This window comes from Paramormyrops kingsleyae, chromosome 4 (genome assembly GCF_048594095.1).
Source record: "Paramormyrops kingsleyae isolate MSU_618 chromosome 4, PKINGS_0.4, whole genome shotgun sequence".
Taxonomy (NCBI): Eukaryota; Metazoa; Chordata; class Actinopteri; order Osteoglossiformes; family Mormyridae; genus Paramormyrops; species Paramormyrops kingsleyae.
In genome coordinates this window covers 26,369,158-26,431,312 of record NC_132800.1, presented here as the reverse complement: position 1 = coordinate 26,431,312, position 62,155 = coordinate 26,369,158, and the positions used below count along the sequence as shown (strand labels likewise).

The window sequence follows — 62,155 nt, the reverse complement described above, 5'->3', positions numbered from 1 at the left end:
GACTTCAATTACTGCACAGCATGGAAGTTGGGGGGATGTCAGTGGCCTAGAAGCAGCACCCTAAGTATGTTACCACGGCAGCAGAGAGGCCTACATGCTCGGTCCCAGGGAAGCTTTCTGAAGGATTTATGTATTTAGCTTTAGGACGATTCTACTAAATTTAATAACCTGATAATGTTATTAGGGTCCTACTCAAATCCAATTAGACAGGCCTAGGAATGCTAACATGCTGTCAGGCAACCACGTGTGTTCCACAAGGAGGTACAGATTCGAGGCGAATGTCCCAGTCACATCTGCTTGCTAGCACCAGAAAGCCTGTACAAAGCTCTTAGGTTTCTGCAAAGTGTTGGCAACACAAACCAGAGTGATGGGACTGCGGAGAAATGTTGTGTTTTTGTTCATGTGATTGGGATTCGTCCCCCTGCTGGTCTTTTAAGTTCATTACAAAAACAGCTCCAGAAACGCCTTGACCTTACAAAGGTATGAGATAAATTGTTTTATCGTGGCTCATTAGGTTTGTTTTTTTTTTCATATTGACAGGTGACACTGTTATTTTATGAATTTTATAAAGACACCACATATTTCAATATGGTGAATTATCCCTGTAGATGATAATTGAAGGATCACGGTTACCGGCTAAACCAAAGGAGCCATGACAGCAGGGCTATAAATCACTGGCTTGCAGTGTCTTGCTCACCCATTGCAGTGGTGTGTCAGATCACCAGATCGAGCCAGTGGACCAAGGCGCAGCACTCATACCCGCTGCAGATTCAGGACTGCCCCCAGACAGGCGACGCAGCTATAGCTAACACTGCCACCTAGTGGCATGTATTCCTTACTACAACAGTCACTCAAAGATACAGTGTTACCCACGTTTCTAAGCGAATTATTTAGCCTTGATAGACTATGTTACTTGACTCAAATCCTGTTACGCTGAATACGACAGGGCATATTTAAAAAAAATCTGTAACATTAAACCGAAATCACTATACAGACACGATTAATAGTGAAATAAATTAGATAAATGAAAATCATTTTAAAGGCTAATTTTCTCTTGTTTTTTGCATTTCCTGGTAAATATCTGCTGATTTATTCTAATGTTATGCTAATAGATTTAAAATAAGATAACGATCATTCATATTGAAAAACAATTTTCATTAGTTATTATTTACGCACTTACTCAGTCATACCCTACAGGCAGTTTGGAAATGTCACTTAGCCTAACCCTAATCCTAACCCTAACCCTAAGCCATTAAGCTATAAGTAGGACAGACCTGTAATCTTCACAGAATAATTAGTAATTACGTTACATTGGTTTATGAGTTTATACCGTAATGGAGTTATAAAACTGTATGCATTTGCTGAGAATTAAGTAACGGCCTTGAACTGAAGGTGTTTGATTTGCTGAACCACAGTGATTTATTTCAGATGAAGCAGCTATCGAGGACAGGCTATGTCACACACATCTAGGTATGAATGGTGTGCTCTGATGAATTACATCGATCTATCCATACATATTTTAGCTGCTTATCCTGCTCAAGGTCATGGTGGGGTGGGCTGGAGCCTATCCCACAAACACATGGCACAGTCTGGGGTACAGGCTGAACTCCAATGTAGTACAAAAGGAAAATCACATGACTCTGCTGTGCATTCAGTTAATACAGCACAACAATAAACCACGTATTTAAAAAATTGAAAAATACAGGCAGAAATACAGGAAATATGTAATTTGAGTCAGATGCTGTTTCTCTGAATTGAGCCGATGGCTCGCTGGTAGCATTCCTCAGCGGGATTAAGGTCGGACCTCCACATGCCAGTTATACTTTGATATGGATCCAGCATATGGAGTACTTTGGTATTTTCCAGAACAAGGAGTGTGTTGTCCCTGGCGGAGGGTAAATGCTGAACCAGGCCACTGCAGGCCCACTCCAGACTGGGAAAGCAAAATGACCGATATGGGGTTTGAAACTGGCACAGTTAGGTGACAGAGCGGGAGATCAGGGCTGCGAAGTCTCACACACCTGGCGTGATGCTCATACTTTCTTACAGCAAATCTATATTATTCCATTATAAACCGAAAATTAGCCACATCAGAAGCGTTGGGGTAGTTTGCAAACCTTACAGACTGTTTACAAGGTAATAAAACTGTTACATACATGTAAATGCGTGTGCAGACTTGTCTCGAATTGAAAATCTCGCGCCAGCCAGCTGAGCAAAGTTGGCGCCCCAGAGAACGTGGACGACCGCTGCTAATTTTGCTTGATTGTCTTATTTCTTTTGGTCGCCATCAGTTCTCATGTTTCCTCCATGGCCATTTCCCTCTTGTATCTTTCCCCCAGGGTGAAGGACACGTTATTTTTTACGCCCCTGGAACTCAACAAACGGGACAAAGGTCTCTTCTACGGTAAGTTACGAACCACAGAGGCAACCTGTTAGTCTGTCTGGTATCAGCCCTGTAATTCTGAGCTTTGAATCGTATCATATACTTTCCAATACTTCTGACTGGTAGGAATTCAGCACCTCGGAATCAGCTGGGTATTATCAGCGTGTGGCTCCACTGATGAACCTGACACAGGGGGCGTGAACCTTCTGTGAAGGAACAAGCGCTTTGGTGCGAGAACCACATTGGTGCCACACGCCCCCGTGGCTCTGTTCCGGCTCTGTACCTGAGCACCGTAAGAAGAAAAATTTGCTATAGAAATAAACAAGACGATTAAATGTCCGAGATGACTTTGTTTACAGGGTTCAGATTCTGATTATCTGAAAGCTCCAAGCAGATACAGGCCTTTTTAGTGGTGTGATGTGAAACTGTCAATTCTGTGCTCATGCAGTGGCTGTTCAGAGCTCCACAGTGTCAGGGTCAGCACCTGTTGCCCCAGCCTTTCGAGTCCCTTCCCCGTTTGGCCAGCAGGCGTCACTGGCCATCCTGTCCCTCCTGTCAGCCTTTGAGTTTCCCCTAACCCTAACCCTAACCCTAACCCGTCAGCCGTATGGCTCAACAAGCTGAGCATGCGGTTACCTGTAATCCCCTCTTGTGTGTTTGAATCCTGTCTTCTCTGTTTTTGTATTTTGTTCCCAAGTGTTTCATTTGTATCTGTTTTGTAGTTCCTGTGATTCTGTGGATTGTTTCTCAGTGTGGGCTTTTAGCTTCACCTCAGTTCTGTTTTACCTGCCTCCATTATTTTCTCAGTGTTTAGTTTCCTTGGTTCCCTGTTTTGATCTCCCAGTCCTTTAAGTTAATTATTAGTTTCACCTGTTGCCTGTTCTTGTGCCGATCCTTGTGTGTTCTACCCGGATTTCTCATTATCTTGCACCTTCACTGATTTGGTTACCTGTCCTGTATTATCCTGGTTAACCTTTTGTATTTAAGTTTCTGAGTCGTTGTTGTATGTTACTGATGTTTGAATGTGTGATTTGAGGCCTGCCCGCCCCTTGTTTCCCTGCCCCATTTGTAGTTAATCTTTGTTTTTCCCCTTTTTAGTTTTGACACCTCACGGTCTATTTATTTTGTAATGTTCTTTGCATATTCATTTTTATTTAATAAACCACCGTGTTCCTGTGAGCCCCCAGTAGATCGTTCACATTCTGTTCCTGCCTGCACTATGCCTCACCCCCGAGCCAGAACCTCCCATGTCCAAGACACACAGTCTTAGCGACACTCAGTGTGAACACAAGCCTTTAGCATGATATGCTAATCAGCGTATTAAAGTCTGGGCACCATTGCCTTGTATGTAATTTAAAAGAAGTTACAAGATGTAGCAGTAGCATGTGTCTGTGTCTCGTAGGGACTCTCTGTGTGATGGTTCCTGTAGCACAACAAGGGGAGCCTTATGCTAGCGATGCAAAGGTTATGGGTTTAAATCCCAGCACAACAAGGGGAACCTTATGCTAACAATGCAAAGGTTATGGGTTTAAATCTCAACACAACAAGGGGAGCCTTATGTTAGCAATGCAAATGTTATGGGTTTAAATCCCAACACAACAAGGGGAGCCTTATGCTAGCAATGCAAAGTTGGGTTTAAATTCCAGCACAACAAGGGGAGCCTTATGCTAGCAATGCAAAGGTTATGGGTTTAAATCCCAGCACAACAAGGGGAACCTTATGCTAGCAATGCAAAGGTTGGGTTTAAATCCCAGCACAACAAGGGGAGCCTTATGCTAGCAATGCACAGGTTATGGGTTTAAATCCCAGCACAACAAGGGGAGCCTTATGCTAGCAATGTAAAGGTTATGGGATTAAATCTCAACACAACAAGGGGAGCCTTATGCTAGCAATGCAAAGGTTATGGGTTTAAATTCCAGCACAACAAGGGGAGGCTTATGCTAACAATGCAAAGGTTATGGGTTTAAATCCCAGCACAACAAGGGGAGCCTTATGCTAGCAATGTAAAGGTTATGGGATTAAATCTCAACACAACAAGGGGAGCCGTATGCTAGCAATGCAAAGGTTATGGGTTAAATCCCAGCACAACAAGGGGAACCTTATGATAACAATGCAAAGCTTTGGTTTAAATCCCAGCTCAACAAGGGGAGCCTTATGCTAGCAATGCAAAGGTTATGGGTTTAAATTCCAGCACAACAAGGGGAGGCTTATGCTAACAATGCAAAGGTTATGGGTTTAAATCCCAGCACAACAAGAGGAGCCTTATGCTAGCAATGCAAAGGTTGTGTTTAAATCCCAGAAAGTGCACATCATTCCTAACTCTTGCTTCACCAGTTGTTCTGGCTCAGATAAATGTTTACCTAGACTTACGCTCATAGAAATAGCAAACTACTAGCAATGCAAAGGTTGGGTTTAAATCCCATAAAGTGCACATCACTCCTAACTCTTGTTTCACCAGTTATTCTGGGTCAGATAAATGTTTACCTAGACTTATGCTCATAGAAATAGCAAACTAAAACAGCGATTCTCAATTCATGGGTCATGGCATGTTCCGAAAGGGTCATGAGGCAGAGTTGGAAATTTAACCATTTTAAAACTAGCAAGCTCCTATACTGATCCGCGATCCGATTCCCCAGCGCCAGTCCTAGAATTAACCTATATAAATGGGTCTTGGGTCTGCAAATGCTTAAGACAAAACTAGTGAACCACAGATGTTTAATTTAAAATTCACCGGCACACCCAATCAGATTTGTGTGATAGGCATCGATTGCCGTAAATTGCAGAGTCCGCTGCACGCTCGATCATAGTGTTAATTTAGACCTATAGCTGATATCAGGTTGCGACTGAGCTGGCATGGTGAAGATCGGGTCGCAGTGTAAACAAGGTTAAGAACCACTGAACTGAAAGAAATATATCAGCACTGAAATGCCACCCATCTATTATCCTGACGGTCAAGGTCAAACGAACACCATTCAGCGCTAAAAGGGTTAATTATTAATGATAACAGGGATGGCCTTCATCTTCTTATCGAGTGCATTGATTGCCCAGGGAGTAATATGGCTGCGCAGCGCCTTGACTCATCGTCTTGCGATAAGCATGGGTCTGCAGTGCTGTGCCAGTGGGCTTTGGGCACGGGGGGTGATGGGCACACGCAGACAAGCAGAAAGCACCGTCTCCAAATGCTGACTCGACGCTTTCAGTTACAGCACCTTTTCCGTGCGATCAGATAAGCAGTACAGACATCAGCGGAGCTGAAAATTATTTCAATTACGTGTCTATAAAATATTAATTCTGGATGTGAAACCAGAGCTATACTGTACTGTATAATGGCATGCATTAAACTATTAACATGAAATATTTCTAATGGCTGGGGAAGTCTGATACAGTGACAAGACTTCTACCTAAATTTGGTGTACATGACTACAAATTAACAGTTGAAATACATACAAAGGTATGTAAACGTTATTTTTGTATACCATGTATGCTGAATGTAAAGCAGAGTCAGAAAGCTGTTTCACAGACCATTCAGACTTGAACGGTCTGCTATCCCATGATGCACTGCACATCCAACAGACGTTGGCCAAATGATGAAAAGGAGAGCAGACACTGAGGAACATGGCTGGGACATTGAGGAACATGGCTGGGACATTGAGGAACATGGCTGGGACACTGAGGAACATGGCTGGGACACTGAGGAACATGGCTGGGACATTGAGGAACATGGCTGGGACACTGAGGAACATGGCTGCGACACTGAGGAACATGGCTGGCACATTGAGGAACATTGCTGGGACACTGAGGAACATGGCTGGGACATTGAGGAACATGGCTGGCACATTGAGGAACATGGCTGGGACACTGAGGAACATGGCTGGGCTGGCCGCTGGCCACTTCACCAGGTACCGTCCTTTTGGGATTTCAAAAAAGGACCAAAACTACAGCACAATGCGGCTGTCAAGCGGCATTGAAAACCAACACAATAATACCGCACTCTTGGTACATTTTTGAAATATCAAATGTATAGTGGCTGGTGAAATGAAAAAGCACATGAATGGAGGGTCACCAGCGGCTGAAACCCTGATATAAAAATGAACGACATGATGGAAGGTGTCGATGACAATAGGCTCAGTGAAAATGGAGGAAACTTAAGGCACATGAGCCTGTGTCATCGGCAACAAGCACGATGGTTATTTGTTTAAAAGGTGATGTAAGGGGGACACTGGCCGGCGGAGCCCCCTGTGACCGACAGTAACCCCATAATTCAATTCCTCAAGCTGGCATCAGGAGAAAACACTCGCTTATGTAAGACAAGATGGACTTGCCTCTCAAAAGGCGTATGATTAGACGCTAGATGCATGTTCCCACTGGAAGACTTAAGAAACTCTGTGGTTTCCCTATTTCCTGATTCTTAAAAAAAAAAAAAAACATCCCTGCCTTCCACCCAAAAAGGGTACATTCGTTCAGTTTGCGAGAGGTTGTCCCGACAACCTACAATAGCACATTTACCCAGGAGTGACCCCAGCTGATCAAAATGAATGTGGGTTACCTCAGTGTAAAACCAGAATGTCTGCAAAGACAATCTCACATAACGAAATTATAGATATAAAAGTGTGGGGACAAAAAGAAAAAATGATTGATATCTGAATTGTTTATGGCCCTTATAAATTTAACGTGATTATAATACAAAAAATTATAAATGAATGTATTACCAGATATTATCATATTTTTATTGTTCTACAAATGCAGCGTATAATGATATAATATAATGTTCTCTGGAATTTTCACTGACCCATGCAGTAACAACTGCAAGCTGATTCAATCAACACACTGCAATCATATCCACATTCCTGGAAGTACTGTTTGCATTTAGCCAGGGAGAAAAAAAGGGTTTCAAAGCAGAGTATCCGGAGAGCTAAAGGACGAGGACATCTCAGTCTCGCTGCCCGTTGCCCCGTTTCATCAATCTTAGACAAGAGGAAGCCAGTCATGGAACCTGCTATTCAGTGGGACAAATGCTACTGTCTTTAAGTGGAACTTTTATGTTGGTTCACAGCGATGTGTCAGTATGGAGGAGCAGCTCTGACACAGCAGGGCGCTGCTTCAGGGGCAGCTGGTTCAGGCACTGCCTGTTCATTTTTATCATGAAAATACAAAGCAGTAGGTATTGCGCAATAAAAAGGATTATTGGGCCAGATCTAAGGAAATTAAGGATCAATTCGATCCCAACATGCAGGTTGATTAACAGAAATAATATGGCATGTTGGTACGCAAACACACGCACACGCACACGCACACTGACCTGTACTCATATGTTTGTGGGGACCATCCATTTTTTTCTATGGGAAAAACCCTAATTCCAGTCACGACACCCTTAACCCCTACGCAGCCCTAACCTTAAAAAAAAGGAACCAAACAAAAAACAAGAGTTTTGGCTGTTTTAGTTTCTTGATTGCAGCCACAGATTTAAAAAAAAAAAAAGATTTTCCCATTGTGGGGATTCCTCAAGGTCACAAAAACATTTTTTTATCAATATATACAGGACCACACACACACACACACACACACACAGAGGCATTTTAATAGAGAACTATAGACATTCAAGCCTTTACATTGCTTTGTGCTTTAACACTCTCTACTCTCACCCACATAGTAACACTGTCTACTGACCTTTTGACCTAATGATGCCCCCGTAGTGAGTATGGCCCACCTTTCCAGGGGGGTGTGAAGCCCAAGGCCATGCTCTTCTTGAGCCATTTAGACCATCCGCAGACCGTCCCTATTCACCTGAGGACAGCCTACACATGCCAGACCTTGAAGCCATTTCCTAACCCTGCGATTGTCTCTCCCGACAACAGGTGTCCATGGACCCGGTTCAAGGTCGCCACGGCGATTGTGGTTTTAGCCAGCGTTCTGCTAGCGGGGGAGGTAAACGGGGGCTGGGATGGTGGGAGGGGATCACAGCTCTCAGAGCGTATAAATACAGCTGGATCTCAGACAGAGGACACTTGTCCAGCTCTTTCTCTCTGTTGCCCTGCAGCTATCATGGTTATCAGCGTTGCCCTGATCTGGGGGGTCGTGGTGGGTGTCTGCTGCTGCCTCTGGCTGCTTTTAGGCATCCGCAGAAGGTAAGAGCTCCACGCCGGCGTCTTCCACTCCTCCTCACACAATCTGCTGCCGCTTCACCTGAATTAACCTTCTGAGTCACATTTCTATTGTAAATAAAATGTACACCCCTACACATGCCTGCTTCTACTTTGATCTTGTTACATCGGCTTTGTGTCTTTTTCTGAAGATACAAAAATGCACATTTAAAAAGAAACATTATTGACAAATAAAAACTTTATTTTAAAATACAGCTAATGTTTTGTGTCGAATGTGTGGGTTGAACCACTTTATCATTTTATCATCGTGTGAATAAATCAGCTCCATAATAAAACAACTCTATTACCTTTAAAAACAAGCTAAACCTGTGTATGGCACTGCAAGGTGAGCATGGATTGGAGGATGAGGCACACTGTGAGAGCGAGTCAGTCCTATTGGTGCACGAGGGTGAGGGTGTGGCTCTCTCACAGGCAGCCCGGCGAGCCCCCAGTAGAGAATGGCCTATTTCCGTACCTGGGCTGCGCCCTCCAGTTCGGTGCCAACCCCCTGGAGTTCCTACGCAGCCGCCAGAGGCGATACGGGCACATCTTCACCTGCAAGGTCGCCGGCCAGTACGTGCACTTCCTATGTGACCCCTTCTCCTACCACGCCGTCATCCGCCAGGGCCGCCACCTCGACTGGAAGAAGTTCCACTTCTCTGCCTCCGTCAAGGTAAATAGATAGCCGCTTAGCCAATTGCGAGGCTCAGTGTTGAATCATTAATAACAGGCTTCCCCTGAGTGGCCTCGTAAGTGACCCTGCCATCCTCGGGTCATTTTTTAGGCATTCGGCCACGAAAGCATGGACCCGAGTCACGGCTACACCACCGAGAACCTGCACCAGACCTTCCTGAAGACGCTGCAAGGTGACGCGCTGCCCTCGCTCATAGAGAACATGATAGAGAACCTGCAGAACGTCATGTTGCATTCGGACACCTTGAAGACCAGCGCTACCACTTGGGAGGTAGACGGCGTCTTCGCCTTCTGCTACAAGGTCATGTTCGAGTCAGGCTACCTGACCCTCTTTGGCAAGGAGCTCAGCAGCCAGGAGGACCAGAACCTGGCCCGCCAGGAAGCCCAGAGAGCCCTTGTACTGAGCGCGTTGGAGAACTACAAGGAGTTCGACAAGATCTTCCCTGCCTTGGTAGCTGGTCTGCCCATCCACGTGTTCAAGAGTGGCCACAGTGCCCGGGAGAACCTGGCCCGCACGTTGCTGCACGAGAACCTTCACCGACGCAAGGGCATGTCGGACCTGATCTCATTACGCATGCTCCTCAACGACACACTCTCCACCTTCACCGACATCAGCAAAGCCAGAACTCACGTAGCTCTGTTGTGGGCCTCACAGGCCAACACACTGCCTGCTGCATTCTGGAGCCTCTTCTACATGATCAGGTAACGTCTGAAGGCTGGGGAACTTGTCCATTTCCCGGAAGTCCCTCTTGGCTTCTAACGATGTCATGAATGCCACTGAGAAAGTGGTTTGTGGAATCTTGCAATTGGGAAGCTCCAATTAGCTTGTCTCACATAACCCTCCAACCCTCCATCTCTTCCCCACCCAGGAGCCCAGAAGCAATGAGAGCAGCCAAGGAGGAGGTAGAGCGGACGCTGGAGAGGTCAGGGCAGTGTGCTCGCCCGGGCGGCCCGCAACTTACTCTGACACGCGAGGAGCTGGACAACATGCCTGTTCTGGGTACGTGCAGAGGGATCCAGATTAGTGTCCACCACAGCATAGACCAAAGTCGGTCAAACCACTGAGCAACATAGGTGGTCACCTAAGCCGGCATCTTCTGGAAGGGCAGCGACTTAGCAAACTGCTAGTATTACCCCCAGGCGTGAGGAGCAGGTAGAGTGCACTGTTTGAGACAAAGTGAAATTTGGCGGGGAGGTTTGCCTGGGGGGGTGGGCACCACATGAGTTTTGACTGTCGCTGACATAGACCACACTGGAGGTTTGCCTGGAGGGGTGGGCACCACATGAGTTTTGACTGTCGCTGACATAGACCACACTGGAGGTTTGCCTGGGGGGGTGGGCACCACATGAGTGCCCGTCGCTGACATAGACCACACTGGAGGTTTGCCTGGAGGGGGTGGGCACCACATGAGTGCCCGTCGCTGACATAGACCACACTGGAGGTTTGCCTGGAGGGGGTGGGCACCACATGAGTGCCCGTCGCTGACATAGACCACACTGGAGGTTTGCCTGGGGGGGTGGGCACCACGTGAATTTTGACCGGCAGTGACATAGACCTCACTGGAAACACTGGGGACTGAAGGGCGAAATCTGCATGATTGCTAAACCTCACTTGTTGCTAATTAGCCTGGAATAGCAGAACACATGTGCTGTTTAGTTACGCTGTTTGCCTCATTGACCCACAGACAGCATCATCAAGGAAGCCATGAGGCTGTCCAGCGCCTCACTCAACGTCCGAGTGGCGAAACAGGACTTCCTGCTGCACCTGGACAACAAGGAGTCGTACCGCATCCGCAAGGACGACGTGATAGCCTTGTACCCGCAGCTGCTGCACTTCGACCCTGAGATCTACGAGGACCCGCTGGTGAGTCGTCACAGCTGTACGGATGCAGTTTCCTCATCTTCCTTTCCATAGCGTACGAATGACACGGGACCAAACTCACCTGACCCCGTCTCTTCTGTTTCTCTGTAGTCGTACAAGTATGACCGGTTCCTGGACGAGAACATGCAGGAGAAGACCTGCTTTTACCGCAACGGACGCAAACTGCGATATTATTACATGCCATTTGGCTCTGGAGTCACCAAATGTCCTGGTCGGTTCTTCGCCGTCCATGAGATCAAGCTTTTTCTGACTCTGTTACTCTCCTTCTTCGAGATGGAGCTCCTGGACTCGGGCGTGAAAGTCCCCCCCCTCGATCAGTCCCGCGCTGGCCTGGGCATTTTGCAGCCCACGTACGATGTGGACTTTAGGTACAGGCTGAGATCTCAGTAGAGAACTGTAACCTACATTCTGTAAATATTGTATATTGCTACTATATTTCCCTATAAAATGTGTACAAAGGTGTATTATAGTAAAGTGTTAGAGATGCAGAAAAATCGTGGATGGAAATCTATCGATTTACTACATAGACAGATTTAACCATAATTAGCAGGTTTAGTGAGGGACAGCCAGTCCCATCATTGCTAATATTTACTGGATCATCTCTCAGATGATCTTCCTAATAATAGTCGAGAAAGGTTCTTTGTAAATTACACAATTCACTTGCTGTCTGTTCGGTGAATTACATGCATGAGTCGAGAAATTACACTGATAAAAAAAGAGAGTGATGTGTGAGTAATAAAATGATGACCAACCCAACGTGTCACTCGGGGTCAGAGAAGGTCTGCCACAGAACTTCCAGGCAAAGATCAACCAGTTAAAAATATATGAAGGATGCCATCATATCATTATTATTTCTCATAAACATTGAGTCATGCAGTGATGATTTCTGGATGCATGACATGCTCATTTATTTTTGCCAAGAGTTCCTCTAGAATGTGTTAATCTATTTCACCGCTTTAATGTACAGCACAAGCGATAATGAATAAATCAGCAAATTCATATAAGGCTCTTACTGAATGGGATCATGAGGTACTCATATAACCATATACCCATGTGATATTTCTCATATCTTTGTGAGTGATCATCCATTCATTCCTATAGGCAAAACCCTAACTTTAACCATAAGTAACCAAACAAAATAAAAGGCTTTTGGCATTTTTAGTTTTTTGATTGCATTCAGATTTTTTCTAAAACCGAAAAAGTGGTCGCCACAACATCAAAATAACACGATTTTATCACATTGTGGGGATCAAATGTCAGTATCTCTCCCCATAGCATAACACTTTCCCTCCAGAGATTGCTTCCTTTATTCCCGCAACATCTCCCTCTGTTATGCAAAAGGAAACCTTCAAGAAAAGTTAGATACACCTAATCTCCTGGTGGTGCTGAAACGCCGTTCAGTCTGCAGTAGCTATCTACCCACCTCCGTGTAAAGCCCATGTGTCATCTTCTACATTTTTTACTTTTTTTCCGCATTTAAATGGGAAACACATCTCCGACCTACGAGATTTAACTGTACGACCTGATTCTGAGGAGGGGCGAAAGATCGTAATGGGGCTGGGTATCTCAATTCTCAAAGTAAAAACTATACTTTGGCGAAAGCAAATGAACAGATTATACATACATTTAAAATACAAACTTTTAAAGTCAGTTATATGATTTGAGAAGGGTGTATTTGAACTGTTTTATAACAAGCTGGCTCAGAAATCTGTGGTTTACGCTGTTGGCTGTTGTCCGTTAAACGCATAATTCTTACTTCATATGGGATATGCTGTATTACAGATATCACAGATAACAAGCCCACGTTGTAACTTTATTTGGCAGTAGAATCCTTTGAGAAAGGACGTGGCATCTTTTATAACTTGGCATTGTTATAGTAACGGCTGGTTGATTTACGACTGTAAAATGTCTCGACTTGGAAGATGGCAGACTTGAGTTATGGTTAATCTAAATTATGTCACAGCTGAAGGAACTTTGATCGCCGATCTTGCCCAAGCGCTGGCGGGTGCTCGGGGCTGGTGAGGGTGCCCCCTTTTGCCCCCTCCTAAGATTTTATTAAAAAAATATGTTTCCATGTTATTTCCCTAAGTCCTTAATAGTGATCACATTTACTTCAAGCATTTGATATCTTCATCATCATCTTCGTCATTCTGTTTATCCTAGTGAGGGTCATGTCGGCAGCTTTTCCAGTGACAAGGCCTTTGGGCTCGGGGGGGGGTTAATGGGAGGCTCCTCCTCAGTAAATTTTGCACGATTGTCGGTGATCGGTTCATTTAGCCGACGGGGGGGACGGTGGGTAAATTTTGCTCGAGGGCACTTTCGGTTATTCATGCAACAGGGACAGGTGCTCAGTGACTGTGCTACTTCCCAAGCCAACTTTAAGACAAAATCCCTCCTGTCTGTTCTGGGTTTACCATGGGACCGTCATAAAATACCCAAACCACGTAAGCTAACTCCCCTTGATTTGAAGGAGCAGGTTTAGGTACCTAAACTCCATCACTAAATGCAATCTGTCCCTCTCACCTGACAGACGCGATCCACATGGGAATGAAAGCCAGATCTGTAACTGTTTACTCATCAAACATTACCTTCATATCTTCGGTTTGTTTTTCATTTTTTTCATCCCCCGATCCCTTATCTGTGCGCTGTGTTGGAGGCCTGTCCTTAACTCGCAAGCAAAAGTTAACTAGAGTTCAGTTTCTCTTTGTGATGCAAATGCTGATTATGACACTTGGAAAATAGTTACATGTAATCTTTTGTGGCTTGTTTCCACTGGCAGGGACAATTGCCCAAGGTTGGACAAATGCCAGCCAATCAGAGATGTTTAATTAATATAATAAAGATTAAGGAAATAAGTTAACATTTTAACTTAAGAGGGGCCCAGGTCTGCGTATACTAAAGCAAAATTCTCTACGACCCTAAAACCAAGAAGACTGTTGCTGACATATTGACATGTTAGGTTTGTGATGCACATCACAGTTAAGCACCCAAATGCAAATGTACACAAAACCAAATTCTGAAATGTGAGTAATTTACCGGTATCTTATTACACTGGTGTCATTCTGATGGAGAGAACTTCTGCCTTTGTTTACAGGGTTAATACAAATTCCTCTTCAGTTATTTTTAAAGTTTTCAACTTGCCAATCTTCATGGCGGATTGATTACACACAACTTTTATTCAGCATCTTCTTTTGTAGAATCGTGCCCTAATTCGAGGAAGACCTAGTTCCTGATTAACCAGTGTGTCCAGGACATGAACTTTGCATTATGTTCAACTTTTTGGAAATGGAATGAAGCCCAAGTCTGCTTCAAAGGGTGTTTCTACTCTCGCACGTCATTCCAGGCGACTTTGCGTGAACTTAACTGCAGGGTCACCGTTTCGACATCTACTCCAGACCAACTTTTTTGTATTTACAATGAACATACTTTGATCTTTTTTCAATAGTTATGTTAACAAAATTCAGAATGAGGGATACAGGTTGCATGCTGGTTAAGGTTGCTAAGGTCATATAGATGTATAAACTTTCCGTGATTTACAACGTGTGGCTAAAAGCATAATATGGTTTGACAGGAAAACGGTGCATATAAACATGTATATTGGTGGCGTTCCACCTCTTAATGTCTGGTACTTCATATCTCTGCATTTACTCTTACTTAAGCGCAAGTCAACTATGTATATTAATAGTATTTATAATAAAAACAAAAACAAACAGATCATACCCTGTGTCCGCTTTACACTCACCTGCGCCCTTCTGTAGAATTCAGATCAGGATACTCATATGTTCGTTTTCATGAGGGAGGCAGTCATTCATTTAGTCATCTCTGACATTTGGTGACCTCATAGATACCAAACCTGTCTGTCAACAACTGCTTCTTCAAGCTCTGACAAACTCCTCCTCGTGATTCCCGGAATTCTGTCTATCCAACCCTGGGCGCTACTTTTCCTTTTTCCTTTGATCTCTTCCAGCATCAGTTGTCCAGTCCTTCTTGTGTCGATGTCTTACAGAAACATGTGTATAAGTCTCTGAAAAGCCAGAAGGCAGGACTTGAACGTGATAGAGACCTAAATAAATTCTTTTGTACCCGTGGCTCTGGGATCATAGCAGAATCCATTGAAGTAAGTCAGGGGATACATTGATTTTCTTAAGTCTGTGCAAAATCTAATGGTTTCATCTTTGGTAAGCATGGTCTGGCTAAGCCTAGTCTTGGGTTTGTCTTGTGATTTTGTCTATTTTTGGTCCTTTTTTCTTGTTTCATTTACTTCATTATTATTCTTTGCCGTGTTCATTTGTCACTGTCCCCGTTGCCACATTACTTTGTCCTCATTAAAGGTCGTTCTCTTCTGCTACCTCTCCTTGGTGCCAGAAGACAGGTCTTCTTTCTGCAGTTCAGCTCTGTCTTCATGAATCTGAACAATAGTACTTACTGGTGGTTTTGGCAACATTGCTGCTCAGGTCAGGTGCCCTTGACCTTCTCCCTGCGCTCATCTCTTTAGGATTTACATTCTTTCCCTGGCTCGTTCTCAGTTGCTGACTCAGCTGAAGGCAGCACAATCAAATTATCCATGGCAGTTCTGGCTCTGGTAACAATGTTGTGAAATTAGGTGGCACAAGATGGCTATGAAGATATTGGCTCTAATAACACAGCATGAGGTAAGTTTGGTGGGTGATTCCGGGTCATTTGAAAGTCCCCATGAACACAGCAAACTCACTGTGGTCTGTTCATTTCGTTCTTCCTCAGGAACCTAAGTCTCTTACAACAGAGTCTTTGTACTTCCAGATTTTGCTATGGCCTGAATCGAGGATCTCTACCTGCGTGTGTGTGTGTGTGTGTGTATGTGTGTGTCTGCATGTGTGTGTGTGTATGTGTCTGTGTGTGTGGTCCAGGTATACATTACATTGTGGGGACCAAATGTCCCTACAATGTGATAAAAACCTGTTATTTTGATGTTGCGGGAACCATTTTTCGGTCTCCGCAAGAGAAAGTTCAATTTTATAAAAATCTGTAACTGCAATCAAAAAACTAAAAATTCCAAAAGTCTTGTATTTCGTTTGGTTACTTATGGTTAAAGTTAGGGCTGTGAGGGTTAAGGTTGCCATGTTGGGATTAGAGTTTTTCCCATAAAAACGAATGGACGGTCCTCAGAAGGATAGGAATACAAGGGTGTGTGTGTGTGTGTGTGTGTGTGTGTGTGTGTGCTGGCTACTTGTATGTGGTGTGTGACCCAGTGGGTTAGGACGTTGTGCCCAAAATCTGAAGGTCACCAGTTTACGTCCCTCTGTTGGCAGAGTGATTTCACCACTGGGCCCTTGAGCAAGACCTCTAACCCCAGTCGCTCCCTGGGACTGACTGATGCTGCTTTCTCAACTGTATGTTGTTTTGAATTTTTTTTTTAAATGTCTGTTAAGTGAATGCGATCAAAACCCATGAGCAAATCTTCTTTTAAAGATTTGATTCAAGAACCTTAGGCACTCTGCAGTTGAATGCAGGTACCCACTAGATGGCGCTGTGAAACCACAGAAAGCCCATTCAAGCGCTTTGACAGCGCTGGAACAAGTAATGCTGATAGGCTCTGCTCTTACACAATGCATTTATTTGCAGAGAGCAACTTTGATTAAATGAAAGCCTTACTTCTTTCTAGCCTAAAAAAACAGTCGCTCATCGGTCACTGCAAAAATGGGCGAAAATGTGAACTTTAAGATCCAAGAATGCAATGGAAAAAAATCCTGATCTACTGTTGTTGTTCTTGTTGCGATACAAGAAAAGCACATCACTGCACAGGTCTTAAAAAGGGAAACGCCTTCAAAGCAATACCCAGGACTGCGAGGTGAAGACAATCATGAAGTGCCCGTAAACATCGTAAACATTCTGGGTGGCGTTTCACGCTGTTTATGCTGCACACAGTGGCGTTCACAGCCTGCATGCATGGCTGCCTCATGCCTATTGCTGGAGAGTTTGGGCTCAAGTGTCTTATGTTTCTGTGTCTGTTTTCATGTTGGCTGGAATTCAACCCCTGTGCATAGAACCAACCCAGCCCAGACGTTGAATCGGGCTGTGCACGTGACATGTCCAGACATTTTGGGGGGATGGGCCATATTTGCAGAGGGTCAGCTCTGGAATTACATTGTACCTAACTGTTTCTCTGTGTGTGTGTGAGAAAATAGCCCCACGGATAAAATTAAAATAACAGTAGAATTTTGTACACTAATAATGAAATTCGCGACTCACCAGGTCCTCCTTAAATAATTTCACCACAAAGAGCTGAGCTCATACATTTCAAACACAATCCTTGTACGATGAATTAGCTTATATATTTAGAAGATATATTTTCATTTTTCTTGTTGTACAATGCAATGCACCAACTATTTCTTTCTTTTGTGCGATGGTTAGTACCCGTTTTTTTCTTTATCTGCACAGTGAAACAAACCAACTCATTTTCTATCTGTTCAGCTTGCATAACACCTTAAGAGAATTTTTCCTCATAGTCTCAGTCACTAAACCTGGAATAACTGGATCCTCCTGCTTATAATTCTTGACACTATGTCTGAAATACTGGTTAACTGCCCTCAGTTTAGACCTCAGAAGGTGAGAATGTGATTGAACATTTGACTCCCTCGTTGACTATGGCATCAACACGTTGTGTCAGCCACCTACCCCAGCATCTCAGGAACCATAGAGTAGTTTCCTGTGTTTGGGTTCAGGACTTGTAGATGTCTCACAACTCCCGCTACAGGCCATTGTTTAAAATTATTTTTCTGCACGCACGATTACTTTAGTTGAGTACTGATAATATTCAAGTCCAAAATGGAACGGGGAGCATCATTCAGCACAAGTAATTGTTTATATAATACAAAAAAAAATCACTCATCTATCTTCTAAGTGCTTCTCCTGGTCAGGGACTCGGGTTGGGGAAGGAGTGGGCAGGAGGCCAGACACATAATACAAAACACGAACATCAAATTCATAAGAATAATAACCAGGGGCGTACCAAGAAATTCTGGGCCCTCTGACAAAATGTCACCTTGGGGCCCTACCCTATTGTATGTAAGTATTTAATGTATCCAAGGGCCTCCATCAGGTGCTGGGCCCCCTGAATCTACCAGGGTATCCATGCCCCTCTGATGACCCTGATAACAGCTAAATAAATATTCTTCTTCTCTCACTTGTTAACGTTAAGTTTAATCTCATAATAAACTTTTTTTTTCTCTTTCGGTAATTTTTCTTATTTAACCAACCTACCTTATTGAGTCACTCAGCAGTTGCGTGTTGACATTTCACACCGCTGTGAGGTGTTCCGAAAGTGCCTAGACCATTAGCTTCCAAAGCCAGTGCGAGTTGTCGTGGGCTAGCGTTAGCTTCCAAAGCCAGTGCGAGTTGTTGGGGGTTAGCGTTAGCTTCCAAAGCCAGTGCGAGTTGTCGGGGGTTAGCATTAGCTTCCAAAGCCAGTGCGAGTTGTCGGGGGTTAGCGTTAGCTTCCAAAGCCAGTGCGAGTTGTCGGGGTTAGCGTTAGCTTCCAAAGCTAGTTGCGAGTGGGTCTAGAGGCCCATGTCAGAGTGAGTAAAACAAATGAAAGCACTAAAGGTAAAAGACAAACTCCATTGCGATAAGGGAAAGGAAGAAGTCCCATCTCAAGAACTATATGAAAAAATTAAAGAATACTGTGAACACACAACTCTGATGACTGCAGGAATGCAGGTTTGGCTTTATTTTTTTTTTTTTTTACACAATAAAAACAAAAGAGTTAGAGTATTCACAGAGCTGTTGGGATTACATCTGCCACGAGCAGGCGACAGGCATCCTTCACAAGCTACCGGATAATTACAAACACCTACATTCATTCGTAGTTTGAATGAATTGCTGACACAGGTTCCATAAAAAGACAGACACGATATGAAGGAACAAAAATAAACAGGCAAATTTCAGCCTTCTCTCCAGCCCCCTGGATCTGAATGGCTTCAGGACAGGATGTGGTAGTTCGATTCACACAGGCGTGAAGAACCTCAGTCAGCACACTGTGAGATGTATGCATTGGCAGACCTGGACAAAATGAACATTATCTCACACGCCGTCTCCTGGTCGATCTACTGCGATGTTTAATGCTACTCCACGGGATGCAGGCTACAGCTACTTAAATATTGTTGTGAATCCTCTTTCGTCTTAAATAGACCCACCAGCTTTGTTAAATGATGCTTAATATGTCAATATGCGACAACGAGATACACCCTTTTTTTGAAGATTTAAATGAACTGGACTGACCCTATCTAAGGATCAAGCATTTTAAGAAATTGTTTTTATACTCTAAGAGAGTGACATACCTTGTATTTACAAGTTTTCCATATAACAAGTTATAACAAGCAATCAAGTGCCCTTTGTAGCTTATTTCAACATCCATTTAAAAAGGAAAATGGGACTTTTGTTTATTGATATATGCTACAGTTTCTAAGGCAATTCACTAGTATAGGATTCCAGAGCAAACAATAAAAAGCAATAATAACAATAATAAAAAATAAATTAAAATATTATAAAAATTAAAAACATAAAAAGCTATATCATCCTGGTGCCCTTCTCTGTTTTCATAGCTAGCATTTTTAAATAAGGAGCAGGTCATTAAATAAGTATCGGGGTTTTTATTTTGGTTCCATGTGCCGCTCGATAGCCCTTGGGAGCCGGGGTGACCCACTGGATTCGGCGCCGGCCTGCGATCCAAACTACTGCTATCGCTGGTTCTTTGTCTGGACCTCCGACACGTCACGATTTTTAACAGACCCTCTAATTTGCCAACAAAAACAAGCTGTTTATATCATAAATAAAAGGTGGGAAAAAATAAATGTTCAAAAGCTTTTGCTGACAGTTAAGCCGCATGTTTAAAAACTGCCTGATGGGACTTCGACTTGTTCAGACACAAAGACCCACGTTGTCACTGTCCTACAGACAGGGGACAGGGACAGGGACAGGGGGACTGGGACAGGGGACAGGGAGCAAGACGCCGATCAGCCAATCAGTGCAGGTAGAGCGGCTTCTCTCTCTGCAGGGACCTGGAGGGAGGTAAAAACATGGCAAAACTATAACTATCACAGTATGCAGGGATGAGCAGTATTTCTGATACATGTATATAAAATGTGCATTTTTTATGTCAAATTAGTATTTGACTTGCTTCATAAAAATGATCATGTAATTGTATCAAAATACTTTGATGTTCGGTATTTTTGTATTTTCAAAATACAAGAACTACTTTCCAGATAATATGTGCGTGATGTAATCATGTGCGAAAGGATTGTGCTACACAAGGAGGGAGGCCAGTTTTTTCCGACATTACAATGAATGGTTATTAGAGCCAACAGTCGATCACTTGTGTTGAACCAAAAGACTCACAAGCTCCATTCAAGCATATTCATGTTAAAAGTTTTCAGGATCTTGCTGAGTGAAGAGCTTAAATTGTGTTTGCCATTATTCATTTACAGTTTTTCAGTTCAGTTCACTTAAGATGAACATTATTAATCCCATGAAGGGAAATTTTGCATCTGTGGTGCAAGAAAGGAAAGCGGTTTTGTCAATTAAATCACAACCAAATAAATCTTTCTGACTCTGTTACTATTACTTTTTCATTTGATTGACTTCCCATTATCTGAGTGTCATTTATATTATCTCATTAAGCAGTGAAAAGATGCTGTTCTTATGCCTGGCCATCTGAGCCAGTGTGCTTGTGAATGAACAGATTGATGCAGAACAGAAGCATGCAAAAAGTATTTTTGTATTTTTAAAATACAAAATTCTGTGGTTTATTTTGATACATTGCTTGGTGGCTGTATTTTGTGGTTTATTTTGATACATTTAAAAATAAGATATTTTGTATCAAAAGTCATTTTGATGTATTTTTGCCCATCTGAGTGCATCAATACATTTGGGAACATGGGAAACAGGAATTTTAAATAAATTTAGCATCCAATAATTTGCTGTTATATAATTTTATGTAGCCTAAATTAAAGTAATGTAAAATCCAAATATATACCTGATTTGTTTTATCTCATGAACAATTAATGCATTATTTGCCACAATAATGTGCAATTTTCCTCAGACAAAAGCACCTGCTAAATAAAAATAAATGTAAATGTATTGCTATTAGCACAATGTAAATGTATTGATATTAGCACAATGTAAATGTATTGATATTAGCACAATGTAAATGTATTGCTATTAGCACAATGTAAATGTACTGATATTAGCACAGTGTAAATGTATTGATATTAGCATAATGTAAATGTATTGATATTAGCACAATGTAAATGTATTGATATTAGCACAATGTAAATGTATTGCTATTAGCACAATGTAAATGTACTGATATTAGCACAGTGTAAATGTATTGATATTAGCACAATGTAAATGTACTGATATTAGCACAATGTAAATGTACTGATATTAGCACAATGTAAATGTATTGATATTAGCACAGTGTAAATGTATTGATATTAGCACTGCCATACGTTGGTAGTGGCTCAGATCCAGCACTGCAGTAGGATCCAGCCCAGTCGAGTCCCGGGCCCATAGGATTCCTGCAGCCGCCATGGGCGAGATCCATCTGCGCCGTCAGAGTTGACGCCGTGGAATTTACGGCGCTCTGGAATTCCGTCTGCATGGGGAAACCCTGCCGGGCATAGAGGACAGCATCTACCCAGGGTGCCACGAAGCAGCGATGGCCACAGGCAGAGCTGTTAGATAATGGGGCCCATCTACAGCCTTTTCTCTGAGCAGGCAGAGTCGCACTTCTGTCCAAGGCCAATGGCAGCTGCTCATAATGTAAAGAAAAGCCGCCCATTCGGCTCAGACATGTCGCGCGATGTTAGCTCTACCAGAACAAAGATGTGGGGGGGAAACAGCTCAGCAGCACGCTCAAAGAAATGCATGAAGAACAGAGTTTCAGTTTCACTTTCGGCTCTTAAAATTAGGTTATAAAGGAGAAGTAAATGTGATGTGGCTGTTATTTCGGTGCGAGGGCTTTTGGCATCTCGTTTTGGTGTCTGCCGGGAGCCCACAGGGAAGATCCCTGCAGCAGGGGGCGTGTCGCAGGGTTTCCCTGCCTCATACCATCACAAAGATGATATCTGCACTGCATCTTTGTGAGGCTTCCTCTGTCAACAGCAGTGGCTTCCCAACCCGGTTCTCGGGAACCCCACAGACAGTTCACGTTTTTGCTTCCTCCCAGCTCCCTGCCAAACAGTGCACATTTTTGATTCCTGGGAGGAGGACCGGGTTGGAAAACACTGATTTTTAAGAATACACCAGAGTGTTTTTACCCCATCGTGGGGTATAACCAGGGGCGGATTAACTCACAGGCTAGATATGGCTTAAGCCTAGGGGCCCCACGTGTGCCAGCCTGTAAGGGGGTCCCCATTGGCGCAGAGGGGGACGGGGTTGGGGGGCCCACAGACTACTGTAGCCTAGGGGCCTCTGTACACCTTAATCCGCCCCTGTGTATAACTAAACATCACGTCCTCTCTGATGAAAGATGCTGCTGGACAAGGGGAACTATGGGAAGCTAAATATGAACGTGGTGGCTTGGTGGGTGTCATGGTTGCCTCACACCTCCAGGACTGGGGATCCAAATTGTGCCTGGTATAGGCTCTAGGCGCCCCTACACCTGTCAGCTGACCAGTAGCTGCTCATGTGATTGGACCCTCACAAAGACGCTCACCTGTGGCATGAAGGAGGAGTGCATTCCGATAGGCTGATGCTGGGGTGGGGGCGAGGCAGTGACACCATGAGGGGCCAAGGTGGGGGCCATCGGCGCAAAGTGGGAGCCCAGCCTGGCCTGCTGCAGGTAGGCCTGTCCCAGATAGGGGCTCGGGGGTGAAGGTCTGGGGCTGATCAAATGGGCAGCTGGGCTCAACTTCACCTCCACTTGCTCTGCATAACTCTGGAGAAGGAGACACAGAGAAAAATACCTGTTCACCCATACCTGGGCTAAATACCTGTTCACCCGTACCTGGGCTAAATACCTTTTCACCCGTACCTGGGCTAAATACCTGTTCACCCGTACCTGGGCTAAATACCTTTTCACCCGTACCTGGGCTAAATACCTTTTCACCCGTACCTGGGCTAAATACCTGTTCACCCGTACCTGGGCTAAATACCTTTTCACCCGTACCTGGGCTACGTGTGCCACACCCACCTGCCATTTAACCTGAGAGACCCAACTGCTGGTCAGTGTCACTAATGAAGGTCTTGGGGAAAGCCTAGTATGTGATGATCAACACCTAATACTGTGCAGGATTTACAGCAGACTTAATTACTTAATTGTTCTCCTCTAATATATCAACCACGTGTATCTACTGCCTTGCTGTAAGGGGGTTCGTTATCACCTCGGCGAGATTTATATACCCAGTAAAATCCATCACTTGCCACATATACGGAAATTACTCTGCAACAGTCAGCTATGACAGGTAGCTGGTTAAGTTACAACCCACGAGTTGTTTAACGTCCTTTCATGTTCTGCAGGTATCTGCATAGTTACCTGAGAGACCAGGCTTGCTCTGTACGCTGCCAGCTGTTTGAGATACTCTTTCTTGGCAGTTTCGGTCTTCTTCTTGTATGTCTGCAGGGAGAGGAAGAGTCAGCGTTCGTGGAGCCGTCGGCCACACGCCTGGTCTTTGAGGTACCGATCAACCATTGAACTCTTCAGAATACACACAGTGTATTCCCACCTGACATCACTGACTGTGTCAAGCTGAGACTATCTGAGCCATTTTGACATTTTTACATTTGGAATTTCATGTATTTGAATAGCCGATGTCTGTCCTTCTAAGCACCTTTTTTCTAGAACCTTCCAATCGATTGGAAGTAATCTGTGTGTGAATATTCACTGCTGATTGATTGTGAGTGGACAGTGGTTGACAAAAACAAAAAGATAACAAACCAGACCTGTTTTTCTGCTCAGCAATCTACTTTAACAGACAACTTCCAGGCCTAAAGACCCCAGGGGTGTTTCTCAATAGCAAGAACGCAAAGACCGTACTTGCGCTCTTGGCAAGACCGGTCTCGTTAACTTGCATTCTTATAACGAACTTGGGGCACAATGAACCATGGGAATGGTCTCGTTTGGCGAGGATGCAACCGACGTATCCTTGATATTTGGGGCGGGGCACAAGTATTGGAGCTGGTCTTCGGCAATGGAAGATGACGTAAAACGGTTGCAGGAGAACACAAGTTGGGCCAAGTACACATACTGAGAAAACCCAATGTCACATAGCTAGCAACTAGCCAAGACCACCTACCTGCTTCTGCTCCTCCCCCAGGCCGTCCCACATAGATGCTACGATCTTGGAGACCTCCCCGAAGGTGGCGCTGGGGTTCTGGCCCTTGATGGCCGCCTGGGTGTCCCTGAAGAAGAGCGCGTAGGCCGACACCGGCTTCTGGGGCTCGTTGGGGTCCTTCTTCTTCTTTTTCTTAGGGGTCTTGGGCTTCTTACTCCCAGTCGACGCAGGTCTTTTCTCACCTCCACTTGCCTGTTGGGGGTCAAAGGGCAACTTTCAAAAGCAAACTTAGGAAATACGGTTAAACAAAACAGCAGAAATATGCCTTTGGCTGCTTTTTTCAGCTTTGGTCTTGGTCCTACCAAATTATAAATCTGTGAATGTTTCTGTACAGCCCTAACTGGTTTAAGCAGTTAGAAGATGGATGGATGGATGGATGGATGGATGTAACATTACTTTGGGCATTTTCCAAATTCGGTCAAAACATAATAAATTTGTCGCTAAGCATTCAATGATTAATTGAATCACCAGAGGCGATGTACTATTCCTTTTTAAGGAAAAAAAGAAAAAACGAAAGAAAATTTAAAATCTTATCATTACATAATTAGAATTATGTAATTATTTCTTGAATAACACAAATTAGGCTTAATGGGACATGACAGCTACAGTAAGTGATTTGATTTTAATTTGATTTGATTCATTCCATTTGTTTAATCAACAGCACAATCAAGGTTTATTAATTAAGGACTCAGATGGGAAGAAGCCTGCAAAACAGACCAACAGGATCTGGACTGAAGATACATAATAAATACCAGTGTGACTTACAATACTTTTACAATACTGTCATGCCTTTTAAACTAAAATTCTAATATAAATTGACATGGTGTCATATACATGTGAATCTGTAGATACATTGTATATGTACTGTAGTACGTATATGCTAACATTGGGACTGGAAACATTATGATTGTGATTTGTAAATGAACTAGGTTAATGTATAACTATAATATACCACTGGAATCTTTACACATGCGGTCATATGATGTCTAATGAACATGACCTGAAAAGTAATACATAAACCTTTCACATTTAAATTTAAGGCTGCATACAAGGAAATCAACTCCCTTGTAAAACTGGCATATATCAGTCGGTAAATTACTCGATATATCATTCCAGATCTTTGAAGCTCGGGTTTTTCCCATGTGACCACTTCCTTTCCTTTACAGCTATAATGTAAATGTATGTTAAATCCAGTATAAAACAAGTATATGCAAAATACCTTAATTATTATGCATTAAGGTAACATCCCAAACCTTATTTCTGCACCCATTGCCATTACCTTGGGGTTTGGGACTGTAACAACAACAATAATAATAACAAGGATTCAAATATCATTTTTGCATACGCTGTTACTACCCTACATAGTTTACAAAGTCTGGCTTGATTCTTTTCCAGAACTGGTCTATGAAAATAAATTTCCCTACAGAAGGAGTGTATTGGTTCATCAGCCGGTACCTTTGTTGAGTCCTCAGGCTCATCTTCATGCACTGAGCTGGAGGGAGACGGGGTTGCAGACTTGCTTCCAGGAGGAGATGGTAAGCTATGGGTCACACTGGCTCCACTCAGTCCAAGTTGCGATTGGTTGAAGGTGGCCATGTGACCATGTTGCACAGTCACTGATTGGATCCTGGGTCCCATTGCCTCAATCTTTGGATGGCTGCTGTATCGTGATGACTCTGAATTAGCCATTTGCTGCATCTGTGAAGTGCAGCGTGACATTTTAGTTAATAAAGCCTGGGAGTGGAAAAGCATTTCACGCAACAATTCCTTTGAAAAGCACAATATGAAATACAGGCAGATGTAGGCAGGCTGATGCACACTGAGTTATTCCAGATAAGATTAGCTGCACGATTGTTACTGGCAGGCTGAGGCTATTTGTAGCTTGTGAATGATGCTAAAATCATACAATGTGATACTCTGGACAATGCTGCATGGATGGTGTGAATCATGCTAAAATCATACACCGTGATACTCTGGACAATGCTGCATGGATGGTGTGAATCATGCTAAAATCATACACTGTGATACTCTGGACAGTGGTGCATTGAAGGTGTGAATCATGCTAAAATCATACACTGTGATACTCTGGACAGTGCTGCATGGATGGTGTGAATCATGCTAAAATCATACACCGTGATACTCTGGACAATGCTGCATGGATGGTGTGAATCATGCTAAAATCATACACTGTGATACTCTGGACAGTGGTGCATTGAAGGTGTGAATCATGCTAAAATCATACACTGTGATACTCTGGACAGTGCTGCATGGATGGTGTGAATCATGCTAAAATCATACACTGTGATACTCTGGACAGTGGTGCATTGAAGGTGTGAATCATGCTAAAATCATACACTGTGATACTCTGGACAATGCTGCATGGATGGTGTGAATCATGCTAAAATCATACACTGTGATACTCTGGACAGTGGTGCATTGAAGGTGTGAATCATGCTAAAATCATACACTGTGATACTCTGGACAATGCTGCATGGATGGTGTGAATCATGCTAAAATCATACACTGTGATACTCTGGACAGTGCTGCATGGAAGCTTAACAATATTCTCCATTGCTCTAATATGTTGTGCTTTTTTTAAAATTTTCTGTGGCCCTATTTCTCATGTTAAAATATGGTCCAGTCATATCAAGAAAAACAGGTACACAGCAACAATGCTAAACAGAAATAAATAAATAGAAATGATGCTCGTTTGATCTGTAACAGTGCTGATGAAAATTAGCAACTGGACTAAACTGAGAACAGCAACGGCGCTGATCAAGAACACCTGAACAGCAGTAGCGCTAATGACGAACAGCAATGAGGCTAACCTACTGTAAACAGCTGTAGTTCTAATGTAGAACAGCAGGGGGGCTAACCTAAACAGCGGTAGTACTAATGTAGAACAGCAGTGGGGCTAACCTAAACAGCGGTAGTACTAATGTAGAACAGCAGTGGGACTAACCTAAACAGCGGTAGTACTAATGTAGAACAGCAGTGGGGCTAACCTAAACAGCGGTAGTACTAATGTAGAACAGCAGGGGGGCTAACCTAAACAGCGGTAGTAGTAATGTAGAACAGCAGTGGGGCTAACCTAAACAGCGGTAGTACTAATGTAGAACAGCAGGGGGGCTAACCTAAACAGCGGTAGTTCTAATGTAGAACAGCAGTGGGGCTAAACTAAACAGCGGTAGTACTAATGTAGAACAGCAGGGGGGCTAACCTAAACAGCGGTAGTACTAATGTAGAACAGCAGGGGGGCTAACCTAAACAGCGGTAGTAGTAATGTAGAACAGCAGTGGGGCTAACCTAAACAGCGGTAGTAGTAATGTAGAACAGCAGTGGGGCTAACCTAAACAGCGGTAGTACTAATGTAGAACAGCAGTGGGGCTAACCTAAACAGCGGTAGTACTAATGTAGAACTGCAGTGGGGCTAACCTAAACAGCGGTAGTACTAATGTAGAACAGCAGTGGGGCTAACCTAAACAGCGGTAGTACTAATGTAGAACAGCAGTGGGGCTAACCTAAACAGCGGTAGTAGTAATGTAGAACAGCAGGGGGGCTAACCTAAACAGCGGTAGTAGTAATGTAGAACAGCAGTGGGGCTAACCTAAACAGCGGTAGTAGTAATGTAGAACAGCAGTGGGGCTAACCTAAACAGCGGTAGTAGTAATGTAGAACAGCAGTGGGGCTAACCTAAACAGCGGTAGTAGTAATGTAGAACAGCAGTGGGGCTAACCTAAACAGCGGTAGTAGTAATGTAGAACAGCAGTGGGACTAACCTAAACAGCGGTAGTACTAATGTAGAACAGCAGGGGGGCTAACCTAAAAAGCTGTAGTTCTAATGTAGAACAGCAGTGGGGCTAAACTAAACAGCGGTAGTACTAATGTAGAACAGCAGGGGGGCTAACCTAAACAGCGGTAGTACTAATGTAGAACAGCAGGGGGGCTAACCTAAACAGCTGTAGTTCTAATGTAGAACAGCAGTGGGGCTAAACTAAACAGCGGTAGTACTAATGTAGAACAGCAGTGGGGCTAACCTAAACAGCGGTAGTACTAATGTAGAACTGCAGTGGGGCTAACCTAAACAGCGGTAGTACTAATGTAGAACAGCAGTGGGGCTAACCTAAACAGCGGTAGTACTAATGTAGAACAGCAGTGGGGCTAACCTAAACAGCAGTAGTACTAATGTAGAACAGCAGGGGGGCTAACCTAAACAGCGGTAGTACTAATGTAGAACTGCAGTGGGGCTAACCTAAACAGCGGTAGTACTAATGTAGAACAGCAGTGGGGCTAACCTAAACAGCGGTAGTAGTAATGTAGAACAGCAGTGGGACTAACCTAAACAGCGGTAGTAGTAATGTAGAACAGCAGGGGGGCTAACCTAAACAGCGGTAGTACTAATGTAGAACAGCAGTGGGGCTAAATTGACCAGGAACAACGTTAATGAAAACCATGGGGCTAAACTGATGTGCAACGACGCTATAGCATAAACAGCATCTCTGCTGAACTGAACAGCCATGGCTTCGCTGAATGGGGACGGTGCCAATATGGACCTCAGAGTGCTGAAAAGAGGAAGTGCTGTTTGATTGTTTAACTCTTTAATTCTGATAAATCAATAGAAAGCAAATAAGCTGATAAGAATTATTTCTTATGGGAGACTGACGGGATTGGACCATCTGCTTCTGGTTGATTTGAATCATTGTATTTCTATATTTTCAAAACTGTTAAATAACTGGTCTTTGAAGTAAATCTCAAAATATATGATGATTTTCTCCTCCAGTCCCATAATGTGCAGTTTGACCAACTGGTGAGATTAATGTGTGCGTGGTGATGGACTGGCATCCTGTGCAAAGAGGTTCCTGCATCTTCGGCGGGGCTATTTGTGACCCTGTTCCAGATAACCAGTTTTGGAAGATCTGGTGATGTAATACGTCTCCTGCAGCGCCACAGGATGCACATAGATTCTGATTTATCTACATACACCTGCAGTCTCTCACTGCTTCGCTTTTCTCTGGTTATTCAGCACGGAGCATCTTGTGCAGAAGAAAAACTGCACAAAGTTCACTTCAGAAACTAAAGGTGACATGTAGGAACAAATAACAATGAAGTGTTTGTTAGACAGATGTCTGTATAAAATGTGGGCTGTAAACCACTCAGATATTTGTCTGGTTTTTGATAAAACTCTCAAAAGAGATGCAGTTTTTCAGTTTCACTTTCAACATTCGTCAATGAAATCTTAAGAAATGATGAAGTCTGTCCCACAAGTTGTTGGAAAAATGCACCAGACAGTTTATGTTCCGTAAGAAATGGCAGATTTAGCAGGCTGATGTTCAGAGAAAATGTATTCGACTCTGGGTAGCTCATGGGTGCTATACAAGCGGCTGTGTTGCTGGGCAACCCTGCTTTATAGCAGCCTTTAATAGATATTACAGAACCATCCAGCACACACAGGCAAGCCTGTTTGCCCAGAACTAATTACTCACTGAAACCTGTGTTTCCCTTGTTCCTTTACCTGTTAATATTTAATAGTACAAAACCTTTTGAATGTGAGACAAAGTCACACTTCTTTCCATACCACTTTTCCAAAGCTGGAATGTGCGAGTTTATAAAATCTGCCTTCTTAATCTTTCCCTAAAACAGAGCAGCGCCGCAAATTAAGCTATCAAACTAAGCCATTTACAAGCTTCATGTAACTATTTTAAGAAGCTAATCAGATCATTCAAAAGACCTGGCTATGGAGGAAACGGCAAGCTGATCCCTTTGATGGAAGTGTCTGCACAGGTGTAGCAGCAGAAATCAACAACAGCTGGCTGGCTGGTTCTGGCACAGTGAAGGTCAACGTCAAGACTTTCAAGACTTCAAGACCCAAGACTCTTCCAGGAAACCCTAACCCAGACTATCATGTCCTCATATCTGACAATCCACGGCCTGTTTAAAAATACATAGAACCTTGTACTATATATTATATATAAATAGACAGCTTGGCTTCTCTCTGCACATTGTAAGCCTGTTAGCCTCCCATGCCAAGAATACTGATGAGTTTTAACATGAAAGCCAACGTAAATGCAGAGATATGGAAATCAAGTCTTCAAACAAATATTTATGCAAGTACATTTACTAATCACAAAGCCTCATCTTCAATGGAGATGGTAGTAGGGTCATGTTCAATCCATTGTGGGTGAGATTATAGTCTGACAACAATATCCCGTATGTTATGACATGTAAATACTCTCACAGCACACTTACCTGAATTTCAAGGAAAAGAAACACACACATATATAGGCATAGAGAAAGAGCAAAACAGGATTCCTGCAAGAGTCAGACTCACCATGGACATAGAATCTGACAGGCGGCTTCCATCTTGGCTCAGGACGCTGGAGACGGCGATGCTGGAAAGATCCATTGGATGCTGGGGGAACGGGGGCAGTCCATTCTGAGAGATGGGGGGGCACAAGGGATGGAAGCTGGCGAGCTCCGCATGAGGCATGGCCAACATGTGCTCGGGCAATGCGGGGGGTGTGATGGGAGGGATGTTAAAGTCCTCGTCACCAAGGCTGGGCGTGGAGTACGACTGCCTCACAGAAAAGGGTGGGAAAAAGAAGCATGACAGGCGATCCCAGAATGGCACCACTGTGCCTTTACAGTGCGCTAAACAGTCCCCAGACTCTGCCACTGCATCGTTAATATAGCACACACCACCCCCACTGTGCCTTTACAGTGCGATAAGCAGCACCCAGACTCTGCCACTGCATCGTTAATATAGCACACACCACCCCCACTGTGCCTTTACAGTGCGATAAGCAGCACCCAGACTCTGCCACTGCATCGTTAATATAGCACACACCATCCCCACTGTGCCTTTACAGTGCGATAAGCAGCACCCAGACTCTGCCACTGCACCGTTAATATAGCACACACCACCCCCACTGTGCCTTTACAGTGCGATAAGCAGCACCCAGACTCTGCCACTGCATCGTTAATATAGCACACACCACCCCCACTGTGCCTTTACAGTGCGATAAGCAGCACCCAGACTCTGCCACTGCACTTGTTAATATAGCACACACCACCCCCACTGTGCCTTTACAGTGCGATAAGCAGCACCCAGACTCTGCCACTGCACCGTTAATATAGCACACACCACCACCACTGTGCCTTTACAGTGCGATAAGCAGCACCCAGACTCTGCCACTGCACTTGTTAATATAGCACACACCAGCACAGACTGGAACGTCTAGTTGCATTGCTCGAGATAAAGGCTTTAATATTAAAGTAAAATAATCACTAGAACTAACCCAAGATGTGACAGTGAACATCGTGACCATTTCAGTGTGTGAATCGAACACACATTTCACACAGAAAGAACTGCATGTATTGAAAAAGAATTTACAGTGTACTCTAGTATATTACAGCAAATCAAAGCAAGTGTTTATGTATTGCAAATGTTTTTAATGTACTTAAATTCACAAGCTAAGAGCCTTAAGCAACATATAGAAAGTCAGTTTAATAAATTCTACATTTAAACTTAAACAGTCCATGGCTAAATTAAAGTGATTAAATTAAAAATAAAATGTTTCCCATTTCAGCTTGGCTCCTGCAGAATCTGATCACTTGGAAGGTGCCGTTTATGGGCCTGGTGGGGTAATTTAGTGCAGATCCTGTACAGTCTGTGCTCCCCCCTGTTAATAAACCCATCACTCAATTACCTGTTTATCTTAATTCCCTCGTATGTATGTCTGTTCTGAGCCACGGAGACATTTTAGGGATGCACCAACATACGGAGTCTAAACACCCTGTCCCACACACTCAGACAGTCACATTCTTGAGTCATTACATCACCCTCAGGTTCAGCATCCGTATCGGATTGGGCAAACTGTGGGTCCAAACGAGAACCAATCACCATATTGATCTGTCCCAACCAGTTCTAACTGCACTTTACCAACCTATCGGCATCAGTTACTATGTTATACAGGTAAGGAGGGAACTGGACCTTATGGAATCATTTGATCTAAATGACCAGAGTACCTAGACCCGGGTGGCCAATCATATCCGCAAAGGGCAGGGCCGCTGTGTATGCGGGTTTTCGCTGCAACACCCTAATTAGAGGACCGATTGGCTGAAGAGTCCTCACACCTGGGTTTGACCAGCTGACCTACAGGTTATCCCAAAAGCCTGCATACACACAGCCCTTTGCGGATAAGATTGGCCACCTCTGACCTAGACTTACGCTTCCACATATATCGAAATGGCAAAGATATCGCTTTGTATAGGCGCAAGCTCAGCGACTGAAGCCTGCAGGAGATCCGGTAATGGAGGGTTCCTATCAGCCTTCTCCAGACAGAGCGAAGGACGTCAGACTGAGGTGCTACTCGGAGATTATCTGGATCCCCCTGGGCTGTGCTCAACCCAACATGACTACAGAAGTAAGATGATTTTACCAGGAGAGCTGGAGTTGCAGGACAGTAAGAGGGACACCAATGTCCATTGTGGGTCATACCTGCCGATTGTGCCATTCTGCAGGTGACCCCACTGTTACATCACTGCCTACAGTAACGGTCAGTTTGCTTACCCAGGGCAGACGGGGGGAGTCCAGGTGAGTGGGGGCCTCTCTTTTCCAGGGGCCTCCTGCCTGCTTCATGTTCTGCTGGCTTTGGCTGGGTAGCTCAGGTACACGGAACTGTGGAAGAGCAAGGGGCGGGGGGGATCGACTGATATGCCACTGCAAATGGGACAGCTTTCCCAAGAAGCATTAGGGAAATGTACACACACAGCCTTCTGGGAAATGAGATCCCTCTTGTCGTTCGGGCAAGTCCACTAAGCTATAGGGCCGTTTCAGGCTCAGGTACAGAAAGACTAAACGGTATCAGATGTCACATCTCTAAAGCACACAGAATGGTCCATTGTAAGCCGCTCGTCACATTAAATTGACACGTGACATCTTGGGGGCATTATAAACAGCATGCGATTTTTCCTAAATTTATTTTGATTGTTCCATCTCAGCTGTCATCAGATATGTGAAGATTTAAACTAAGAGTACAGACAGTGCCGTTTGCCTGTATGCGACTGGGTGACAGTGGTTATTCTTAACAAGGATCCGTGTCTGTGTGTTCGGGCCGGTCGCATCACGATTAAATACACAGCCACGTCCGTCACGCTGCTTTCTATTGAAAAGCACGAGTGGAAAAAGGGAAAACATGAGAAGGCCTGACTTTCGGTTTCACATCTTCGGCGCATTCAGAATCACTGACCCAAACCCGGGTCACTCTGTAACTCTGAGAAGGACGATAAATTATTTAGCGATCGAGGAGCTGGGCGCATTCAGGCGAACTTCACTATCGCAACAGCTGCGTGAAAACGGATAACGTGTGCGGCTTCCAGCGCGGTGCGGTGAAGACTGCGGAGCCGGCCGACTGCTCCACCCCCCCTCGCCCCCCATCATGAGAGTGTGCCGATTTAAGGCCTTTGCTCTGGCTTCGTGACGCCATAGTGAGCTGATGCATTATTCATGTAACCCGAGAACTGAATCCGACTGATGCCCTGTCTCAGTACTCTTTCAGGGGAGTAACTGCGCTCAGACTATAACTCTGAGGCATAACACGTGGACCTTTTCTGCAGGATCAGACAGATTCGGGCTCCAAGTTGAGTACTCAAGTTGAGTAGGGAGAGACAGTCTGTCTATACTCAGCATCAAACTGCATGCTGTACTCAGCCCAAACGGGGTCATGATGCCCCCAATCCACCAATCACCCGCTCTTCTGCAGACCCTCATTTCAAATGCTTTGTTAAAGTATTATAACTGCGCCTCATGAAGGGTGGTTCACGACTACCGCACTTCTCCTCAATGCGCCTCTTCCGACTGACTTCATGCTGGAGTGAGAGGAACCCACCTGACCGACTGGCAGGAAATCCTGGCCCAGGTCCGGCACTCCCATGTACATCTTTTCACTGTTAAGCTGCAAACAGAAGAAGAGACAAATGTTCACTGCCTTCCTCAAATGGGCCAGAGGACCTGGTACACAGTGAAACGGCAGTGTCAGGCTATTCCATTAGAAACTGCAGAATCTACCGAGTTACGTTATCTGCCTATTCAATTACCGTTGAGAAAATGCTACTATTCACGCATCAGCTTTCCTGGCTGCGATTAGAGAATGTCGATTGGATAAAATGAAAAGGGCAACACAGGAAGTAGGGAGGAAGTCATGTGGTTCAATAAATTGTTGAAGGAGAAATCTGCCTCCTTCCAGCACCTAATTAATTCAGGGAAACTCCAACCACCTTTAGACGAACCCTTCGCCTTTAGCCTTTGCTGGGGTTCATTGGCTGGGGGCTTAACCCTGCCTTTCGGTCAGAAGTTTTAGCCCCTGCCCCCCCACCCCCGCCAGCGAAAGCGGTGAATGAGTCTCCTTCATGTGCTGGTTGTAGCGACCCGCCCCCGTGAGGCCGCTGTGTAAATACTGCTGTGTGCTACCCAGCTTCATGGTGAATCACCACGGTGCGGGAAGCGGGGGGGGGGGGAGGGGAGGGTGTAGCTGGGCCATCAGAAGTATTCCTTTCTTTCGCTTTACACCATCCATACACCCACCGACCTGCCTGCTACCTTCCAGGAGAGAAGTGCAGCTTCGGACTATCAGCCCATTAAACCTGCATTCATGTGATGATTTATGAGTCTGATTTATGCAGACAGAACAAAGCAAACAAAACCTGGCTTCTGGGAGCCAAGGCCAAATACGCTGAGAAGCCCTGGGAACAGTGACCTCTCCCTGGGCTGCCCCTTCCAGCCAATCCCCATCACCGCCGTCAACAGCGCCAATTAAGCACAACCGCCCTGATTATAAGCTCAACTAACCCTCACATTTTGGCAGAAAGGAGGTCAACCAAATTAGCCAGAGAACATTAAGAGTGTTTAGAGTTCCGCTGAAATGGTGCTGTGACTGACAGTCATAGTTACACTGTAAGTTGTGATCACACATTGTGCAGATATAGTGACGCACCACCAATTCCCAGCCACGATTAAAGAGCAACGAGGAATATTTAGCTATTGTAGAATATTGTAGGATATTGTAGAAACGGCATACCTGTAATATTTTCTCTACATTATCAGTATTTAACTTCTTTCAGTTGATCGGCACAAATTATTGTCCAATGCAACTAATGCATATAGTCTCCTTTTCATGCATATGTTTTTACAGTAAGTAAAGGTCTTTTCTGGGATTTGACCCCGAGACACTTTGGACGCATACATACACACCCCGCCACACTCCTGACTAGCTGTGTGATTAGGAGCAGTCTCATCTCTGAGATCACACCCCGAAGACATTACCAGACAGCAGCGTGAAGCCTTCCACCTCAACACATAAACAATGTTATTACCTAACAGTATAACCTCACTCCGCCTGGAAGGCGTTCCTCAATTATTCATTTTCAATGCATCTACTAGGGCCTTCAGGTCACTTTCAAAGCTCTCGCCCACATTTCACTGTAAAAACAAGGGACTAGCCGTGTTAATCTCGACGACTTTGCAATAGTGCCTGGCACCGCAACCCTCAGAGCTAAAAAAACCCACTGAGCTACACAAGCTGACACTGGTTATAATGAACCACAAGTCGTACAGATATGCAAGCTACTTCCTGGTCATTAACCATATTCTAAGATATTTTCACATAAAGCAAAGCTCAGCTCAAATGCTAAACCAAAGGAAGATGTGCGATCCAACCCAGAGCTGTAGCGTCATTATAAACAGCCCCTAAAGTGGCCAATGGGGACCAATATGTACATTCCATCTCCCATCATGCCTCAGCACAGCTGCCATGTCTGCAATGCATGCAATGCATCATGGGGAACGGGGTTTACGGCACTCATTCGCAAAGAGCTTCCCACAGAGGAACAATATCAAACATATCAGGAGAGAAAAACTGGACTGAGAGGGAAAATCACAATTTCCTTGCTGAACTGATTACGTTTCACTAGGTGGTTGGTGATTCTAACCCCCCCTCCCCATTTGCTATATGGTTTAAACCATCACATTTTTATTACTCTACAATTCATTTTATCACAACAGTAAAATCATTCGCGGTGTGTCATCGTGCATCGTTTAATACCTCCGTCCTTCAAAAGCAGCATCTACTTGGTTCGGTTGTTTTTTCCCCCGCTGGAAAGCTTCATATTAAAGTGCAGCATGACTGTGCCACCCTACTTTGGCCTTAATTACAAATCAGATCCTAAATCCTTTAAGCACTTCAATCCAGACTGGATGCTGTGTTATAGCAACACAAAGGATTATGTGACATAGTGCATGAAGGGGGAAGAGAAGGAGAGAGAGCCTGTGAGGCCTTGTGGTGGTTTCCGGTATACTAAAGGTTAGTAACTGCTTAACTCCTGCCTAGTGCATTATGGGATACACCTCGAGCTCACCCTGACCCTAACTTTCAGGTTGCATATATGGATGCATGTAGGTTAGCATCTTCAATTACACTACAGTTCAGAGCACTGCTTCCTGGAATTGTTTACAATAGCCCAGGCAAATGACCTTTAGCAAATCATGGATGCACTGCCTGGTTAGGCTTCACATGGGCTCAGGTCAGAGAGAATTCAAGGAATTGCTAAGTATCAGAGCAATGCAGGGTGTACTTCCAAAGTGAGAGCCTGGAGACTGCCTATTTCTCAGTATGCATACTTGACTGTTCTTGTGTACCTGTTTCATATTGTCTTCCATTGGGAGACTGCCTATTTCTCAGTATGCATACTTGACTGTTCTTGTGTACCTGTTTCACATCGTCTTCCATTGGGAGACTGGCTATTTCTCAGTATGCATACTTGACTGTTCTTGTGTACCTGTTTCACATTGTCTTCCATTGCCAAAGACCAGTTCGAATACTCAAGAAGTACAGAGGATGGTAAAAATCCCCGGATGTCATTCATGCCCCGCCCCATATATCAAGGATACATCAGTTGCATCTTCACTGAACGAGACCGATCCCATGATTCATTGCACCCCAAGTTCGTTCTTGGGAGGCAAGTTAGCGAGACCGGTCTTGCCAAGACCACAAGTACGGTCCTTGTGTTTTTGGCATGGAGAACCACCCACTCACAGCTGTGCCTGGGAGTTTTAATCGTAAGTGCTTTTATTCTCGTATGTTTCATTGCATTATAGAACCTGCTGATTTTTATTTTTCCACTTAATTCAGTCATGAATCCCATTCAATGTTACCTTTTTTGGCTACCTTTCCATGTATTTTGGCACACAGTCTTCCAGTCATGCGTCCATTTTGTATTCCACAACTTGACAGGCCGGTACATGTGACAAACGGGTAAGACACGCGCTGCGGAAGCGAACTTGGAACACGTCTGTGATACATCCACGCTGCGCGGCTCCCAGCTGGACGCCCTCAGCAGCATCATTAACGAATCCAAGCAGGAGCAAATTCCACATTTCAGCATGTAGCTGGTGGCACAACCTATCCAGTGAGCCAGTGAGCATCCACACAGCCAGTGAGCATCCACACAGCCAGTGAGCAGCAACAAGGCGGTTTACCGCTGTCATAATTACAGTCAAGTTCGTTTTTGCTTGGAATAAAAGGAAATGCAAAGCTTATCTGCTGGTTTCCAGGTATATGTAAATCGGAGCTATTTTTTACTGCCGTCGAATGTGTCACAGAACTGATAGAGGGGGTCAGAGAGGTGTGAAGCTGATGTGTAAAAAGCACACTTTTGGCGAAGGCCCAACACTGACTGAGGTTATAGCACAAGCCACTTCTTTGATGAAGAAGACGGGAGAGCACACAAAGGCTGCGGGCTGTCTAAACACATCACCGACGCTTTTATCGCAGTGAACGAGAAGCCCTGGCAACCCCAAACTGAAAAACAACAATCGTACGAGGCAGGGGTACAGGCAAGGAGCAGGAACACAGCCAATCCAGCCCAGCAGACTCACTGTAGCCAGTCTGCGCTAATGCTAAGTTTAGCTAATTTGGCTACGCCAACACATTTTTATTACTACTTTGTCAGTTTTGGTTTCATTTAACGCTCAAAGGTCATGGGTTCAGGAACAAACGCTGCAATACTGAAATAATTATGCAGACTGGAAAACCAGAACCCAAGAAGAGCTCACTTCTGAGACACCCAGCGGCAAATGAGATGCAGGAGATGAGAGGAGAGACAGACAGGAGGACCTGGAGAGAGGAAAAGGAGAGGAAGGAGAGCAGCAGAGCTAAGATAACAGCCATTTCCTGTAGCTGAAGCTCTCCGCAGGGGCCCCTTCAGACCCGGAACAGCAGCCCACCAAAATGGAGCAGCGTCAGAAGGCTTAGAGCCACTGAGGTCCTTTTAACATAATGCACTTCACCTCCTGCTTCCATGCATGTAACTGGCCGGCATCGCATTGTAACATAATGCACTTCACCTCCTGCTTCCATGCATGTAACTGGCCGGCATCGCATTGTAACATAATGCACTTCACCTCCTGCTTCCATGCATGTAACTGGCCGGCATCGCATTGTAACATAATGCACTTCACCTCCTGCTTCCATGCATGTAACTGGCTGGCATCACATTGTAACATAATGCACTTCACCTCCTGCTTCCATGCATGTAACTGGCCGGCATCGCATTGTAACATAATGCACTTCACCTCCCGCTTCCATGCATGTAACTGGCCGGCATCGCATTGTAACATAATGCACTTCACATCCTGCTTCCATGCATGTAACTGGCCGGCATCGCATTGTAACATAATGCACTTCACGTCCTGGTTCCATGCATGTAACTGGACGGCATCGCATTGTAACTGCATTGCTCCTTGTTGCTCACAGCAGAATCTCTAACAAAACACATGATTTCATCATAATTCTCAATTTGTACTCTGTGTGGTTTCTCAACACTACTAAATGACAAAATTTGGTTTGATCTTTCATTCTAGGAATGTTAACCTCATTTTTTTTTTACCCACCGGCCCCATCACTTCGAACAGAACCAAGTGCTCTGGTGCCACTTTCCTGATTCTGGAAGACAGGAGGGAGCCTGAGAGGCCACATACTGAGACAGGGCAGCGTGTGGCTCATTGGGCTAAGCCTGTGTGCCTGTAATCACAACATTGCCGTAAAAGACAATTTCCCCATGGGGATCAATGAAGTATCAATTATTATTATAATGCATTAGGAGAACACTCAGTGCACCCTTATAATGCGTTCATAGCACATTCAGTGCATCTTCATACTTCGACAATGCATTCATAAAACATTCACTGAACATTCAGTGCACCTTCATAATGCATTCATAAAACATTCACTGAACATTCAGTGCACCTTCTTAATGCATTCATAAAACATTCACTGAACATTCAGTGCACCTTCATAATGCATTCATAAAACATTCACTGATTCAGTGCACCTTCATAATGCATTCATAAAACATTCATTAGCATTGTGTATGATACATATACATTAATAACAAACATTACATGCTTATACGATTACAATGTTTATTATCATATAATGTTTGTTATTAATGTACATATTAATGTAAAGCATTACCAAATATTAAACGAAATGTGTTGCACATTTAGAAGACGATGAAGTAGCTTCTTTGGCTAACCCGTTAGCTGAATACAGCCTTCGGACTCCACTCGCTGTCTGTCTGTTTAGGTTTGAACCATATGGGGGGAGCTGGGCGCCCCGAACTGACTTTTTGACTGGAAATAACAAAGACCTCCCCTGCTTGCTATGGTGCTGGTAGCTCCATGCTGCTGAATGCAGGCATTTATTTGGAAACAGTTGTTAACTACAGAGCCAAACACTGGGGCGATATTTCACCCCAGCATTCAATACAGTGCTTGGGTTAAAAAATGCAAATATTTCTATTCTGGTGTTCGCTGTAGTAATGGAAGGTTTTTGGAAGCTGGAGATTAGGGCAAACTAAACAAGCGGGCGTAAGTGCGCTGATTAATGAACGCCAAGCCTGTCTGTAACGAAGCACAGACAAAAATAACAGCAGAACACCCCATAATGCACCAAGCTTCCTACGGCTGCACTACACCCAGTGTATGAGAAATGTAACATCCCTTTTAAATATCTTCCTTTGACTTGGAAACATTAACATTTTACAATTAGACAGACTGGTCTTCTAGGTTTATCAAATAAAAAAAAATGCTAAGATTAGATTTTCCCCTGAAACCCAGTAAATGTCATTACCATTATAATATATTGGGTTTTTGACAGTAATTTCGTTTTATTCAAATCGTATTACCGCAGTCAGCAAAACTCAGAAAAAGTAACATTCACAGCAAAAATATAAAGTTCATACAGAATAGGTGTGATATTCGGAGGTGGTTGCTAAGCAACCGCAGCTGCCGCTGTTGTATTGATGCTTTGAAGACCGATGTACATATAGGGAATATCGCGGCTGTAAATTAATTTCGCCTGAGTAAAATAGAGCAGGAACTAACGCAAGCGTATCTCATGGAATTGTTAAGACCGACAGTTTCAGCAATATTTCAGAGAATATTCAAGAAAAACCTTTTGCGGTTAGCACCTTTAAACAGCATTCAGTACTTAAAAGCTAGACTAATCTCAATAAGCTGGAAATCATTATAAAATAAAACCTTATTGTCCGTCATCAGACAGTGGTAGGCCTTTGTTCCCTTTTCTTCCATTCAGATATTTCAGAGTAACCTGGCAGATTTTTTTATCATTAAAATTGACATTTGTGTCCATTCTTAGCATCCGTCTGGAGGAAATCATCACCAATAGCAACAATCGAGTTTAAGGGACAACATAGGGTGTAACGAGTAAACATCACTATGTCGCTACTACGCTAACAGTAATGCGACCCTTTACAAAGGGTCAAATACCCTCTGACCAGGACAATAACCAAGCTGATCAGCATTCAGCGTAAGTCAAAACATCCCCAGTGATCCCAGCCAAGTCGGCCCTCCTCTGATCTTCCCGGGACGCATCCACCCTGTTGTAGAAAAGCAGCAGCCTTTACTGAGAAAGACAACATCGACTTCCGAAGTCCCCGCTGGGTCTCAGCAGATGCCCACAAGCACATTATCACCCCAAAGACCACAACATCTCACACATGCATCTTACATCTCTTATTCATGCTGGTGCACTCATCATTTTTGCATAAGCAAAATAAATATCCAAGGTGCCAACCATGCAATTGTATGATTTATGTCATAATACATATTGCTTCTAGAATGACTTGCTTCACGGTCAATATAACCCTCCCACCCTTAGATACACCTATTTACATTAAGTGGCCTCTTCCTTCCTGTCCTTTAACCACGGTGCCACCTGCTCTCACGGCTATGAATCCATCCGTCTTCCGAATGCCGATCCTGTGTACTGCCACACACACACAGAATTACACACTTTATTTTAAGATGCCTATTGACTTTAACACTTGTTCCAGAGAGATTTATCCCATGGACTAGTGAGTTTCGGAAATTTGCTCCTTAGTTATTGTAGCTAGTCATAGCAGTAAGTGCTAATTAGGGTCTTTAACAGCCGCTGTAGTTCCAAAATTTCTCCTCAGACCTTCAAATATCTATCAGCTGTCAAGGAGCCTTAGTAAAGTCCTCAGTATTGACCATTTACGACAAGAGAATGAAACAGCGGGTTTGTAGAGTTACACTACCTTCCAGCTGAGTCGTGAACTGAAACCACACCTGTACCGTTGCTGCCTTCAGGTTTTGCGGTTTTTGGCTTGTGACCCAAGGAACCCCTGGGCCTCAAACACATGCTCACACCGGTTCAGGCTGATGGCGGAATCTATCACCGCTCGGTGCCTTCGGGGAGGCAGCCTGACAGGGTGCAGACAAGCTGGCTTCTCTTTCAGATTCAGCTTCCCACAAGACGTTCCCAGGCAGATCAGGAAGCGTTGGCGTCGCGGGGCAGAAACGGGGGCAAAAATGAAGTACGTGCACAGACTGTAAGCGTTACGGCGCTGGAGGTGGGAAAAGGACGAGCGGCAAAGGGCTTTGCTGGCTGAAAGGTTTCAGTTTGACTCATGTTATTTTAATCTTTATGAACACTCAAGGCTCTTGTTCAACATGAAACCCATTCCCCCACTGGCGTTATGAAGCCTCTGACATTTAGAGAGTCTCTCTCCAGCTTCTCTAAAACAAGCACTGACATCCAAATGCTAATATCCATTGTGTCTGACACACGAATTGACACCCAAGCACTGGCGTCCACTTTGACTCAGGAATAAAGACCCAGACTGGTTTTTCCCATCCTGATCCTCAGGGACCCAGACTGTACATGTTTTTGCTCCCTCCCAGTTCCCACTAGGTCTATCGAACAGAACCACTGGTACATGGCATTTCCTACATAAACAGTCACCTACAGGAAATCAGTACGGGTCTCTGACCTGTGGAATGCGAGCTCCTCTGATGCTACCACAAACGTTCTTCCTCTCGAAGCAAAGTGATTCCAAAAACCTCTCAACACCAAAAGATAGCCTGTAATTAATCAGGAAATTAGGCATAGGACAGAATGCAGAATACGGCCCCTGCTTTAACCTTCATACACTCACTCACCTTCATATGATGCACCACAAAATTTATTGCATTCTCAAGTATTACATATCCCTCTGCTAGGATCAAGATTTACGACCTCATCATGTTTTAAGCTCCTTATCCTTCACTTAAGGCGTTTGATTTTGAGAAGGTACCGTGCTGAACACGTCCACGCACTTTCACACACTTTCTCCGTGGCCCAGGAACTAAGACGCATGATCTTTGTGTGAATGTTGGTACAAAGCAACGCAAACCGTGCAATTACAGTAGGGCGGTTATTTTTAACTCGGAGCGACTCCACGCAGAGCGATTCCAAGACCACATCTACGGACAAGAAGGAAGACAGAGATGACAGTTGAAAGCAAAGACAAAAAACAGAGCAGCATTCAGCGAGGCAGCGTTCAGATGAGGTTTCCTTGGGCGTATACCCTATTTTCTCATTATACGCTACATCTCCTGCCCAAACAAGCTACAGGATACTCCAGCATATGTCTGGCTCAAGTTCTTTGTAATGTAAGAGCCAGCATATCCAACACGAGGACATTTCGTCCAAGACATCCTTCGACTCCAAGCTCTGATCAGCCTGCTTAGGCGCTGACCAAAGGTGACAGAAGGTGAACGAAGGTGACAGAAGGTGACAGAAGGTGAGCGAAGGTGACAGAATGTGATAGAAGGTGACAGAGGGTGACCTCGGCAGATACCTCCTGCTTTCTGTATCCCATGTGGTGGAGCTTCGCCGCAAAAGGTGTGGGGCCCTCTGGTCGGGGGTGGGGGGGGGCAAAGGGGATCTCCCCTCAACACTGTACAAGTGGCATGGCGGCCTACGAGTCATGCTGGGAGCAGACGCAGACACAGAGCGGCCCGCGCAGGCTGGGAGCAGACGCAGGCACAGAGCGGCCTGCGCAGGCTGGGAGCAGACGCAGACACAGAGCGGCCCGCGCAGGCTGGGAGCAGACGCAGACACAGAGCGCCCCGCGCAGGCTGGGAGCAGACGCAGACACAGAGCGGCCCGCGCAGGCTGGGAACAGACGCAGACACAGAGCGGCCCACGCAGGCTGGGAGCAGACGCAGGCACAGAGCGGCCCGTGCAGGCTGGGAGCAGACGCAGACACAGAGTAGAGGAAGAGCTTGGGATTCACAGTGACACGGGACACTTTCACGAGACCAGCTAGGACTGAGTCAGCAGCAACGTCAATTTCGGCAAGAATTTTTAATTTAGCTTTAGTCACTGAAAATTGTATTTGGATTAAAGTCACATTTTAGTCTTTTGTTTTTGTTTTGTTTTAGTTCGGATTTAGTCAGTGGAACTCAGGTGTAATATGAGTCTAATTTTAGTCTATTTTTTTAGTCAGAATTTTCTCTGACAGGTTAATGATACTGAAATGGATTTTGCTGAAGGATATTTCTCCTGGCTGTATAAATTCCCTTTAGAAACAAGTGTACATTATACATAAGCACACCGTACACATAAGCACACCGTACACATAAGCACACCCTACACATTAGAACACCCTACACATAAGCACACCCTACACATTAGAACACCCTACACATAAGCACGCCCTACACATAAGCACGCCCTATACATAAGCACACCCTACACATTAGAACACCCTACACATAAACACACCCTACACATAAGCACACCCTACACATAAGCACACCCTACACATAAGCACACCCTATACATAAGCACACCCTACACATAAGCACGCCCTACACATAAGCACGCCCTACACATAAGCACGCCCTACACATAAGCACACCCTACACATAAGCACACCCTACACATAAGCACACCCTACACATAAACACGCCCTACACATAAGCACACCCTACACATAAACACGCCCTACACATAAGCACACCCTACACATAAGCACACCCTACACATAAGCACACCCTACACATAAACACGCCCTACACATAAGCACACCCTACACATAAGCACACCCTACACATAAGCACACCGTATACATAAGCACACCCTACACATAAGCACACCCTACACATAAGCACGCCCTACACATAAACACGCCCTACACATAAGCACGCTTTATGACGCTTAGTTATCTAGGCTGAGAATGTGTTACTGACTCACCATACTTCTTTCATATATAAAAATTAATGCTTAAAGAGTCTTAGAAAAAGTGCAATACAATCATATTTCCTTCACAGGTTATTTTCTGCAAACATCAACAACACATACTTAGGTCATTAAAACACCCATGGAATTGAACTGTATGGCCATTTTATACTGTAATAATTTTTGAGATTAGGGTATTCAAACACACATTTAACCATGTGCAAAAACTGCATTCACAACTTACAATAACCCTTCTTCAAAGACAGAAAGTACATGATACAGTAAAATTGCTGAAATTACAGAAAAGGGACATTATTGTGGCATTTCGGACTAAGCATTAATCTTATAAGAACATAAGAAGAACATAAGAAATTTATAAACGAGAGGGGGCCATTCGGCCCATCAAGCTCGTTTGGGGAGAACTTAACTAATAGCTCAGAGTTGTTAAAATCTTATCTAGCTCTGATTTAAAGGAACCCAGGGTTTTAGCTTCCGCTACACTAGCAGGAAGACTATTCCATACTCTAAGTACACGCTGTGTAAAGAAGTGCTTTCTCAAATTTGTTTTAAAATGTTCTCCCGCTAATTTCCACTTATGGCCACGATCTTATCTTGTCTTTCCTTATGTTCAGTAGATACAGTTTACTTATCTCGGTTTAGTTTCAGGAAGAAACGTCTCTCCAAGATGACCATTGCACTCGTGTGTGTGTGTGTGTGTATCCCTGAACACAAAGAAGAGTTCATAAACAAACTGGTCTTTTTACACCTTTCTAAATTCCTCCCCCGGTTTTCGCCTCACCCCGTGTCCTGCGCTCTCCTCGGCTCTGGCTCGTCACCGCACTCACTGCCAGTCACAGCACCTTTCACGCTTACAGGATTTGGCGTCGCAGACAGGTCCAGATATTTAGCCTGCTAGATATCTGAGGCGCGTCTGCGAAGCAGCAGCGACTGCATCGGGTCGCACTGAAAACAGTTCACGCATAGCGATCAAGTGGTGATTTACCAGCATTGCTCGCACACCGATTTGCCCCAGATCTTTGGGTTTTGTTGGCAATTTCCAAAAACTGTCGGGGCTAAAATCATGAAGTGTGAACTTACTGGAAGCAAACAAACATCCAATGAGAAAGTTGCATGGATACAGTGAGAACTGGTACTCGCACCTGCAGATTTATGCATGTAAATGATTGTTTAAAAAAGATAACAAACCTTTATCTCAAAATATTTGAGATGGCTACTGGGATCTAGGTTGTCTGTCCAAAAAGACCCAGCAATTTCATCTCATCCCGTCTCATATCAGCGTAACGAACAGAGATTTCGCCATTCAACCATTTTTTCATTTACGTTGTCATTACAATTTAGTCATGAAATAAAAGGTCGTCGACAAATACTTATCGTTAAAATTAACACTGGTCAGCAACAGCATCCTGTTTGTGCCCCACCGTAATTTCTCCCCCCGCGATTACTATACTCAACTCCCAGGCACTATGGATTTTCTATGGGTTCACTTTCACATGTATAAAAGTAATCCCTGGCACACACATACACAATCAGTCTGTTCACCAGAGGTGGAAAGTTCCAGTTCAGAAAGTACAAATCCAGACCAAGGTTTTGTTTCAACCAACCAGTTGAGTACCCTGAGAATGTGACTCTTTATGCTTAACTGGTTGGTTGAAACAAAACCTTGGTCTGGATTTGTACTTTCTGAACCGGAACTTTCTACCTGTGCTGCACACACACACATACACACATCTGCACATGATCAACAATCAAAGTCTGCATTTCCATTCCTCACAAGCCATCAGTCAGAAGCGAAGCTCTTCACGTTCCATAAAAGCAGCCAGGAAATGGAGCCTCTTCCACACAAGCAGGCTAACAGCTTTCACTACCGGCCCAAATGAACTGCACTACAGTGAGGCCTAATCACAGCAGACAACTGCAGCTATGGGGTTTAAAAGTATAAATATCTGAAGAATTATGGGCATCATATGTGTAGAAAACTCAACAAGCACTAATTAGTACTGCTTTTTAAATGACATTGTATTCTGTATTCAGCTACAACTCAGCCATATAATTATTCAGGTTTTGGTTGTGTAATTGTTTTGTTTGTTGAGTCGTGGGAGTGGCTATAAAGTACTCATTTCACCTGTTTGAAGGATTATTTTTAGTTAAATACCGGCGAGAGGGACTCTGAAGGGAAGCTCGTCCTGCCTTGGCTGCTCTTCTGGGTATTATTTGCTTTAATAGACTAAAGGTTTTTCATTGATTCATGGGATTTGTCGTGGGCAGCTTATTCATAAGGCTCACCAGACCTTCAACATTTTGCCTTGCATTCTGGGAACTTCTGTCTGGTGGGAAAACAGACAAATACAGCAGAGATAACGGACTACTGATTTGACTGCGTACACCAGGGGCGTGAAATTTTGCACACGCACACACATGCACACACACACGCACATGCACACACACACGCACACACCACACGCGCATACACACACACACACACACACACGCACGCACGCACGGCACCAGGGCCTGAGTCTGACATCTCTGCCTTGGGGGGTTTCAGTAACACAGTATTCTGCCACTTATATAAATGTTAAATCACTGTTCTACTTTTCTGTGAGGTTAAACTGAAAACCATAAATTTAATGGTAATGACCCAGCCCTCACAAGCATAGCGCTTTCGCCTTCAGGACCCGGGCAGGGAAAATGGGAGCAGAGGATAAATGTGAAACACAAATGTGTGGAAGCAGCATACAGTCCTGTGTGGTGTTTGGAGTCGGGCCAGACCTGAGATTTCACTGCTCTAATCGAAGTTACTGGGGTTAATTTCTGATTTACTCTCCTTTGTTGAATCTAACATTTATATATTATATTATACACAATAGAATTCCTTGTTTCTGCTACTTATAAATTCTGTTCTCATCAAATCTTTCCTTTTTATTTCTGCAATTATTACATTACATCCCCATAAAAGCCATCGTCCCTTTGTGTAATATTATTAAGGTATCGCAGTTTGGCAAATGGACGTAAATGTGTAGACGCATATATTAACCTATATGCCAAAACACAGAACGGAAATCTAACAAGATGCCGCATGTTCAGCTTTATGCGATGAAGGAACAATGATCTATCAATATTGCCGTAACCAGCAGTCTTTCCCTAAGCTGACTTTTAACTGCGTCCCGTATCATAGCCAGAAATTTCTTACATTGGCTGGAAACTCCCCTCAACGGCAGAATTACTGTAAACAGCAGCTTCATGCAAAACAAGCGCAGTTATCAGGGGACTGAAACTCCATCAGTCAGGCGTCTGTAAGGTCCACAAGAGAAATGAGCTGGGGTGACTGGATCAGCAGAACGACAGGGAGACCTCGAGATCTTCACCCCTGAACAATAGAGCTGTTATTCGGGGCCACTTTTAAAGGTTAGCTGGGCGATTGAGTGGCAGTGTGCAGACAGAGGCTGCCTGCTCCCGACCTGAGACCCTGAGCTCTGTGTCCTTCAGGAAAGCCACCATGGGGCTCGCTTCCATGTCACTGGGCTGGTGACGGGGGTGACAGGTCAGCGGGCCAGGGGCCACAATAAGCCTTCCCATGCGCCCTGATAGCCAGAACGTGTCCGAGTTCCCAAGCAGAGCACATGTGTAAACAGAAACGGTTAATGAAGGCGGGTTCTAATGAATCTGACTGAAAGGTCACCGGAACGCAAATTATAATCAGAATCCTTTTAGTTACTAAGTACAAATACAAAGAGTTTATTTTGATGCAGCTGGTGGCATGAAGAACACAATTTAAACATATGATCAAGGCAGAGATACAAAAAGCAGTGAAAAATTGCTTAATAGGCGTGTTTTGTCTTATAGGTTATTCTGTGCTGATGGAAAGTTTTTGGATGTTTTGTTAATTCTGGAAACAAATGTTGCAATTTATTGGTTTCATAACCAAAGTCCACTGACAAGCAATATTTAACATCTCTGCATATATCTTCCACACAGACATTTCATAATTTTTGGACTGACTCATTCAGTTCTGTTCTCACCATTTTGCTATTAATTGCAACTGCAGTCATTTATCCCAAAGGGATACTAAACACGAATGTTTATTTTATTACAAAGGTGTTACTAATTAAAAAGCACCCAATGAGGCTGCTTGTCAATGAATCTTCTTAACTCGGAGCAGCTCTTTTAGAACTATAATTCCGGTTTCAATGTATTCCTAGCTGAAATGAATGTTTTACTTAAAACTTCAGATTGTTTGTAAGGTGAAATATTTTTTTTGCAGAGAAATTAATAATGTAATAATTTTTATTATAAACCCAATAAATTTGCAATCTATTTACTGAATTATAAATGCAAGACTTTCTGTGAGGACTGTACATCCCATTCAGTCATTAAATAATAGATTCATCCATCTATTCATCCATCAGTCTTCTCAGTGATTATCCTGACTGGCGGCTGTAGCTACCCCTGGCTGACTGGCGGCTGTAGCTACCCCTGGCTGACTGGCGGCTGTAGCTACCCCTGGCTGACTGGCGGCTGTAGCTACCCCTGGCTGACTGGCGGCTGTAGCTACCCCTGGCTGGCTGGCGGCTGTAGCTACCCCTGGCTGGCTGGCGGCTGTAGCTAACCCTGGCTGACTGGCGGCTGTAGCTACCCCTGGCTGACTGGCGGCTGTAGCTACCCCTGGCTGACTGGCGGCTGTAGCTACCCCTGGCTGACTGGCGGCTGTAGCTACCCCTGGCTGGCTGGCGGCTGTAGCTACCCCTGGCTGACTGGCGGCTGTAGCTAACCCTGGCTGACTGGCGGCTGTAGCTACCCCTGGCTGACTGGCGGCTGTAGCTACCCCTGGCTGACTGGCGGCTGTAGCTACCCCTGGCTGACTGGCGGCTGTAGCTACCCCTGGCTGACTGGCGGCTGTAGCTAACCCTGGCTGGCCCTGCTGCATGGCCTCTTTATCCCGCCACATACCATGCACTTCTGTCTTGTTTGTTCAGTGGGTGCCTGTCACTATTGCCACAATAGTGCATATTTAAACTGCAGCTCTCTCTTTCTCTCCCCCTCCCTCCCTCCCTCTCTCTCTCTCTCTCTCTCTCTAACCCCCTTATTTTTTTCTATCTTGAACTTCCTTTCAAATCCCCCATTCTCCACCCCTCCCCCCTCCCTTTTCACTCTCTTCTTAGTGCTTTCATCCAGAGGGTTTCACCCCCCCCCCCCCGAATGTCACGTTGACAGCCTACGAACACAGCTAACTCAGCATAGCCTTTACATATCACCCCCCCCCCCCCAGCACCACCCAGACAGGAAAAACACCGTCTTGTTATAAATGGCTAGCCTTCGCTCATTAAAAACAAAAGGCCAAAGTTTAGATAACAGTGGAACCGCAAACTGAATTGGCTTTTAGATTTTATAAGAGCCCCTGTATGGGCGATGAATCATTTTAAGGAGATGTGGTCTTAATTCCATTGATTTTACAGTTGAATGTTATATTCCAGTCGTTTTTTTTTTTACCATGCAGTGCATCAGTTTTCAGTGGTGACTGAAAAAGCATAATAGTTTCCCCACCCCCACTACACTGCTCTCCCATCGCCCTGCCCCCACCTCTCTGAGCACATGCACAAACAAGCGCGCGCACGCTCCGCCGGTAGGACGACCACATTCATCTCGCAAGGCAAATATTTCACTGTTATCCACGTGCAACCAGAAATAACCCCCGCACGTTCCCAAAGGCCTAAATTATCGGTGACTATACCTGAACTGCCTGTCACTTGCACTGGGAGTCACCACGTTTTTCTTTTAAGTGCATTTAAACCTGGGAAGGCGTCAAATAAGTGCAGTTTCCCGATCCAGTTGACAACTTAAACTGAAAGGTCGCGCGCACTGGCCAGTGTTTTAAATTCACAGCAGCAATATCATCTAAGCAAAGGGGCGCTTTCATTTTCTCAGAATAATATGACTGACACAAGCATGACTTTCTGTGTCACTAACAAGCTCTATGTGACCGCGTCAGAAAATATGCGCATAAATATCTGTGAGTAACCTGGCTGAAAATAAATCAGATTACATTCAGATTCAGATGAAATACTTTTAAGCCCCAATCACTAGTAAACACATACCACCGGGACTGCCCAACTTAAATACTACTTTGATCGGTTCACTTCCAGAAAACTTCCAGCATAAAGAGCTGAATGCCATCTGAATATCGTTGTATTTAAACTAGCCTTGGAGTAAAGTGATATCTACGCCATCCATCCATACTCAAGTTAAACTGGGTACAGCTAGATCAGTAATTCAGGTACAGTCTAAAGTCATGTAACTGGACTCTGAAACTTGCTGTACATGAGTAAACTTGCGTGAACACTTACATCACTTAACGTTTACTGACTGTTTCCATGTGGAAGCTAGTGTGGGGAAATGTATCGACATCTCACCTGAAAGTACAGTTTGGCGTACACATGCTGACAGTGCAATAAATACATACGACCGGCGCAGTGAAAATGACTCATCAACTTGTAAATGGAGGCACACGACAAAACAACGAAAATGTGACTCACCTTATTGCAATGAAATGAGTCCGATCCGAGTCCCACGCAGGACGAATCTGTTGCTGATGGTGGCTGAGGTGCGAGTGGGTAAAATCTCACGTCCATTTCACATGAAACATCAATCACCTCCGTGTTTTCTTCGCACTCCCGATTTCGGGGAACCGACTAACAAGATGGGAACAGAGAACTAGATGAGTGAGTTAAAAAAAAACAAACTAGTGTAGCGCTGCTGAGATGCAGTTCAGGAAGAGCCCTCAGTATAACATCCTTTTGCGGTTTCCTAAAAAACTTCCAGATAAAGAACTGCTCTATAGGCTTTCTCAATAGTTTCTAAATAATAAAAAATGCCCACGACGTCATTCTTTAAAGAGAAAAAGTTTGCCCGTGTGGAAGTGATCTCCTTTCGGTGAGCGCACACGCAAAGGCGGTCTCCGCTTCTGCAGCGATGCTCCATACGCTGGCAGCTCGCATAATCCACACAAAGAGCAGATAGAGGCGCACATAGAGGCGCACATGCCGCCGAGTGCGACATAGGGGGCGCTGTGCTGCACCAGCAGCATCACACGTACAAGCTCGTTCATGCTTTCCTTAATTATCAATGCATTTACGGAGTTGACTAATTGATGGGGTAACTTCATGTGCTATATTTATAATGGAATTTCAGAGGGTTATTTCAACATGCAGCGTTATTTGCCTAGAGTGAAATTGAAAGACGTGTTTGTGGATTGCTGGTGCACTCCCTCATCCACGCTTGATTTACCGTTTTGTACTGCTTCACCTCCCAGGATTTCAGACACATGTTCTGCCTCATACTGTGCCTGACAGAAGCTTGGTGTATTTTGTAAATCTTTTCCACATTTTTTCAGTAATTTGACATTTAAACCCCACCCCTCCAAAAAAAATGTGCCAAAAGGTGATCTTAATTCTTGTCTGCCTGACTAAAGAGCTAGCTAATTAATGAAAGTTAGGTTTTTTATTATTATTAGGCCTATTTCTGTAAACATATCTTGTGTAGATGTGTATGTGTTTAAATAGGAATATGCAGTGAAGCGCTCTGTAATTAAACATGAAAACAATTGTGACTTCCAACCGCCATAGTGAGCCCCCTAGAGGACGCACGTGTCACTGCTTATATGTACGGGTCAAGAGCCGGTGTTGGTTCCACGCCATCTGAGGTCTGAGGCTTGCTTGCCTATATTCACTGGCAGATGGCAAGCTCATCTACAGCCTCCAACATACAGAAATGGTTCCAGTGGTGCTTAACTGGTACATTAAATATTACAGCTACAGTCACCCACAATTGTGCACTGCATATACAGCATTTTCCAGAATCCAGGACCCAGGCTATGGGGACCATTTAATTTACCATTTACCAAATTCCTCGGTAAACACAGACGGTACTTATAGCGTGTAACTCTGGATGACGGTCCAGCTCCAGACGAATATGCTTGCTGCTGTTTCTGTGGTGGTAGCTGGATCATCATGAACATTATGAATAAGCCTTTCTGTACGCGTGACACTGCTGTATGCCCTCCACTGACTCAGAGCCTGAATCCAGTCTGTGTTCACCGTGAGACGCCTCCTGACGTCTCCAGTGGTACACTGCACTTCAGCCATCCGGTGACACGGCCGTGAGACGCCTCCTGATGTCTCCAGTGGTACACTGTACTTCAGCCATCCGGTGACCCGGCCGTGAGACGCCTCCCGACGCCTCCAGTGGTACACTGCACTTCAGCCATCCGGTGACACGGCCGTGAGACGCCTCCTGATGCCTCCAGTGGTACACTGTACTTCAGCCATCCGGTGACCCGACCGTGAGACGCCTCCCGACGCCTCCAGTGGTACACTGTACTTCAGCCATCCGGTGACCCGACCGTGAGACGCCTCCTGATGCCTCCAGTGGTACACTGTATTTCAGCCATCCGGTGACATGACCTCAACGTGCAGGCAGTCTAGGATGACACTCTAAGCGACACTCACCACTCATTCTGTGTTTGTTCACCTTTTCATCGCCATAAATCAGCAGAATCGCTGCACTGCCATGAACACAGCAAGACGGACTACCTGAAATATACCTGAAAGTGGCTGCGTGTGTATAGGATATCGCTTTTCAGCCAGGGGGTCCCCGAAAGTGACTGCGTGTGTGTAGGATATCGCTTTTCAGCCAGGGGGTCCCCGAAAGTGACTGCGTGTGTGTAGGATATCGCTTTTCAGCCAGGGGGTCCCCGAAAGTGACTGCGTGTGTGTAGGATATCGCTTTTCAGCCAGGGGGTCCCCGAAAGTGACTGCGTGTGTGTAGGATATCGCTTTTCAGCCAGGGGATCCCCGAAAGTGACTGCGTGTGTGTAGGATATCGCTTTTCAGCCAGGGGGTCCCCGAAAGTGACTGCGTGTGTGTAGGATATCGCTTTTCAGCCAGGGGGTCCCCGAAAGTGGCTGCGTGTGTGTAGGATATCGCTTTTCAGCCAGGGGGTCCGCAGAAATGTGTGAAAAAAGTAGGAAATTCAGTTACATTTGGAGTGTAAACCTTTCACCCTCCCCATCCAGATCAAAAAGCATTCTTATGTGATCACACATTAGTGATTAGGGGTCCCTAATTCTGGTCTGTGTTCATTTGGGGATCCCTGATTTAAATGTGGAAGATGGTAAGAGAGTAGCTACTGGTGTCTATAATATTATACATCAATACATATTTCAGTAGAGTCAGAATAAGTCAGAATATGTTACCGAATGACGAACAGTCTCTATTTACGTCTCTGTTCATTAGTCTAAAGAGTGTTTCTTCATGGCAAATCCCCATCTGTATTGTTAGCAGGCTGGCTGCAGCTTTAAGTGCTTCAAATCAAGTAAACATAAATATCTCGTCACACTGCCTGACAAACACCAGATGTAGGCACATTAAAACACTATAAAAGCACAAGAGGAGGCAGTAAAGGTAGCCTACATTCCAGAACCTAAAATCTGGATGTTCAGGTTCAAGACTCGGTCAGCTGTTTTTCACAATTAGCAACTAAAGATAAAGTAAAGCAAAATATTCAGGCCAGTTAGGCAATCAGCCAAACTGAGGCAGCTCAGGACATCGTCTTTAAGAAACCGGGGCTGGAACTGAAAACTGCAAAAGAAACAAAAATAAAAACTAAATTCCACAGGTTTAAATCTGGGAGAGGATACAGCTGTTATTCCCTCAATCCAGATTAGTAAATCCTGATAAAATTCTCATGCAATTCATCTTTAGTTGTAAGGTTTATATATTTACAATAAATAGAAGTGCGTTGTAAGCAATTTAGTAAAAGAAGACTAAGAAAACAGTAAAAGCAACTACTAAATAGTTAATTGATTAATTGAGTAACAAATGTGTTGAGATATGCAGTAGCTCTGTCCTCAGTTGATGCAGGCATACAGAGGCTCGCCTGCAGTAATTAAGGGACCTTGTTCTGGAAATAAAAGTCCTCATTAGGAACATTTCATAACACAAAATGTTATCTGGTCCTCATTAGCACATGAAAAAGAATCTGAACGGGCTGCAATAAAAGCCAAAAGTTTGTTTAGGCTATTTCATGTGGCGGGCATCGGTGACGGGCATCGGTGGCGGGCATCGGTGGGGGGCATCGGTGGCGGGCATCGGTGGGGGGCATCGGTGGGGGGCATCGGTGACGGGCATCGGTGGCGGGCATCGGTGGGGGGCATCGGTGGCGGGCATCGGTGGGGGGCATCGGTGGGGGGCATCGGTGACGGGCATCGGTGGCGGGCATCGGTGGGGGGCATCGGTGGCGGGCATCGGTGGGGGGCATCGGTGGCGGGCATCGGTGACGGGCATCGGTTTGGAGCAGGCTGGGGTTCCGGCCTTGGCCCCAGTTGGGCGGGCAGGCAGGCCGGCCGTCGCCGTTTTGGTGGATGGAGCACGAAGGCGGCACAGGGAGAGAGTGATACCTGCGCTGATCAGCTTCAGCTCTATCTGCTTGTACATCCCTGCCTTTTGGGTTCCTTGCGTGACTTGAACAGCAGAGCTTTTGTGGTTCACTATCAATTTTTCACAATCACCTGCTGCCACCAGCACCACCATAATTAACTCTGTTTTGAGCTCACATTGTTGAAATAAAATACAGTAGCATAATAAGAATGATGGAGAAATAGCTAACAATGTATGACAGCAAAAACGTAATTATGGTAGTTGTTGTATTTGTAGTAGTATTAGTAATAATACTTACTATTACTATGTACCATGTTTGTTTGTAGTAAATTCTTCTTTAAACCCCCCTCCCCCCCCCCCCCAGACCCACAGATGACATGAGATGCAAGCAGTGACAGATTATGATTCACAAGGCCTGTCAGTCATATATGGTTTACTCTTCATACATGTTGGTCATACATGTTTTTGGTGGAAATGCTGGGAAAAAAATGAGGACAATAGACAAGTTAAAAAATTTTTTTTCGAAAACGACCCGGGATGATGTGAGTGTTAAGGCTGATTAAGGCTTAACACTCACATCACCTCGTTAATTCTGCTGTTATGCTTCACTCCTTATGGAATGGAGATCTTCAGTTAATTACATTCTCAAGCACACAATAGAAGCTTCCCTTCCAAGACTGTGCACATCCAGCCTTATGACCATAATTCATAACTGTTACGTCCTTCATGCTATGCCCATATTTGGGCGTTCCCTGGATTTATAACACTGGTGGGCTATACAGTGGCATGGAAATCCGTCCTTATTTCTGCAGGATCGACTTGGTGGTCTACACCATGAAATGGAAATGATGGAAATGGCCGACAGGGGTAAATGTGCATGCAGACAGAAACAGCTAATAGGCCTTTTTGCATTTCTGAATAGCCTTTCAATGGTATATTTTGTTTAATTAGCAGTATGTGTGTGTGTGTGTGTGTGTGTGTGTGTGTGTGTGTGTGTGTGTGTGTGTGTGTGTGTGTGTGTTTGGGGATGTCAATAGTGGTAAATTGTCGCCTCTGGTGGAAGGTGTGAATTTCTGAAAAGATTTTGAGATTTCATATGAGGCAGATAAGTTGATGCAGAACGGGCTACAGGAGTGTATGTTGTTCAGCTAATTGTGCACAAAGGTGAACTTGTGATCCTAATCAATATACAATCGGATAATCTTTATAATTCCTTGCACTCGAATCTTTCTGATTGGATATTTTTCCTTCTTGTATTAAAATTACATTAAATGGTTATGAAATTGTTTGTTGTACTGTTATTTGTACCAGTACTATTGTATTTTTACAATATGTTTACCTTACGATGTTCCAGCTATTTTCACTAACAAAGAACACAAAGATATAATGATTCATCCATTTACTGTCCAAAGCCACTTATGGAGTACAGGCCCTCTGTGAGCCTGGAGCCAAGAAGCATTGTGTAATGTGGGGGCACCCAGGATGGCAATCCATGGGAGGGGACACACTCACACACAAACATACACACACACACACACACACACACACAAACACACACACACACATACACACTCACACACAAACATACACACTCACACACAAACATACACACACACCAGGATGGCAATCTATGGGAGGGGACACACTCACACACAAACATACACACACACACACACACACACACACATACACACACACGCACACACACACAAACATACACACACACACACAAACATACACACTCACACACAAACATACACACACACACACTCTCTCACACACACACACTCTCTCTCTCTCTCTCTCACACACACACACACACACTCTCTCTCACACACTCACACACACACACTCTCACACACTCACACACACAGACACTCTATCTCACACACACACACAAACACTATGGGCAATTCGGAGATGGGAGTTAACATAACAGCACATCCTCTGACTGCAAGAAGAGAAACCCAGAGAAATGCAATAATAATAATAATAATAAATAATAATAATAATACATTTTCTGGGTACCAGGGGTCTGGAGTCTATCTTGGAGGCTAAGGGCGCAAAGCAGAATAATAATAATAATAATAATAATAACAATAACAATAACAATAACAATAACAACAACAATAATAATAATAATAATAATAATAATTATTATTATTATTATTATTATTATTGTTGTTGTTGTTGTTATAGATTTAGCAGAAGGGATGATGCATTAATCAGCATGTTTACATTGATTACACCTATGAAGGAAAGGACTAATTCATTTGTCAGTTATTTTAGCTGTACACGCCGTACCATGTAATTCAATAGTAGCTAATAGTTGCCAAATATGACAGTAATGCAAGCAGAGATACACCATTGGAAGTGTCTGAAATGATTAACATTTGCAGCAAGGCTGACATTTGCTTGAAGAACAATGCATGTCCTACATTCCCTGTGCTATGATTTCACTGCACAAAGAGAATGTTATTTTCATTAACCTTTTACATATCAATTGGCATTTGAAGCTGTAGACTGCAGTAACACACCAGTAAAACTGACATTTAATGAAGGCTTTCAAGTTTGAAATTGCATGATCTAAATTAAGAAAATCATACAAGTTGACAAGTAACAGCTTCTGCTATTAGGAAACATATCAACTGTACCCATGAAAAGCACTATGCTAGTTTTTACTGCTAGCCTGGGGGCAAACATACATGCTAGTTATTTCTCCATATAGATCTCAGTTAATTTAGTTTAGTGAACGGTTAATTGAATAGCTCTGTGAATGTTACTTCCTTTGACAGTTCCTGCTATGAGTCCTTTGGGCAAGGTGAGATGACTTTGTTTGTCCTGACATTTTTATAGTGTAGTACAAAGTGTGTTTTATCACCTAGAAATAAATGGAGATGCAGAGGCCTGAGGGTGATTTAGCTTCAGTTCTGTGGGGCTTTGGTTACGTGTTTGAACAGCAGGACAGAGGGGTGACAGAATGGTGGAATGGTGACAATAGAACAGCGGGACAGAAGAGTGGAGCAGTGAAGTCATCAAACTGTAGGACAGAGGGGTGACAGAAAGATGTATCAGCAATGTCATTGAACAGTAGGACAGAGGGGTGACAGAAAGATGTATCAGCAATGTCATTGAACAGTAGGACAGAGGGGTGAGAGAATGGTGGAATGGTGACACAATAGAACAGCGGGACAGAAGAGTGACAGAAAGATAGAACACAATCACAGAGGGGTGACAGAACGTTGTAACAGTAATGCCATCGAACAGTAGAACAGAGGGATGACAGAATGGTGTATCAGTGATGTCATCGAAAAGTAGAACAGAGGGATGACAGAATGGTGTAACAATGATGTCATTGAGCAGTAGAACAGAGGGGTGAGAGAATGGTGTATCAGTGATGTCATCGAACAGTAGAACAGAGGGGTGACAGAATGGTGTATCAGTGATGTCATTGAGCAATAGAACAAAGGGGTGAGAGAATAGTGTATCAGTGATGTCATCGAACAGTAGAACAGAGGGATGAGAGTATGGTGTATCAGTGATGTCATCGAACACTGGAAGCGAGGACTGATAGCACTAAGCAGAATTGGCTCTTTTGATGCCCATAATACTTCCCAGTTCTGCACACATGTTCTCCAATGGCAGGTTGCTCATGTTCTGACTGTAAACAGCATCAAAGTGATACAGGATTTCGCCTCACATTGGCTCATCTCTCATCTCTCACAGCTCTGTTATTTCTATCTCTATTCCTCGGTTTATTCCTCTCCCGTTGCTTCCTTTCTGTTTCAGTTTTTAAAAGACTCCTTCAGTTTCCCTGGCAGACCTCCATGACTTCATTTTCCCTGGAATTCATGACATTTTTATCAATGTGCTTGTTCTGCCAAACAGGAGGGAGAAAACAGGACAAGGGGGGCTTTGTTGTGCTGACATTTCTCGGTCACCATGATACTCCGAGATGCCAAAGAAAAACACATAAAGATCAGCCATCAATGCACTGATTGTTTGTCATCGTTCAAACCCCCCTAGATGTGCTTTGGGGGGAGGGGCACAGAGAGTCAGGTGACTGAGGCTGTCCATGTAGATTCACTGTACCAGTCCCTCATTCGTGACCCCCAGGTATTAAGGTATGTTTTTGTTATTTCTTTCTCATAGAAAGCCAATCGGATCCTGACACATGACCTTACTCCCCCTTCAGGTTATATAAACATGCTGATCTGAAAATATGACATTCAAAAGCCTGCTGTAACCTAATTGCTATTGTTAAGGAATAATCAGCCTTGGTATCTTGGCTCACTTCTACAAAATGGCTTCCTTGGCCATTTGGCGTCCTGATTTGCCTGCAGTCAGCTTCCCCTGCTTCACCTTCCACAGCTTCAGTTCTCGTGTACTCTGTGCCACGACTCACTGCAGAACGAGAGGGCAGGAGGGTAAATCGGAGTATTGTGTGGCCACTCTGGGTTCAGCAGATGGGCCTTTTATCATTGACGTCCTGCATGAAAACTGCTTCGCTTGCTGAAGCATATGGAGACCCAAGTCTCATGGGAAGAACAATTTAAAGGTATGATGAACAAATGTGTAGAGTGGAAAAAGGAACTCCAGATTCTTCTAAGGCTTCCAGTTGACGGCAAGGCTTTCAGTTTAGACATGTAGGTATTTCATATCAGGAGTCATAATCCTCCCCACCGCGCTGGGACATCGCTTTGATGCCTCTGGACACCCATGTTTCTTTGGGGGGGGGGGACGGTGTACGGCCACATTCAGCATTAAAGGACCAAAGCCAGGCCTAGAGTAGGATTACTGAGGTTGGTTTGCTCGTATGACTAGTTGTAACACTATGGCTTTTGAATTTGAGGTAGCTGACTTATGTGTCATCTTTGTGGTCGGCATCACCCCACATTTATGGAAATCTTGCCCACTATTTCATATCCCTTCCATCCGGTCCTGGGGGGGTCCTGGTTCTTCAGAGCATCTCTATTTCCCAGTCTAATATAACGCTGGTTACCGCTGTCAGTCAAACCATCACAGGTTCCAGACAGCATGGTGCACGTGCCATAAAGATTTATCAACGTTACTATCGTCATATACACACAATGTGTCCAATATCTAATAATGTGTCGACATATAAGGTTTGTGCCCGTGAATCGACACAGGTGATGCCGGTGGGCTCGTTTAATTCATACGATAAAAAGTACCAGCTTCAGAATGCGCAGCTGGAAGGATCTCAGCGAGAAACGGGCCCTTCAATCGAATGGCAGTCAGCTGTGACAGGATGGCACTTCTGAAGCTCATTTGAATAAATCCCGTGTTTCCCTTTCACATTCCGATCTCCATTACTGCGCTTTCAGTGTCTCTCTGGATATTTATCCTGCCGATTCATACGCAGGTTTTCGGGCACCAGGTGGCTTATTGTTCCCAAAATTGGACTCGTGAATGAAAGACTGCAGGTTCAAATCCTGAAGAAAGGAACAGCTGTTGTACCCTGGAGGAGGCCACTTCAGCTGTGTCATCCCTCTGCGATGCGTGTCCGCCATGGAGGGTTCAGAACCCAGAACTATCAGGTGCGTGGAGGAGGCCACTTCAGCTGTGTCATCCCTCTGCGATGCGTGTCCGCTATGGAGGGTCCAGAGCCCAGAGCTATCAGGCGCGTGGAGGAGGCCACTTCAGCTGTGTCATCCCTCTGCGATGCGTGTCCGCTATGGAGGGTCCAGAGCCCAGAGCTATCAGGCGCGTGGAGGAGGCCACTTCAGCTGTGTCATCCCTCTGCGATGGGTGTCCGGCATGGAGGGTCCAGAGCCCAGAGCTATCAGGCGCGGTTATTGGCTGTCGTCTCATCTCAGGGTTCGAAACACGATCCAGCTGCCCCACCTCTGAACCACACAGATTCTCTCTTCCTTTTATATGCTATCGGAGAAATAGGATGAAAGGGCGTGTGCAGCTTCAGCAGTCAGAACAACTTCCCCTGCAAACGCTTCAGTTGTTAAACAGGATGCTGTGATAATGGTGTTTACCTTGTGAGTATTAATTGCACATCAGATCTGTTTTTTTTAACCTAAACTTTATGTAGCTGATTTTCAATTTGCTGCCCCATAGATAAAAGCCTACTTGATGTTCATAATAGAAACAAACAATAATAATAATAATAATAATAATAATAATAATAATAATAATAATAATAATAATAAAACTTCAGGGTCCCCTGCAACCCTGGCAAACATAAGAAATTGGAAGACGAATGGAAGCTAAAAAAAATATTTCAAATATGGTACCTTAAAATAATGTGTTACTCCTCTATGTGAGAAACAGTGGTGGCTTGATGGTTAGGGAAGCGCACTTGTAATTGAAAGATTGCTGGTTTGAATCCCTGACCAGCAAGGCACCACTGAGGTACCCTGAGCAAGGTGCCGCCCCCAAGCACTGCTCCCCGGGCGCTGAATTAGCTGCCCCCTGCTATGTCACACTGTCACATATGGGTTAAATACAGTGTGCTGTGGTGTGTCAGCAATGACCACCTAATTCTAAAGAAATCCAGCTTCATGGTTCAGGCCCCGGATTAGATTAAAAACATGAATTGACACTATAATGTTCAGTACTGACACTTATCTCCATTTTATAACTTGGTAACATAAAAAAAAATATTTGCTTACATTGGCTAAAATCATACATTTTATTGATATTTGCTAGATTAGTTATTTA

The 62,155-nt window shown here is 44.4% G+C and overlaps 2 protein-coding genes across 4 annotated transcripts; one reads left to right on the top strand and one right to left on the bottom strand.

Annotated features, from left to right (window-relative positions):
• Positions 1-8,396: 8,396 nt before the first annotated feature.
• cyp7a1 (cytochrome P450, family 7, subfamily A, polypeptide 1) lies at positions 8,397-12,266 on the top strand. The gene is made up of 6 exons (XM_023828568.2): positions 8,397-8,508; positions 8,956-9,196; positions 9,308-9,918; positions 10,086-10,216; positions 10,902-11,080; positions 11,189-12,266. The coding sequence occupies exons 1-6, from the start codon at positions 8,426-8,428 to the stop codon at positions 11,486-11,488; spliced, it is 1,545 nt and encodes a 514-aa protein (XP_023684336.1). The 5' UTR covers positions 8,397-8,425; the 3' UTR covers positions 11,489-12,266.
• A 6,505-nt stretch (positions 12,267-18,771) lies between these two features.
• LOC111852566 (thymocyte selection-associated high mobility group box protein TOX-like) lies at positions 18,772-52,042 on the bottom strand. Of its 3 annotated transcripts, none has more exons than XM_072710996.1 (10): positions 51,563-52,042; positions 34,296-34,361; positions 32,978-33,085; positions 30,737-30,979; positions 25,864-26,106; positions 24,370-24,600; positions 23,610-23,690; positions 22,791-23,012; positions 21,583-21,743; positions 18,772-20,133 (listed from the first exon to the last, which is right to left on the bottom strand). In XM_072710996.1, the coding sequence occupies exons 1-10, from the start codon at positions 51,656-51,658 to the stop codon at positions 20,097-20,099; spliced, it is 1,488 nt and encodes a 495-aa protein (XP_072567097.1). In that variant the 5' UTR covers positions 51,659-52,042; the 3' UTR covers positions 18,772-20,096. The 3 variants fall into 3 exon arrangements, with proteins under 3 accessions (XP_072567097.1, XP_072567099.1, XP_072567098.1); XM_072710998.1 differs by lacking the exon at positions 51,563-52,042 and adding an exon at positions 45,811-45,894; XM_072710997.1 differs by lacking the exon at positions 51,563-52,042 and adding an exon at positions 43,627-43,685.
• Between the last annotated feature and the right edge of the window lie 10,113 nt (positions 52,043-62,155).

Bases quoted from the DNA above. Each gene is read 5' to 3' on its own strand.
- cyp7a1 (XM_023828568.2), top strand. From the start codon at position 8,426: ATGGTTATCAGCGTTGCCCTGATCTGGGGGGTCGTGGTGGGTGTCTGC. The intron at 9,197-9,307 runs GTAAATAGATAG...GTCATTTTTTAG, and splicing joins ACTTCTCTGCCTCCGTCAAG to GCATTCGGCCACGAAAGCAT. The intron at 10,217-10,901 runs GTACGTGCAGAG...ATTGACCCACAG, and splicing joins GGACAACATGCCTGTTCTGG to ACAGCATCATCAAGGAAGCC.
- LOC111852566 (XM_072710996.1), bottom strand. From the start codon at position 51,658: ATGGACGTGAGATTTTACCCACTCGCACCTCAGCCACCATCAGCAACA. The intron at 24,601-25,863 runs GTACCGGCTGAT...GACCCCCAACAG, and splicing joins AGCCTGAGGACTCAACAAAG to GCAAGTGGAGGTGAGAAAAG. The intron at 23,691-24,369 runs GTAGGTGGTCTT...CTCTCCCTGCAG, and splicing joins TGGGGGAGGAGCAGAAGCAG to ACATACAAGAAGAAGACCGA.